Raw genomic sequence first — 56091 nt, 5'->3', positions numbered from 1 at the left:
GATCCACCCAGACCAGACCTATACTGTCCCGGGTCGCAGCATTTTTGACAACCTATTTCTAGTCCGAGATCTTTTGGAACTCAGGCGTAGAGACGGTCTGTCGTTCGCCCTCCTGTCTCTTGATCAGGAGAAGGCGTTCGATAGAGTGGACCATGGGTACCTCCTGGGCACTCTGCAGGCATTTGGATTCGGACCTCAATTTGTGAGTTTTCTCCGGGTGTTGTACACTGCCGCGGAGTGTCTGGTTAGGCTCAACTGGATCCTGACCGAACCGGTCAGCTTCGGGCGAGGAGTACGGCAGGGGTGCCCCCTCTCGGGCCAGCTGTACGCTCTGGCGATCAAGCCCTTCCTCTGTCTCCTCCGCAGGAGGTTGATAGGGTTGGTGCTGCGGGAACCGGAGCTGCGGCTGGTCCTGTCGGCGTACGCCGATGACGTGCTCCTTGTGGTCCAGGACCCGGGCGACTTGGCACGGGTGGAGGCTTGCCAGGCCATCTATTTGGCGCTTCAGACCATCCGGTGGAGCGTGGGTCCACTGATCTACCTAGGCATTTACCTTTCTGCCACGCATCCTTCTCCGCTGGAGAAGTGGCAAAATTTAGAAGGCGGGGTGATAGAGCGGCTCCGGAAATGGACGAGGCTACTCCGATGTCTCTCCCTCCGAGGGAGAGCACTGGTGCTTAACCAACTAGTCCTGTCCACGCTCTGGTACCGGCTCAACACCCTGGTCCCGGCCCCGGGTTTCCTGACCGACCTCCGGACATCGATTCTAGAGTTCTTTTGGTCAGAAATGCACTGGGCCCCTGTTGGGATTCTTCATCTACCCCTGAAGGAAGGAGGGCAGGGCCTGAAGTGTCTGCACACTCAGGTCCATGTCTTCCGCCTCCAGGCCCTGCAGAGGCTCCTTTATAGTGCAGGTAGTTCGACGTGGAGCATATTGGCGCACGCCTTCTTGCGCCGCTTCCAAGGGCTCCGATACGACCGGCAGCTCTTTTATTTTTGTCCGAGAGGTTTTCCACGAGACCTCTCCCGGCTGCCGGTCTTCTACCAGGACCTCCTTCGGACCTGGAAACTGTTTTCAAAGACTAGGTCCGTGGCGGCCACCGTGGGAGCAGATCTCCTCGCGGAGCCCCTGCTACACAACCCCCAGCTCTGTGTGCAGGCGGCGGAGTCCCGCTCGGTGTGCCAGAGTTTGGTCCTGGCGGAAGTCACGAGAGTCGGAGACCTCCTGGACTATGACCGGGGAGACTGGCTGGATCCCCTGACGCTCGCTCGGCGCATGGGGCTCTCCAGACCTCATACCCCCCGGTGCCTACTTCAGGAGATGAAGGCCGCCTTGACGCCCGCTGCTCGGGCTTATCTCAACCGAGCCCTGCGCGAGGGCGCACCCCGCCCACCCTCTACCACAGGCCCGCCGGACCTTTCAATTGGGTCCCTACCCCATAGATCCAAACAACCCCTCACCCTTTCACTGCGAGCCGGCTGCATGAACTGCAGCTGGTCAGCTTCCAAATTGCGCCACGGAAATATCTATACACACTCACGCTTCACACCCTTCACGCCCACACCCTGGTGTCCCGACCCAATACAAAGTGGCGGGACCTCCTGCCACTTTTGGAGGGTGAGCAACCCCGGTGGGCCAGCCTGTATTCCACCTTGGTCCCGAGGCCCGTCGGGACATTAGTTGGCAGCTCCTTCACGGAGCTGTGAGCACGGGCGTGTTTTTGACACGGTTCACCCCCATCCCGGATACTTGCCCTTTTTGCAACGTGAGGGAAACCTTGGCACACGTATATTTAGAGTGTGCCAGGCTGTAGCCCCTTTTCTGGCTCCTCACGAATATTTTATTATGCTTTTGGCTACACTTTTCCCCTCCACCTTTTTATCTATACACTCCCCATCCGTGGCCCCACAAAATCGCGAGATCTCCTGATTAACCTCCTCCTAGCCCTAGCTAACACAGCCATTTATAAAACCAGAGAGGGGAGGTTGGCTAATGAAGCGTCCTGGGATTGTAGGGCCGTTTTCCGATCCTCAGTACATTCACGTATCCGGGCGGAGTTCCTCTGGGCGGCGTCCACCGACTCCCTTGACGCCTTTGAGGAGTGGTGGGCGCTGTCTGAGGTTCTCTGCTCGGTGACCCCGTCCGGTTCCCTCCGTCTGACCCTTTGATTGAGGGGAAGAGCGAGAGACCCCAGCCCCAGCCGTTGCCGCTGTGGATACCATCATCACTGTCACCTAGGAGGGGTCCTATCACACGTGGTGTACGTGCCCCCCACCCCCAAACCGCCCACCCCACAGCCATGCCCATCTTGTCGGGCACTCTCAGGAGAGGAATAATCGGTGACACTGGGCGTGGCACTAGGTAACTCGAGGGGGTGGAAGACCATGAGTGTCGAGGAACCCCCCCCCCACTCTAGGCCACCAGGTAACTCAGGAGGGTGGAAGACCACGAGTGTCGAGGAAGCCCCCCCGCTCTGGGCCCAGGCTAGCCTGAACACTTCTCCCTCTTGAAGGCTGCTGTGTTATACCTTGTGTTTGCTTTTGTTTTGTTGCATAGTTTTGCTTTATCCTTTTTGGTGATTCCTTGTAAGTGTTACACAAATAAAATTCTTTTCTGCTTCAAAAAAAAAAAAAAAAAACACTCTCCTGCTGCTGCCCTCTGGCTGTGCTGTATCACAAAACATATTTATGAATTAAATTGTATATTCTGAGTAACTTGCACACTAATCAGTGTACTTCCCAAGAAGAAAAAAGGGATATCCCTATGCTTAAAGCAGAACTCTACTCATCCATTTCTGTAAGCCAACCCACTACAAGCTTGCAGTAAATGTAAGATAGCAATTTTTCTTTAGAAACTTTCTTTACATTCTGCATTCCATTTTGCACATCCAAAAAATATTATAGTGACAAAATGACTTGAAGCACAGAAAACTTTTTTGTATTAAATGGATCCAAATATTTTTAAATGAAAAGATATAGTACAGAAATAACATAAAGTAATGTACAGACTGTACATTGATTGGACACCTCTGGTATAAAAATAGGTGCTCAGGAATCCTTCATTATTTACAGGTATATTTAGTAGACAGTGTTTTTAAGGTAACAATAAGTTTGTTCTAATTGAGTTATTAAAATTTAAAATGTTAATTTTAATAACATCTGCCAGTAATTTCACTTGCTTTGAGCAGGGGGTTGGACTAGATGAACTCCTGAGGTCTCTTCCAATCCTAATATTCTATGATTCTATGATCAATATTGTTACTAAAGTCTATCGCTTTTTGATGGACTTTTCAATCTTTTTTCAGGGTAAATGCTTTTTTGCACTGGTGATGATGCACAATTAAATACATTCAATAAAACATTTCCTGAGCAAAATTTACAGGTGCAGTCATCTCGCTTTCCTCAGGTGATTTAGAGATTTCAAATAGAAGGTGTTGGCTTTGGGGTTTTTTGGGAGAGGATTTTTTTTACTCTTCTTTTAGGAATCCCAACATGAGCTGTATAACAAAAGAGAAGGAACAAATATACATTTTGCCCTTTCCAAAAATGCCAGGCTTTTTTTTTTTTTTTTACTGCTGGTACACCCTGCAACTCAAGGGCCCAGTCATGCAATGCTACACAGCCAAAGCCCAATGTGCTAAATGGTGGGTTTTGTGCAAAATCAGCACAGTATCAGGCCTCATACTATGAAAACCATACTCCAAAACATGAAGAATATTCTACGGCAAATGCAGTTTGAACTAAAAACAAAAACAGTATCATAAATTAGATAGGTTTCAGAGTAGCAGCCGTGTTAGTCTGTAAATTTGTTAGTCTCTAAGGTGCCACAAGTACTCCTTTTCTTTCTATAAATTACATAGAATGTAGGGAAGCAACATGGTCTAGAGCAGAGGTTCCCAAACTGTGGTCCATCTACCATTGGTAGTAATTGGAACATTTGTCAGTGGTCTGGGGAGAGCTGGCTGACCACATTTTGTGTTGGCTCCTCCTCCTTGAATCCAGCTACTTCTATAGGTGTCCAAGTTCATCACTGCAAAGAAGAGCCTGGAGCCGTGTAAAAGTAGCTGGGAAAATGAGAATCCAGCCTCGCTTCTTCTACTTTGGTGTACTGCTACAGTGGCCCAACAGACAGGAGACGTGGCAAAGAGGAAGAGCCACACAGGGGAAAACAGTCTTAACAAACGTAGCATTTCTTAACTTTGCAACAGGAGACAGACATGCCAGTGACCTGACTACACAGTCTCTGGTTATAACTGAAGGACCCAATACTGGTTCCAGCAGCATTCCATTTGGACAGCTCTCAGCACGACACCAAAACCATACGCGTAATAGAAATACTAGATAGACTAGACGGAGCGAGCCCACAGGTGCTCGGTGGCTGGTGGTGGTGCAGAGGTGGCCCCCCCTCGCTGCAGAGGTATTCGCACGCCCTGAGAAGCAAGCACCTTTTTTCAGAGGCAAACAGATAACACTTAATGCCACTTTTCCCTCTTCCTGGGGTTAAGTCACAGACCACGGCCATGCCAATTGCCCTACAGTATATGGCAATGCCGTGTTGGCCCATAACATTTGGAGCAGGCATTGCCTGTGCACAGCTCCTCTCCAACATGCCAGTGGCATGGGCAGGGGCCTCTCGGTTTTGTTCTCAAAGAGTGAAGCTGAATGCAGGTTAAGTTGAACAAGTGGAACTTTATTAACCCTATGCACTGCTCTGTCCTGGTGGCTGAATTGCTTCCCTTCCAGCATAACTCCTGTTCCACTGGTGTCCTGTCAATAAAAATACCTCCAGGGAACATGGGATCTCTGATTCCAGTTCCACTGATCATGATACTGGGGAAATAACTAAATGGGACCTTGTCACCCAAAGACAATCTCCTGACTGGCATCTCCAAGTGATCAGCACATTGACCGGAAGATCATCCCTGGTGTTCAGAGCGAGGGAGGGAGGGAGTCCCCTTAACAATTCCCTCCAGTATCTTTCCTTTTACAAGCCAAATACAGTGTTATAAGGTTGAAGAATCCATTCCAGCCTCCTTTTCTCCTCCCTTCCCTCTGCTGGATACATTTAGGAGTTACTGCAGTCTTGAGTATAGAGTAAATCCCATATTCATAACAAGCAGCTAACATAAAGATATATGAATGGCTGCACGGAGGAACAGGGAACCTGACCTGCAAGCAACTCTATGACTCCTGATCACCATAGAGCAGGGCTGGGTCATATCCCTCCCTGATATGCACCATGCCTGACCTTTTCTTCAGATCAACCAATCTAGTACATGGCTGTCTTATAGTTTAGAACTAATGTACTCTAGGCCATGTAATTGGGAGCTGGACAATAGGGCATTCATTTTACCACAGTGGGATCCTGTATTTGTTCCCTGAGTACAGAAAAAACATAATGAGAATTTAAATGAAAAGGTGATATAAATAAAACAATGATTATTAAAGCTATGAAATTAAATGCAAACTGACAGGGAAAGGAAATTTCGGTAAGCAGTGTATTGAAACTTTTGTTTCTTGAAGAAAATGAATTGATAGTTGGTCAGATTATGGTGTAAGCAATAAAATCCATGGACAAGGGGAGAATCATGGGGCACAATTATTGTACCCAATTCAAGCTGTCCAAAAGCTTGCCACATTCACATTCCACAGGTCAGCTCCATCTCTGGAGGCATACTCTAAGAGGTGGCTCAGGAACACTTTCCATACACAGGTATCAGAGTAGCAGCCATGTTAGTCTGTATTCGCAAAAAGAAAAGGAGTACTTGTGGCACCTTAGAGACTAACAAATTTATTTGAGCATAAGCACCTGATGAAGTGAGCTATAGCTCACGAAAGCTTATGCTCAAATAAATTTGTTAGTCTCTAAGGTGCCACAAGTACTCCTTTTCTTATTCCATACACAGTATTTTAGTGTTTATCTCCCCTCCCTCCCATCTATGCACTCACTCTCCACTTCTCAGATACCATGCTCCTGCCATAACTAGCTTCTGCCCACACCTATGAAAGAGATTGTGCTGGTATTCCCACCTCCCACCCGCACACCCTCCTCCTCACAAGCCAACCAGAAAGCAGTGAGGGCCAGAATTTGATCTTAAAGATTCTTCTCCCTATTATTGTACCTTTTCAGTTTCCCTTACTATAACTAAATAGGCTTGAAATTATCTTCCACCTTACTGTTTGTAAATATGTCATCTTTCTTTTCTTCACAGTTTCCTCATTTTTTTCTGCTCTGTCACCATAAGGTGTGGTGGACCATCACCATACAAATCACTGCACCCACTTCTGTAAAACTTTTTTCCTGTCACTGTCAAATGTTTTGGGATACACCTTGTAACTATTTCAGATATATATAAAACCAATCTGTATTTTATAACAAACAAAAGTCCCCTTTTACTTCATCATGGTGACCCCAAATGTTCTTGTCCAAAACAAGTTTGGCCAGAAAATAACTGTCGGGCTCAGAGTGGCATATAGACAAACACCTGCCAGAGATGGTCTAGACCAGTGGTTCTTAAAGCCAGTCTGCCGCTTGTTCAGGGAAAGCCCCTGGAGGGCCGGACCAGTTTGTTTACCTGCCACATCTGCAGGTTCAGCCAACCGCAGCTCCCACTGGCCGCGGTTCACCGTTCCAGGCCAATGGAGGCTGCGGGAAGGGCGGCCAGCACTTCCCTTGGCCCGCGCTGCTTCCTGCAGCCCCCATTGGCCTAGAGTGGCAAACCGCGGCCAGTGGGAGCCATGATCGGCTGAACCTGCGGACGCGGCAGGTAAACAAACCGGTCCGGCCCTCCAGGGGCTTTCCCTGAACAAGCGGCGGACTGGCTTTAAGAACCACTCGTCTAGATAATACTTAGTCCTGCCATGAGAGCAGGGGACTGGACTAGATGACCTCCTGTGGTCCTTTCCAGTTCTACAAGTCTGTGATTCTATGCTGTGTCAGGTTTGCAAAATTTACAACCAAATGAAAGTAAAGATCAGTACTAAAACACTGGGAACAAGGAGCTACACTCATTCATGTTTTGTTTGTTATGTTAAAATCTATGATTTCTTTTACTCAGTACATGATTAGAGGATAAACGTATTTCTTGCTTTAATTTGTGTATGATTGTTTCTATTGTTGCCCTGTTAGAATTCTTGGAATAAAGGGTTGTGTAATACAACTGTAGTGTGAATTACTTCTTTCACACAAATTATGCACTACAAAACACTTCACAGTGTTAAATATATAATGTATATTGTGCTTAGGTAACTTTAAAAAAAAACCCTTCAGCTGTATTATGCTATGATCTTGTCTGTGTGAAGTGGATATGGGAGTACATGGGGAGAAGTGGTTGTGTAACCCACACACCATCTGGATGTGGTGTTCTGTCCCATCTAATGGCACTGAGACCACTTAAAGAGAGAAAGATTGAGTCTGCTCTATACCCTTAGCTAACAGCCAGTTAGCTTTTAGCTCATGCACTAAGCTCCAGAGGTCCCCAGTTCGATCCCACCCACCAAAGACCAGGGTCTGTAGGCATTACAGTTGTACTGCGACAGATCCTTCTGAGAAACATTAAAGACCAAGCAGCTTGTACATTTGTCTGAGTTGAAAAAAAAGAGCTTTTCCTTCACACAAGCTGGCCTATCTGCACTAACTAGACTGTCCAGTTGCTAATCAAAAAGTGTAATACATTTTTTTCACTAAAATATGTTGAAATTTAGTATGTCAAACCAGGGCCATCCTTAGGATTTATGGGACCCTATGCAGTATTATTAAACTGGTGCCCCTATACCCAATGGCTGCCCAGGCTTGCATGTGTATTTTAGATAACGGTGGTCTTTTGAAGGATTTATTTAGAAAACTATATGTCTGAAGATCCAAGCATTTAAGGCTAAAGATGAATACTCAGATTGTGCATCTAAAAATCTATGCAAGGATTTTTTAGCGATGTGATTTTATAAGCTTCAGCAACACACTAATGAAATATTTTAAAAGCAAATTTTAAGCTAAGGTCCTGTAGACTAACATGTTCTGAGTAAATATTACAGTCATGCACAACTGTTTTTTCAGTAAATTCAGAAACTGAGGGTATATACCTGGAGGGTTGGCAAATGCCTGTTAAATGGCTCATCACCACTTGACTGGCTCTTTAACAGTTTCAATGTTATGCTAATAGGTCTGGTGGGCTGGAAGGCTTTTTCATTTCAGAGTAACAGCCGTGTTAGTCTGTATTCGCAAAAAGAAAAGGAGTACTTGTGGCACCTTAGAGACTAACCAATTTATTTGAGCATGAGCTTTCGTGAGCTACAGCTCACTTCATCGAAAGTTTATGCTCAAATAAATTGGTTAGTCTCTAAGGTGCCACAAGTACTCCTTTTCTTTTTGCGAATACAGACTAACACGGCTGTTACTCTGAAACCTGTTAGAATATAGATATTCAGGCCTGCCTGTAAAGGCCTATACTTTAAGAACTTAGGTGTATTTTTATCACTTAGCTAGTTATAGAGGTATAAAACAAGGAATCAAAATCACAAGTCTGCCTGTGTATGGGCCTTCTCTCACTAGGATAGTCTGAGGCCTTGTTCTTAGGATAAAGCCTTTGGCTAAGCAGCAGGGGCAGCCATAAATTGGGAAGCATGTGGTCACATCCTCACTACCCAAACCAATCACATTGAAATAAGGTAGTATTGGGCTGTTGGGTACTATCAGGAAAGGATTGTCTTCCTATCACCACCAGATAAAGAAACAGATCTTAAGATGGTTACATCCTGTCTGGCAAGAAATCACTTGTCAACGGTTGTGGTTGTGAAACCCTCATTTCTGTATGTTTTATCTTTATGGCCCTCACTTTTCCTCACCTGTATTTGTGCTGGAAATATCCCACCTTGATTTTCATGCACGTTGTAAGGAGAGTGGTCACTTTGGATAGGCTATTACCAGCAGGAGAGTGAGTTTGTGTGTGTGGTTTCTGGAGGGGGGTGAGGGGGTGAGAGAACCTGGATTTGTGCAGGAAATGGCCCACCTTGATTATCATACACATTGTGAAGAGAGTGGTCACTTTGGATGGGCTATTACCAGCAGGAGAGTGAGTTTGTGGGGGGGGGGCGGGCGGAGGGTGAGAAAACCTGGATTTGTGCTGGAAATGGCCCAACTTGATGATCACTTTAGATAAGCTATTACCAGCAGGAGAGTGGGGTGGGAGGAGGTATTGTTTCATGGTCTCTGTGTGTATATAATGTCTTCTGCAGCTTCCACAGTATGCATCCGATGAAGTGAGCTGTAGCTCACGAAAGCTCTTGCTCAAATAAATTGGTTAGTCTCTAAGGTGCCACAAGTACTCCTTTTCTTTTCACTTGTTAATCTGTCTGGTTCTCCAATTATTTCTGTCTGCTGTATAATTAATTTTGCTAGATGTTAATTAGGGTAGGAAGTTAATTAGGATATAATTGGTTAGAGAATTATGTTACAATATGTTAGGATTGGTTAGTTAAATTTCAGTAAAATGATTTGTTAAGGTATAGCTGAGAATATTACTATATAAACTGGGGTCAAACAGGAATGGGGGGAATTGGAATCATGTTTGCTAACAGGGTGGGGGAATGGGACCAGGGAATAGGGAACAGGGACACAGGCAACGCTCTGCGGCCTTAAAGCTGGGAAGAGGGACACGAGGTAAACGCTCTGAAGCATCAGAGCTGGGAAGTGGGAGGCGGGGTAAACACTCTGCAGTGTCAGAGCTGGGAAGGGGTATATGGGGTAAATGCTCTGCGACATCAGAGCTGGGAAGGGGGATACGGGGCAAATGCTCTGCGGCGTCAGAGGTGTGAAGGGGGACACAGGGTAAACGCTCTGCAGCATAGGCGCTGACTTCCCCTCTGCGGGGTGGGTGCTCGACCCCGCCCCAGCCGCTGGCCCTGCCCCACCTCTTCATGCCCCTGCACTGCCCTCGGCCCAACCCCATTCCACCCCTTCCCCAAAGTCCCCTTCCCACCCCGCCTTTTCCTACTCCAGTCCCACCCCCTTCCCGCCTCCACTCCACCCCCTTCCCCCAAGTCCCCGCCCTGCCCTGCCTCTTCTCCGCCTCCTCCTCTGAGTGCACTGCATCCCCACTCCTCCCCCTCCCTCCCGGAAAGTCCTAAGTGCTGCCAAACAGCTGTTAGGCTGCGGGGGGGGGGGGGGAGGAAGTGCTGGGAGGGAGAGGGAGGAGCGGGGATGCGGTGTGCTCGGGAGGGGGAGAAGGAGGCAATCGGGGGCGGGGGAGAAGGAGGCAGTGTGGGGGAGCTTGGCTGCCAGTGGGTGCTGAGCACCTGCTAATTTTTCCCCGTGGATGCTCCAGCCCCAGAGCCCCCACGGAGTTGGAGCCTATGCTCTGCGGTGTCAGAGCTGGGAAGGGGGACATGGGGTTGTGACGATGCTGCCCGTGGGAGCCAGCTGAGGTCACTCAATTAGGGTGAACTGCAAACAAAATGGGGCAGACAAACCCCAAAAGCTGGTGGCTATTCCAATACTTAGATTTACCCAGCCAGCACAAAACAGCTCCTGTATTACCTCCCTGGTTACTCAGGAGTCCAAACAACGCAGTTCCCTTAAAGTGCCCAGCCTCAGGCCTCCACCCAGACACGCATGTCAGATAGGATGATGATTCCTGAACATCTTGTCTCATCATATAAAAGAAAAAGTTCTTCCAATCCCAAAGGATCAGCCACACACCCAAGTCCAATTATAAGTTAGATCTCACCCAAAATACACGCTTATAGCCAATTTTTATTAACTAAGCTAAAATGTATTTAAAAAGAAAAGAGAGAGAGTTTTGGTTAAAAAATCAATATACATACAGACTTGAGTTCAATTCTTGAGGTTCAGATACAGAGCAGAGATGAGCTTGTAGTTGCCAAAAGTCCTTTTAGAAATAGTCCATAAGTTATAGTCCAATGTCCATATTCAGGGTGACTCCAGTCAGTGACTGGGGATCTCAATCCTTATGGCTTAAGGTTTCCCCCTCTTGAAACCAAAAGCAAATCTGAGATGAAGAAGGATCGTGTCCCAAGGTTTTTATACATTTCCAGCTGCCTTTTGGCCTGAGAAAACAATAGGCTTAACTTTCCTTTTCCTAAACATCATGGCAATTAGTACAGGGTAATTTATTCATTAAACAAAAAGAAAAGGAGTACTTGTTGCACCTTAGAGACTAACCAATTTATTTGAGCATAAGCTTTTGTGAGCTACAGCTCACTTCATCGGATGTTGATATTCCTCTTTTGATCTTTGAGTCAAAGCTAGAGCAATAGACAAGACTTGTTTGCTAACAACACAAGACCTGAACAAACATCTACCCTTCTATCTCTAACCATGCAGACTTGCATTTCAAAGCTCTGTTCATTTACACATCTTCCTAACCAGTCTTTAAAATTCATCCACGGGTCACCTCAGTCTGTGAGTTAATTAACTCTTTCTGGCCCTGTCACCTTTCAATGAGATATTATATTACACTCATAACGTCACAGGGGTAAACGCTCTGGCGTTGGAGCTGGGAAGGGAACCCTGGGAAACAGACTATATTGGCCTATAGAGATAAGCCCGACTGGTGTGAAGGGCCTCGAAATATGCTTGCTTGGAAACTTAACCCCAGTAAACAGCGCGTTGTCCGCGCTTCGGACTGTTGGTCTTTGGCTGCCTGCCTGACAAGAACCAGGGAAGCAGGAGGGCTGGGGGAAGGCCCTCTAACAGCGGGCAGTGAGGGACCGGACTGGTTTGATGGAGGGCTGTGGGAGCAGGTTCAGAGAGACTGTTAATGGGGAAGACAGAGGGGTGAAGGAGGGGCCAGCGGACTGGGGAAAGGAAATCGGAGGCAGATCGGTGGGACAGCGGGGCAGGAGGTGGGTTGCCGGGCTATGAAGTGGGGGCGGCGGCAGATAGGCAGGGGCGGGCGCAGAGGGACAGGTCGGTGGAGGACAGGGGCTGGAGGTGGTGGGGACAGAGGGGCCCGAGGTAGACGCGGGTGGAGGAGCGAGGAAATCGGGCCATTGGGGATCAAAGAGCAGGAGGCGGGCAGAGAAGGAGGCCGGGGGTCGGGCAGGGGCGGAGCGGGAATTGAGCAGGCGCCTCCGCTCCCCGCATTGGTGGGCTCGGGCCCGGCCCATCCCCTCCCACGGCAAAGTCCCGGCGCCGCGGGGGGCTTTGGGCTCCCACTACCCCGAGCATGGCCAGGGCGCTCTGGCCGCTCTGGGCGGGGGGCAGGAGGCGACACCCCGGGAGCGGTAAGGAGGGGAGGGCGCTGGGAGCAACTAACCCTGGCCCGGAGCCGGGCTGCTGCTGCCGCCGCCGCCGGAGCCAGCGGGGCGCTGGGGCTGGCTCTGCCAGTCACAAGCCCCGTCCGGGGCCGCCTCCCGCAGCCACAGCCCCGAGAGCGCGGAGCCGGGGGAGAGCCCGCGGCGTGAAGCCGGTTCAACAGCCCTGGGCCCCAGTCCGCTCTCCGGTGCTCGGGCTCCACATTTACACAGGGGCAGCCAAGCTGGGCTGGGTCTGCGGGCGAGGTTCCCGTCTCCGGACTCAGGAGCTATCCTGGTGTGAACCCAATCAGCGCGAGTCCGCAATCAGTCCCGAGGGGCTCTGGCTCTTTCCGGGGTGGCTAAGGAATCCGCTGGCCTGAAATGTGTTTTATTATCTACATCCACGTGGACTTGTAATTGCCACCCCCAGCCCGGGGCGGCGGGGGGTATGTGGGGGAGAGGGGGCTTTTGTCATGCCCGCAGACTAACTCCAGGTGGAAGTTCTGCGTTACAGGTTCCAGCCTCGTTATCATAAATGAAACTGTTACTTTTTCAGTTCCTTTTCCGCCTACGAGCTAACTAACAGTAGCAGCTCATTCCCGTAGATCAGGGGTTCTCAAACTGGGGGTTGGGACCTCTCAGGGGGTCGCGAGGTTATTACCGGGTGGGGGTGAGCTGTCAGCCTCCACCCCAAGCCCCGCTTTGCCTCCAGCATTTATAATGGTGTTAAATATATTAAAAAGTGTTTTTAATGTACTGGGGGGGAGGGGTCGCACCCAGAGGCTTGCTGTGTGAAAGGGGTCACAGTACAAACGTCTGAGAACCCCTGCCCTAGAAACGCTGCCTAGGACCAATTAACCCCACTGTTTGATGACCATGTAACGTCCTCAGAGTTCAAAATAGAAAAATGGCTTCTGTGGTGACATTTTTTTTAAGATTGGAAAATAGTCCTACAAAAGTACACTTTTTAAAAATGTGTACCGGTGATTGCCCGCACTGGCTTCTGACTCAAGTGCAACATGTGCATATTTCTCTGAATGCAGGATTTTTTCCAGATACTTGGTGTTCGGATAATGTTTATTATGAAATAATGTGCAAGTGTTATTAACCATCATTTTGGGCCAAAGAACAACCTTGCTAGTGATTTATAGGACTTTTCTATTGACTCCAAACACTGGTGATAACACTACACAGTTCTTCCACTAGGTCATTGGTTCCTGACAAGCAAATTCTACTTGGTATTAGTTTTGAACAAACAGTTTGTAGTTATTAAATTTTTTTGATTGATTAAATGAAAAAACTCACACAGCTTAGGTGTCCCAAAAGACGTTCCTGGGATACAAGGACATCATATGAAAAATCATTGTATATGATCACTTTATAACAGTGGTCCTCAAACTTTTTCTGTTGCACACCCCCCCTTATCAACAATGGAATCTATCTGCCCCCACCTCTTCCCCCAGGAGCCTTGATCAGGAGCTGGGCCAACGCTGGGGGCAGAGCGGGTGGGAGCTACTGCTGGGAGTCAGGGGCCTAGGCTGGTGCTGGAATGGAGCTGGGGGCAGAGCGGGGCTGGGTGGTGCTCCCTCCCCGCCCCCTTTGCGGACTGGCCTGGGCCCTGCCGAGCCCCCATGAACGTTTTGCTGGGGGAGGGACTCCCCACAGTTTGGGGACCTCTGCTTTATAACTAGATTAACCCATTGGCTGACTCTGACTCTTAAAATAAGGAAGATCTTTATGGTCAGTCAGTCAATCTTATTTATCCATATTGTCAGTCCTTCACTAGCGGATGCTATTTTGGTCTTAAGGAAAGTAGCCACAAGTATAATTTTCTTATTTATTTCCAGAAAGTTAATTTCTATGAAAGTTAGATTCTTTGTTTTGATGTGTAAAAATGTAGCTCATTAAAAAACAAAACTAAAACCCACCTCAATTAATAATGTTAGGAATGCAAGGAGAACATTTTTAAAAAGTAAAATTATCTGAAGTTAGTCTGCTTATTTTTCCAGTTAATCAAATAAAAGATGTAATGGCTTAATGTTTTCAGATTTTTGATTAAAAAAAATCAAAAACTCTAATGGCAGTCTGTAGCAGAAAGTTATTTTGATGGTTAATGACAAAGAAAATCAAAGTTGCCAATGACAGTCTGGAGGAGTTATGTGTTTTAGAAGATAAATACTAAGGGGAAAAATATAAGTTTAGTAAATCTATGTTACAGCTTTACAAAAAACACAAATGTTTAATGCATTTTCTCCTTGAATGAAATCTCTCGGAGGAAATATATCTACCTTGGTCCTCACTTATATTGTTGTAAAAACAAATTTTCAAAGAAAGTTTCTTTCAAATGTGCGCTTTGAGACGTTTTGGTAATCCTCCTAATCCACTGTATTTTATTAGATACACTTAGACAGCAGGAATTAAAAAGCTCTTTCTCCATGCAAGCAAAAATGCCTCCTTGTGACTTTTCACCTGGAAAATATGAGGTAAGTCATGCACAGTGCACTGTACTTGGGTCTAAACTAGATCTCGTTGCTAAGATCACCATTCTGCTGTATGCTGTAATTGTTCTGTTCACCAACTTATTACGAGTATTCTTCAGTGGCATCAGAAGTTTAGATTGTGGCTTTTATCCTTCTCTGAGATCCTTTGGAGGTCAGAGTTAAACAGGGTCTCTGTGGTGCTGATTAGAATACAGTAGAAGAACAATCTTAACCCAAAGAAAGGTGGCAGTGAAACATTTTTCTATTATTTGTTTCCTTCTCACTGATTTTTAATTCCTATTTGAGGAGTTCTGTAAGATGTTTTACCTCTTCGACCAAAATGTATGCCAAGTTAGTTTTAGGGGGAGTGCAGTAGGGGTAGAGAGGGGAGGGCAAATGTTTGATTTTTAAGGAACTAAACTTATTTGGTGTCTTAATGCCCCATGGCCTGTGTCCAGCAAGGAGCTAATAAGCATCTGATCAGTTAAAAAGGTGTATTTTCAACAATCACATGAATGATAAATGTATGACTTCGATATCATGAATTAAACATTGTTGAGTAGGTGTTCTGTTACTGTGACAATTTACGGTTACAGAAGTGTGTTTACATTTTCATCTGATGGTGTCAAGATTTATGATGGTTGAGAAATCTTCTGTGATTCAGTTCTATGGTTGTGGATCAGTTGCCAAGATAGCTCTGTATCCTGTTGTTACCATGGGTTGGGTCACAATTGAGAATACCAAATTCAGGCCATGCTGCTGAGAAATAGGGCAGACACACCCAAAGCTGGTGGTTATTCTTCCATAAGATATACCAGACCAACAACAAAAGTAAACTTCTGTTTCACCACATTGGCTAACAAGAAGTCAGAAAAGCAGTCTCCTTAGGTAGTCCAGTCCTGGTTTCAACACCCAGATACTAGACTTAATGATGAGTGGTTATTTAAAACCAATTTCATCAAGCAAAGAGTTCTTCTGATCCCAAAGGACCAGCCACATACCAGGTCAATATATAACTCAGATTTTACTCAATAATCACACTGTTGCCAATCCTTTAGCATCTAAAGTCTTATTTATAAAAAGAAAGTAAGGTGAGAGTTAAAATTGGTTAAAGGAATCAAATACATAAATTAATTGCAAAGTTCTTGGAGCAGGCTTATCACAATGATGGATTACATTGCTGGCTTAAGTCAAGTCTTTGGTTGCTTCCAAATGATTTGGAAGGTAGTCAGTCCCTTGGTTAGAATGCTCCCATTAGTAAAAGTTCATAGTCCAGAGGTTAGAGCAGGTAAGAGGCAACATGGAGATGTTTCCAGGGCCATTTATAATTTCTGCCGTGAGGAAGGAAACCTATTGTTCTAGTTAGTGGAAAATTACAGGTAACAAGATGGAGTTTGGGGGTCACATGGAGAAGCTACATGCCCATGTTAAATCTGCTTAATTTGTGATAGGTTGTGGATTTCATAACCTTTAAGTAAGAGATCAGTGCAATATAGTATTCTTGTTTAAATTATGGTATTTCAGAGGTTTATATAGCCTAATTGTGGGTTAGTATTTATTTTAAAATTGTATTTAGTTCATTTGGATTCCAGTGTGAACAATTTATATTGTGTTGATGTGATGTATCTGTAGACAGCTTTATGATCCATTAAAACTTTTAGAAATGGGGGCGGAAATGATTTCTTTCCTCCTGCAGTCCTATCCCTATGAGCGTATGCTGAAGATCCGCAAACAGAATCTGTCTCCATCACTGGTAACGTACTACAAGAAACCACTGCTGCTGCATCAGGGACATATGCAGTGGCTGTTTGATTATGAGGGACGAAGGTACCTTGATCTCTTTGCTGGAATTGTTACTGTCAGTGTTGGTCACTGTCACCCGTAAGTATTTTATTGTATCACAGGTTTCAGAGTAACAGCCGTGTTAGTCTGTATTCGCAAAAAGAAAAGGAGCACGCATCCGATGAAGTGAGCTGTAGCTCACGAAAGCTCATGCTCAAATAAATTGGTTAGTCTCTAAGGTGCCACAAGTACTCCTTTTCTTTTTGTTATTGTATGAGTTACACTGACTAATATAGAAATATACTTTTGTCTTTTTCATTTGTGGCCCCATGTATCCACAGGCAGAATATGGCACGCTGTGTTTTGGTGTATCTGGGATCAAATTCTTATGTTCGAACCAGTTGCAGTGATCTTTTGGCAAACTAGCTCATTCCTCTCTTTATTTATCCATTCGTTCATCTGACAGTCAGGAAAATGACAGAATTTTAAGAATTAATAGCAGAGTCGGAAAAAAATTGTATGTATGTTGGATTAAATTAATCAGTCTTTCTTACTGCACACAGGAAGGTAACTGCAGCTGCCCAAAAACAGCTTGGTCATCTGTGGCATACAACCAACATCTACATGCATCCATCAATCCAGGAATACGTGGAGAAACTAACAGCACTTCTCCCTGATCCACTTAAGGTACCTAAATCCCAACAGGGTGGATGCCTGTTAATTAAAATAATTTTATTTCACTTGATAATGGAGAGTGCTATGTTATTTGGAGACAAAATATTGTAATATCAAACTCATATCCTTATTTAAAATCCTCAAAGGGAGTACAAAGCTTCAGGTAAAGAGAAAAAAATTACAAGTCTCAGGATAATGCTGATCTTTACAGTGAGCTCAGAGCCACACATGAATAAAATGCTAAACAGTTGCCCTACTGCTTGGATCCCCACTTTCTCTTCAAATTTCCTCTTAAAGAGGCACTGTCAATTTAAAAATCACTCATAAGTTGAAAAATGTTTTGTGTGCTATTGTTATAATTAGCACCTAAGTTTTACTTGGAGAGGAGACTTTGGGAGAGGAAACTTTTTATTCCAGTTTGTTTACGTAGTACATATAAACTGACTGTAAAACACAAGTTAGCTGGGGGACTCAGTAGCAGTAGTCCCTGACACTACTCAGGGCTGGTCTACACTAATGCTGTAAATTAATCTAAATTACGCTAGTTCAGTTATGTAAATTATGTAACTGAAGTCAACATAACTTAGGTCGATTTACAGTGGGTCTACACTGTGCTATGTTGACGGGAGATGCACTCCCTGCGACATAGCTTTCACCTCTCTGGGAAGTGGAGTAGAGATGTCAACGGGAGAGCGCTCTGCCATCGACTTAGCGTGTCTTCACCAGATCAGCTAAATCAACACTGCTGCATTGATTGCAGTGGTGCCGATTTAGCCAGTAGTGTAGACATGGCCTCCTTAGTAAGGCTAAGATTTTGTCATGGTTATTTTTAGTAAAAGTCATGGACAGGTCACGGGCAGTAAACAAAAATTCATGGAAGTCACAACCTGTCTGTGACTTTTGCTGCTGCAAGCCTTGCTTTCCCCCACCACTGTGGTGACTGGGAGCTGCAGGGTGACCATATTTCCCAGAGAGAAAATGGGACATCCTCAGCCGCTCGCGCGAGGTGTTCTTCCCTCTCTCCCCCCATGGCCCGTCGCTGGAAGCCTGAGGAAGGCCCCCTCAGAAGTCTGTTGCCTGTGGCTGGAACCTTGCAGGGGGCCCCCCTTGAGGATGCTGTTGCCTGTCACTGCTGCTGCTGGAACCCTGCCGGGGCCCCGCTGGGTGCCAGCTCCAGTAAGCGGAAGATGTCACGGAAGTCACGAAAGCACAGTATGCACAAGCTACCTGAATACTTGCCCAGGGTCTCGGGTGGGATTGTACTCTGGATGGCTAGCCTCTCGTGACACTGTGCCTGCACTTCTTATTTTAGCGTGTTTGCTCGATCAGAGCTAGTGCAGGTAAGTCTCCTCAAGCTGGAAATTACACCTTTCATCTCCAGTGTAGACATAACCTACAAAGGGGCATCCTACCATTGGCCCTTATACACAGCAAATAAGCATCGCTAAGTTTATTTCAGTTTGGAGTTCCTCTTGTCAGTGACAGGATATCATTCCAAGTGCTGAGTGATACTTTATATGAAAATAAATCTGTCTTGTACTAAATAAACAGATGCACTCAATATTTCAAACTCTTTGAAGGCAAATTGCGGGAAAAGTGGTTCTTTAAACAGCTACATTTAGTTAGATTTGCCATTGTGAAACAAAGTAAATGTTCAGTATAATAAAATTACAATTGATGTGCTATTTATTCTTCCTTAGGTGGTTTACCTGACTAACAGTGGATCAGAAGCCAATGACTTGGCTATGTTCCTGGCAAGGCTTTACACTCGTAACTTTGACCTCATCTGTTTCAGGTAATTATATTAGGGTGTTTTATGAAACTCCCTTTTCATAATCAATCTGTATAATGCGTGAAAAAGATGATGAGCCCTTGTTAACCAGATTCTGCCACAGACACATCCTAAATACTTAATTTGTCTGCCAAAATAGAGTAAAACAGCAGTAGTCATTGGGAGCTAAGATTCAGCAAGTCTGCTTGTGTTAGAAATACTCCATTTACAAACCATGCATTCACCTAGGACCTATAACTTCTGTTTTTAATCCTTAAGTAAAGTGTGTGTAATATTTATTTATATTTTTAGTGTTATAAACCATGTCTGTTCTGCTCAGATATGTTGGTAATAGACACCTTTAAAAATAGTTAGAAAGGCAGACCTTAACAAACTGGTAGTCTTGCAGCCATCCTGCTGAGCACAGGGTTCTGAAATCCTCCTGATATGTTAATTCCCATGAATGAATTCTGAATTCCTAATTAAACTAACTCCAAACCACCACCTGGTTTCTCATGAGTGGCAATAACAACTTGGGAGAGAAGAGGAGTCCAAAATTAAAACAGCAGGGGTGTTTGTAATGTAGGATTCAGATGTTCTGGCAGACCTGCATGAGGAATCTTGCACAGCACCTACCTGAATTGCCGTTGGCTCCAACCAGTGTTCTTAGCCCTTCACCTTCATGAGCACTAAATTCACGTATTATTTTTTAAGTGTGCTTTAAATTGCAATGAAAACTCACAGCTGTTAGGTACTCAGAGCAGAGTGTAGGTCAAGAGGCATCTCTTATTGGATGCACCCATGTTTTCCAATGATTTGCTATCTTCCACACACACACATCAGAAACCAGCCTTCTGTGAATACTGTACTGATATTGTTTCTTCCTAAAAACTTTTGCAGCTAGTGTAATCAGAAGAAAATGAATGTTGTTTGTGTGCTTTGTTCTGTTCACACAGAGGAGGATACCACGGAGGCAGTCCATACGCACTGGGTTTGACGTCCATTGGATCTTATAAGCATGGTGTCGCCAATGGGTTTGGCTGCCAAACAGTGAGGTTTTTGTTGCTTTTTGTCATATCTGCTGAATAACAAGCCTTCTATTTGTTTGAATATTACAGTATTTATGTAATGCTTTACATCTTCAAGCCTCCCTGTAGCCCTCTGAGATTGATAAGTAGTTATATATACACCCTAATTCGCCATTTCACTGCACCTTGTGTAGTTATTTGCATCCACACAGAGCAAATGAAGAAGGCTAGCAATGGGAATGAAAGTGTTTTATACCCACTTGGCTCTCGCTTTGTACTGGTATAAATGCTGCACAAGATGCAGAGCGATGGTGTATCAACCTCTGGGTCCTATTCTCAGGTCTGTTAGGGCAGGTTTGTCCGGTTTGCTGTTGCAAAGCTGCTTAAAGCTGGCCCATAAGGGATTCCCTTTTGGACTGAAAATATTTTGGAAATACATAGTGGCTCCTGCAACACCCCCTCACAGTCCCCACCATAGGGGGTGTGTCTGGGGAAAGGGGTGTGCATAGTATCTCTACAGCGTGGTGATCCATGGCTGCAGGAATGGTTTCTGGAGGCTGTGGCAGCTGGTGTTGGCTAATGTAATCTATGCCAGGAACCAGACCAGCCACAGAACTGCCCCCGAAAGGGCTCCTTTCTGATGTGCTGCTTCCCCCTGGCTTTTCGATGTACCCAGCCTTCTTTGAGTGAGGCTAAGAATCTGGCCCATAGAATTTATTAAGTGACTTGCCCATTGTCACATAGTCATTGTCAGAGTCAGGATTATGATGTATAAATTCCTGGCTTCCAGCCTGCTATCATCATTCCACTAGACTTCACTACGTTCTTCTAAGGTGGATAACTGGATGAAAAACAGTACTCAGAGTAGTTATCAGTGGTTCATGGTCAGATGTCTAGGACATATTAAATGATGTCCTGCAGGGGTCTATCCTGAGTCTGGTACTAGTCAATATTTTCATTAATGACTTGGAGAATAGAGTGAATATGCTTATAAACTTCATGGATGACACTAGGCTGGGAGGGGTTGCAAGTACTTTGGAGGACAGTATTACAATTAAAAATGACGGTGATAAATTGGAGAAATTATCTGAAATCAACAAGATGAAATTCAATAAAAACAAGTGCACAGTACTGCAGCTGGGAAGGAAAAATCAAATGCACAAATAGGAAAATGGGGAATATATGTGGCTAGGCATTAGTACTGCTGAGAAGGATCTGGGGGTTATAGTGGATCACAAATTGAATATAAGTCAACAATGTGATGCAGTTGCAAAGAAGGCTAATATCTTTCTGGGGTGTATTAACCGGTGTGTCGTGTAAGACACTAGAGGTAATTGTCGCACTCTGCTCTGCTCAGCACCGATGAGGCCTCAGCTGGAGTCTTGTATCCAGTTTTGGGTGCCACACCTTAAGAAAGATGTGGACAAATTGGGGAGAGTCCAGAGGAGAGCAATAAAAATGATAAAAGGTTTAGAAAACCTAACCTATGAGGAAGGGTTAAAAAACCTGGTCATGTTTAGTCTTAAGCAAAGATTACTGAAGGGGCATATTTGGTAAGTTTTCAAATATGTTAAGAGCTGTTTATAAAGAAGACTGGGATCAATTGTTCTGCATGTCCACTGAAGGTAGGACAAGAAGTAATACATTTAATCTGCACCAGGGAGATTCAGGTTAGATATTAGGAAAAGCTTCAGACCATAAGGATAGTGAAGCTCTGGAATAGGCTTCCAAGCAAGATTGTAGAATCCCCATCCCTGGTGATTTTTAAGAACAGGTTAGACAAAAACCTGTCAGGGATGGTTGTGTTATACTTGGTCCTGCCTCAGCACATGGGGCTAGACTGGATGACCTCTTCGGGTCCCTTCCAGCCCCCTAATTTTCTGACTTTACTGCTCTTTTTCTACAGAATCTTGGAATTAAACTGGCCATTTTGGACACAACTGTAGTAAATCTTGGGTAACAATAATTCACTAACATAACTAAAAAATAAACAGGTCAGCTGTGAGTGAATACCCCCAAAAATAGTCACTTGAGGACAGAATGTTTTTAACTTCAGAAACTTTAATTTCTGGCCTTCTACCTCACTTTCTGCATGAGGCCTCAAATCTGTGATGGGGATAAATGGTTCTTATTTATTTTTTCACAAGTTGTTTTTGGACGGATCAGCTGAATCAGGTCTCAGATGCGATCAGATTTTTGAGTTCTCTTTATCACAAGCTCTATTTAAACAAAACAACAATATTGGAATAAGTGTTTAATGACCTTCAGAATGATCAGTGTAAATAAAAAATGTTCTGTTGATCAGTACTTACATTCCTCACACTGGCAAAATTACAGCTGTTTGTTGTGCTTTGCAGACAATGTTACCAGATGTTTTTCGTGGTCCATGGGGAGGAAGCCATTGCCGAGATTCTCTGGTGCAAACTATTCGGAAATGCAGCTGTTCTCAAGGTTAGTTGGTGGCAAAAAATGTCCATTGGTAGGTGCAAAAGAAAAGGGACTGGAGAAGGCAACTGGATGTTTAACAACATAGACAAATATGTATACACTGCTAAGAATATTACTGTTTACTGAGAAGTTTGGTGATTGTAATTTTGGCAAGCAAGTCTTCATCAATAGGGCCTCTTGGCTGTGTTTTTTTTCAAAGGGGCTTAAAGGAATTGGACCCTCAACTCCCTTTCAGAAATATGTGGGAGTTGGGCATCTAACTCCTGTAGAATCCTTTGAAAATCCTGAATTGAGCCCCTAATGACTAAGTCAAGTTCAGTTATCATAATCAGTAGCCTGCTGCTCTGAAATATTTAGCATTGCCAGGAGATTAGGGATACTAACAAATGTGTTTTCTACTCTCCTGGGTAAAGTTTTGGTAGATGTCCATCTTGAAGGGACATATGATCAACGTAAACTATAAATCAAAAACTCTAAAACATTGGGTGGCAAAAGTTTTGCATGGAACAAGGCATTATGGATGCTGCAGAGTGTGTTCAGTCCATGTGAAAGCTCCACTGTTCTTTTACAAGTGATGATTAGAAAATATATTGTTTTTCTCCTAAGTGCAATAAACATTGTTTACTCACTTTTCCCTAAATACACAACAAAGCAGTCTCTTGCCATCTTTCTTTGTCACTGATGGTGAATAAAGGGAGGAGACACACTAGCTTGTAACTACTTGAAGATATCTGGTTTGTGTTCTGTTACAGTACATAGTGATGCCCAGTCACATACAGTCATATATTTTCCATAATATTCCACCTGCCTTTTCATTAGAAATCATGCTGGACCAAGATGTACTTAGTCTTATATTTATCATCTCATAAACTTTAAGTCCAGAAGGGGCCATTGTGATTATCTAGTCTGTCCTCCTGCACATTTCAGGCTACAGAACTTCACCTACCTGCTCCAGTAATAGACTGATAACCTCTGGCTGAGTTACTGAAGTCTTTAAATCATGATTTCAGACTTCAAGTTACAGAGATTCCACCATTTACAGTAATTCAAATAAGCAAGTGATCCGTGCCCCATGCTGCAGAGGAAGGTGAACTCCTCCTCCCCCTCCCCAGTGTCTCTGCCAATCTGGCCTGGGGAGAAATTCCTTCCTGACCCCAAATATGGTGATCTGTTAGCTCCTGAGCATGTGGGTGTGATGCACCAGCCAGAGAGCTGGGAAAGAATACTCTGTAGTAACTTAGAGTCCTCCCCATCTAGTGTCCCGTGTCTAGCATTCACAGGTGGGCCATGTGCCATGGTAGACAATCTTATCATACCATCCCCTCCATAATCTTCTCAAGCTGAGTCTTGAAACCAGTTAGGTTTTCTTATCCAGGCAAACTGCTCATTCATTCCTTGGGCTGATGTTCAGTTCTTCTAATAACTGCCCGCCTTGCATATATAGCACTGGTCTGAAGGATGGGGGAACCCTCAGATGCTGCAACTTTCTGTTTGCACTCTGTGATTCTTTGGAACTTTTTAGAGAATAAATGGTTTAAAAAAGCTTAGTGGTTTGGGGGTTTTTTGTAGGAGGGGAGAAAGATGCCATGCACTCAGACTGTGGCTCTTTTGTAACTTCTGTGAACTAGGAAAAGTAAGAAAAAAGACTGACTTGCTGACACAGAAAATATGTGGGGAAACAAAATAATTAATTTCCTTTGGTAACTCTAATCTGGGAACATTACAGTTCTTATTACATACGTTAAAACACTAAAGAGATGTTCTTATTTACATATGTTAAAACACTGCAGTTTCACATTATTAACCTAACTTTGTATTATTTTCAGTACATTATTCTTATCAGTATTTCCTCCACACAGGCTGTTGCGAAGCAAACGACCAGTACGTTGAACAGTTCAAAGACACTCTGAGTACTTGTGTTACAAAGGCAATAGCTGGGTTTATCGCTGAGCCAATTCAAGTAGGTGACTTGGCATACCTCATTCTGATTGTAATAGTACAGTAAACCACAAAGTGCTAAAACCTGAACGGGTCTTTTACAAGATTGACAAGCCCTAAATGGAACTTCCCTCTAACAATAGCAATTTTAATCTTCTTTGAATCACTTTGATCATTCAAAAGGAAGGGCTGCAACATTACTTAAATCTTAACTTTTTTCCAGGAGGGTGACTTGCCAACGAGACATCCTGGAGAAGTCCTGGCCCCATTGAAGTCAAATGGGAGCTTTGCCTCTGACTTCAGTGGAGCCAGGATTTCATTCTTTGTGTTGTTTTTGGGTTTTGTTTTTTTTCCCCTTGATATCTGAGAACAGGATTCTTAAATTTTCCATATCCTGTCTACTCAATAACAGACCAGTGGGCAACTTGAGATGCACACTATTCCTACAAAACAAAACTGGTAAATCAAATTTTAGCCTTACAAGCCTTAATGTCTCTTTCATAAATTGATTTTAAATATTTAGCAAATTATTTCTGGTTAATATACAAGTATTTAATAAAATATGGCAGACTCAAGCAAAATAGGTAATTTTAACCAGTGTTGCCTATCTGCTATCAGTTGATAGATTAAAAAGTGTACAGAGCTCTATTGTAAACTATTATTCTTTAAGGTCTTGTTTGCATTCTTGGGATGTTGAAATGCTAATACATTATACAAATGTGCATGCTATAACTTAGTTTCGAATACTTCATTCCTAATTACATGTTGTTTTCCCTTCTGCAGTATACTGGTTCTGTAGAAGTTGTCTGTTAAAAGTATTAAAGTCACCCCGTAAGTGACTGATACCCACTGAGTCTACAGTAAATCATACTTAAAAGCCTAGTTATTATAACAGAGAATTAATTTTAGGAATTACTTAGCTTCAAATCGCACTATGCCTAGTTTATCTAGCAAATCCACAGAATCCTCTCTCCCCCTCTGCTTTCCTTTGTAGTTTCTGACTCCCTTGTACTTAACTTCTGACTCTCCTCATCTCTTCCTTCGTGATTGCATTTTTGGGTCAGAGGGATTTCTCTTTTGGCAGTGCAGCTGTAGTTAAGTTTCATTTAATTCATACAGGCTCTAGGCATTCCCCTATGATATGAACCTCATAGTCCATTATTTAAGATATTAGCCTAAGTTAGGGAAGTGAAAGGCCTATTAGACCATCAAGTCCATCTTGCTCCAAAACCAAGGTTATGCCCTACAGTACGTTTTCTGGTGTTATACCTAGTCTAATTTTAAATTTCCTAGTGCTGAAGTTTCCATCTTGTTATACCAATAAAATAAAAACCAGCAGGATCTTATGAAAGGGGATAAGGCAAAATACCACATTTATTGTGAATACAGAAAGAATCATAGTAAGCAGTTAGTTATAACTATAACATTCCATTCAATTTCATATTTATTCACACATTCATTCATACACACACACAGGTTCTGCAAGGTTGTTATTATAGTTACCAGCCTTATAGTTGCTTGTGCCAAGCCACTGGCCAGGTGGCCTGGACATGAGGAGGGAGCAGGGCCTTGTCAAATGCACATCTGATGCTCCTGGAAGTTGGTTTGCAGAATCAGACCCCGAAGTTCTCAGTTTCTAGAGTCCATTTTTATAGGAATTTATTCCTATGCCAGTCTATGGGAATTGCTTCATCATGCTGTTGCTGAATCAATCAGCAGATGGCACATTCCTGATGGCTCCGTGCTGCCAGATGTTATCTTGTTCTTCGGTCCTCCCATCCTTGAGGCTGTTGGGTGGATTCCAGTCTGCCCTCCGGGGGTCCTCTGGTTGTTTCCAGTTGACGCCTTCTTCGGCCGATGGACACTGGATTCTTAGGCTAGCACCTCCCTGATCATTCATTTATTATCCACACCAAGCATCCATCCACATACATCCTCTATCTCTATTTTAATCATAATTGTTAACAAAGCAAGATAAATACAACAATAGGGCGGGGAGTCTCTGTGTGCTGTTTCTTTTGTTACGAAGTATCGCTTTGAGTCTCTCTCTGTGTGAGTAGTTGTTGTTACAAAGTATTGCTTTGAGAACAGACTCTGTCTTAGGATGTACGAACACAATTAGCAGCTTGCAAGTTTCACACAGAGAGGGAGAGAAACAGTAAACACAAGAGACCAAAGACCAAGAGACCTCTTAATTAGTAATACCCTGGAATTTAAACTATGGGGAATCAAACTCATTTGTGATTTTAATACAGAACTTCTTTAATATGATCCAACATAACAATCTGTTCCACTGGGAATATACTTTAGAGTATAACAGTTTCACTGAAGGGAATTTTGTCCTGATATTTGGACTAAATTTTCCCTTGCTTAGTTTCATCCCATTACACCAAGGTATTCTGCTAATTTCTCTCCATCCATTGGGGTTTTGCAAGCTTTATATACTCCCAGACTATTATGTTATCCCCCCACCTTTGGCATTTTAATCTAAGTGTATATTCGTTATTCCCTGATAACCAGAAACTTCTATGCTTAAACTTTGTACCATTTTTTTTATTTTAACATCATCTTAATAAAATTATTAAATCATTTCTTTTAGTCTTCTCCTAATCATTTGCTCCAGCTCTCCGTTCATGTTTGCCATTGGTCTGTGAACTCTCGCCAGTTTGTCCCATTCTGGTAATAACATGCCTACAAGTGATACAGCTTTCCAGATATTGTCGCCATACAGAGTATAATTCTCTGAAGCATATTTGGTGTTGGTTCATTGGACAAGTGGTTCCGAAACTTTTTTTTGCCTCTCTTTGTGACCCACTCAGAGTCCAGATTGCGGGGGTGGGGGGAAACGAGTCAGGACCTGCAGGACTGGGTCCAGTTCCCTGCTCTGGGTGTTGCAACCTGGCAGACAGGGGTCGCAGCACCACTCAGGTTTGGCCCATCTGCTAGGTTGCAAAACACAGAGCGGGGAACCGGGCCCAGCCCCACAGGACAGGAGCTGCTGCTGTGTAGTGAATAAGGGGTGGGCTCATCTCTCCTCCCCCCAACCTCCTCTTCACACTGGGCCACCTAGAACCTTCCTGCAGCCAACAGGTGGGTGCGACCCACCATTTGGGAAACATTGCATTAGAGAGAGAAGGCTGACGTCATGTTTTATCTTTTACTTTTCACTGTCTCCTAACTCTTCATATTGTTTTATTCTTATAGCCCATGTAATATTGATAAAAAGTGGGAATTCAAGTTCAAAAGAAAGCCACTCCCTCCATTTCTGACCGTTTAGCAATGTGACTAAACAGATCTACCACAAAAGGGACTTTGATCATTAAGCTATCTAGTGACTTAAACTTCTGCCTAGATTTCTCACTGTCTGATCACCTGAGGGCCTGTGTTTGTGATTTAGCATTTGTGTTGAAGACAGTATATTTGTTCATTTTTGACAGGGTGTTAATGGAGCCGTTCAGTATCCTAAAAGATTTCTAAAGGAAGCTTTTCAGCTAGTGCGTGAAAGAGGAGGCATCTGTATTGCAGATGAAGTGAGTATCCAGAAATACAATTTTTAGGGATTGGGATATTTCTGCCAGGCTACTGAAAAATCCAGCAATCACATGAAGGCAAAATAGAGACCAGGAAATAGTTTGTATTAAATTCTGAATTTATTTTAATTAATCCTTTCCTGTTTCACAGCCTAAGAGGGGAACAAAGTGCTGCATTCCAGCACAAGAGCCTTTGCTAGACAAAGCTAATAGAAGTTGTTAATCCTTCACTTTCATGTGCATTAAATTAACACAAATAGTACTCCGTTGACAGTTTATGTTGCAAAATCTTAGAGTCCCACTTGCTGGTTGTGTAAATGGGTAGAGCTCCATTGACCTATTTACATCAGCAGAAATTTTTGGTTCTTAAAGTCTTACCATTACTCATTTGAGGCCTGACCCAGAGAGGCGTTGTCTGCATTAGGAAAACAGTTTTTACATTTGTAAAATTTTAATCTTTAATCACATTGTAAAATTGTAGTGTAGACAAGGCAAGTACCTCTGTAACTTTAGAGGGGAGCCTTCTGCAACTCTTCTGCAGTTACACATTTTAAATCTAATTTGCTCGGTTAAGACAATCTGAATTACTACTAACTAACAGGTTTCAGAGTAGCAGCCGTGTTAGTCTGTATTCGCAAAAAGAAAAGGAGTACTAGTGGCACCTTAGAGACTAACCAATTTATTTGAGCATAAGCTTTCGTGAGCTACAGCTCACTTCATGCTGTAGCTCACGAAAGCTTATGCTCAAATAAATTGGTTAGTCTCTAAGGTGCCACTAGTACTCCTTTTCTTTTTACTAACTAACTAGCTCGGTTAGGGAAACAGTTTAAGTGACTAAGGTACACTTTGATGGATGCTAGAGGTGTTAGGGGTGGTAGAATTATTACAGCTTGAAACTGGAGATTCTGAAAACTGCTACACAGCTGCAATTCTCATTGACTTCAGTGGAACTGACAGCTTCCCAATCCCTTTGGCCATGTTTACTAGGAGAAAAGGTGTTAGCTCTCTCATTATAAAAAACCCTTGTTAGTATTGTAATTTTTATAGCTGGTCAGTGCTGGAGTACACCAAACCCTTAAGGTGCCAGGAATGTGCCAGGTATACCATAGACTCAGAAGCAAGCTCTGTTAGGTGCTTCAGCAACTAGGCCTTGTAGGAGGTAATTCTGGTTGGTCCCAGTAACTACTCAGACACATGGCTAAGTGAAAGAGTATTTTATCAGGGGTGGCAGGAATGGGGAAGTTAGCAACTATCCTAGGCACGGAGGCTTAAACAGTTACAGTTCAAAGTGAGCAATAGCAGTTCTTGTTTGGGTCCCTGGGGCAGCCCATCTGAGTTAGGGCTTTTCAGATTGAGTACCCTGGGTGGCCTTTCCAGTCTGGTATGTATTCAAGCAAAGAGGAATTTGCAGATTTCAAGGACAGGATCGCTTAGTGGTGAGTCTCTCATTAGGGCCACTTTATACTGGCTCCCTGCCCTGTCGCTTCCCAATCAGTCTCACACTGACCTAAACCCAGTTTACTCCTGGGGGAATTCTGTGCTACTGCACGTGTGCATAATTAATTAGATGCACATATTTTAATTTTTTTGCACAGAAAAAGCTTGTCAAATGTTGTTGCAGTTCTGCCTTTTGTCCACCAGAGGGCACTGTGGCGCAAGAACAGCTGAGCTATGCGGTAAGGAGGTGGCTGAGTAGGGGCAGAGAGACACATGGGGACAGGGGAGTGGCTGAGGGGGAGCACAGGGACACATAGAGACAGGGGGTGCAGGGCCACATAGGGACAGGGGAATGGCTGAGTAGGGCACAGAAACACAGGGAGATGGGTGCAGAGCCACGTGGGGATGGGGGAGTGGGCGTGTGAGTGGAGGGACACATGTGGACCAGGGATGCAGGGACACATGGGAGTGCAGGGACTGATGGGGACAGGGCAGCTGTGCCTGACTGAATGGGAGAGGCAAGGGGCCAGCCAGGGTCTGCATGGGGGAAGCTCCCACCCCCCGAAAAAAACTGTTCCATACTTTTCCCACCCATACCCAACAACCCAAGTTCACACCTAGGCTCCTTCCCAGCAATTTACTTCCATCTCCCTCAGCTCTTCTGTTACCCCTGGCTCCCCCCAGCCTTTGCACCGCTTCTGAGGGTGTGGGAAATACGATTCGTTATTGTAGTTTAAATGAATTATTACTTGGAGTTCTGTATTAATATGCCTAGTAAGGAATCTGTTTGTTTGTCAAAAAAAAATTTCCTGAATCTTTTTTGTTGTCTGTATTGTTAGACATACTTGCTGACAGGTATTTTGAAATAAATTACCAAAAATAATTGAAACTGGTGTGACTATAATGTGTTATTTTGACAACATATGCAGAATTTTAAAATATTGTGTGCATAATTTTTTGGCACAGAATTCCCCCAGGAGTACTAGCTGTAACATGTGGCAGTCCCAGCTTGTTCCACACAGGGCTCTGTATACAATTCCTGGGGGTTATTCCCTGTATCTGGCTTACCATAGCAGTTTCTGCCTCCTGAAAATGCCCAGTCACTTCCTGATCAGGGTCCTTTCTCCTGCCTGGCCAATGGAAAAGAAAGTATAATGGGGAACGTAGTCTGCTGCTTGAGCATTTCCTGGTATGAGGATCCTTTCTCCTACCAGGCCAGGAGGAAGGGGATATGCAGTGGCGAAGGGCTGATGGGAATTATTGTCTCCTGCTTAGCAGTTTCATCACAGTATAGTTTCTCTAATGGAGTTCATTATATTAACTCAGGTTATGTTTTGAGTAATAATACTAGATTTAAATTGTGTAACAACAGAAGATAGTCTTAGGATGTATATAATACCACTTTTCATTTGTATCAAGTGTACAGTGTCTCTATAAAGATGAGCTGTCAACAAAACCAATAGTGGAACCTGTCTTGTACTACAGTCACTATTTAGCATAGGAAAGAAAATGTGTGAGGATGAGTTGAATGAGGATCCTGCTAGAATAAAGTTGGCATTTAGAGTCTATAGCTATAAATGCAAATTGGTAACAGAAAGGCACAGATAAAATACAAGTTATGAAACCAAGAAACAACTTGAACAATTTTGGATTTTCTTTTGAAAGGTCCAGACAGGGTTTGGACGAACTGGCAGCCATTTCTGGGGATTTCAAACACATGGTGTAGTCCCTGACGTTGTTACCATGGCAAAAGGAATTGGTAATGGTTTTCCAATGGCAGCTGTTGTAACCACACCAGGTATAAATATTTGTTATTTTAAAGCATGAAATTGAGGTGTATAATAAATATATTGTAGAATAACTTAGCTTCCATAGAGCCTTTTGTCCAACCAGCTTACTTTAGAAATATTAATATATTTAGTCTCAGAACATGCTTACAGGGTTGGTAAGTATGGTCCCCATTGCACACACAAAAAATACTGAGGCATTGAAAGAGTGTAATTTTTTTTTTTATCAGACTCAGATTGTGCTCCCCATTACACCAGTTCAAATCTAAGGTAAATCCATTAAAATCAATGGACTTATACTGGGGTAACTGAGATCAGCATCTAGCCCAAATGAGTCGTTGGCAGACCTGACAGAACCCAGAAATCCTGACTGAGTTCACTGCCCTACCCATTAGACATAATACTAAGGAAGCATTCTGGACAACTCCAGAATTGTTGACTGGTTAATACTAACGAGTCAGTGGATTTAATGTCTCAGAGAAATAATGGATGTATTCATTGCTGTAGTGGATAATTCACTAGCTCTGCTGGAAACTTAACTCTTCATCTATTAAAATCCATCCCCCTTCCTTTTAGCATCTGTTACACAGACCATGTATTTTCTGGAACTTTGCCCTAATAAATTCAAATCGGTTACCAAGAATATACCATTTTCTTCTCCTTTTGCCTGGAGTTAAAACAGAGAATGATGCATAGAATTATTAAATGTGAAGCGAAAACTGATAAGTACTTATCATCAGACTTCAGGTAATTGTGAGGAAGGAAATCAATGAATATTCTTTTTCTTTTAGAGATTGCAAATTCCTTGGCTCAAAACCTTCATTTTAACACATTTGGAGGAAACCCTTTGGCCTGTGTAGTTGGATCTGCAGTTCTTGATGTAAGAAGAAAGTGATACGTTCATAGTGTCTTACGCTATTGTTTGCTATGCGTTATGGCAGAGGCAGCTTTGTGCTACTTCCCTTTCCAATGGTGGAACTTCTAATACATACAGAAAATGAGACAAACATTTATTTTTATTAATTCATGGGCAATGTGCCCTTGTAGAAAAAATAAATTGCCCGACTATTCCCATTTCTATAACTGATTTCAACTTGTAGCAGGAATAGGAAGTTTAAATTACTCTAGGGATAATACTATGATTAACAGCTTCATCTTTTTCTTTCCTTGCTTATATTCTTTGCTTCTGATTTGTCAATAGAAGTATATGGAATTTACTTATGTAGCTGTCATAATTCTATGTAGTTCTGTCCCAGGGAGTTTTCATCATTTTTCCTTTATAGAACCCCTCTAAACTAGCAAAACCACTTTATTCGGAGGCACATACTTAAAACGTGTTTTAACCCTCACAGCTTCCGCTTTAAAAAAAAGAAATAGTGAACTTAAATCCTCATGCAACACCTTGAAAAGCATGAGCTACACACATGCTCCTATTGATGTGAGGTAATTTAGTCTGTAACAGCCACATTCACTTGGTCACATGTAAATATCCTTCCTTAAGCCTCATTTCAAAACTCTATTGCCAGGTTCTGAACATCTGGCTCCCATATTACACCCTGATTTTACTGGAGGCTTGTTCCAACAGAATAGGCTGTTGGTCCTCTGAATTGCTCTCTATCGTCGCAGTCAGCATAGTAATTAAAAAACCTAGGAGATCCAACCCCTCCTATTTTTTGTTTAAAATAACTTACCAGGATAGTTCAGACCCAGGTTCTGTTTTAGCCAATCTTCAAAGTCTGAAAAGGATTAAATTGAGACAATGTGCCAGTTTTAGCCTCGCAAATTGCAAAATCTTTTGTTCTCTTCATTTTTGCAATTCAGCGTACAAGCGGGTTCATATAGGTCAGTGATTAAATACAATAGTATCTTTTTATTTTTATTTTCAACAGCCCCCAGCTACTGGTGCACTGTCAAGATATTAGACTATGTAGCAGGAGCTGGGGACTGCTAGAAATAAATCAAATTAAGTTACTGCATTTTTAAAGTGAATGCTTTGCTAAATATAGCTTAGTAATGTACTCAGGTGTTTCCCAGAAAGCTTTAGGAGTAATAAGTATGCTGCCAAATTATAGGCACCTTCCATAGTTTGACACTGCTATGGCAAGGGAAAGAGGGCTAAACTGAACCTGACAGATTTTTAAACGGATTAAGACGGTCAGCTTTATATGCACAGTCAAACCTCACAAATATACATTAGAACCTGGAGATCAATTTTTAATTGGTGGGTAAACAATGAAAAAGGATATGACATAAGCTATGTTGATTAATTTGACAAGTGTAGTTTAGTTTTTTTACAGCATTTCCTATTATACTTGAAGAGGTCAAATTTAAGGCAGGGTTAATAATATATGCCAGTTGTAAATCTTTGCTGAGCGGCATTGAGAATGCAGGCCCGTTATAGGGGGTGCAGATGAGCCAAGTTCTATACATTATTATTTCCCACAACATTTGTTTTTGTACATCATTTTTAACCAGGCTATTGCAGAAGATGGTCTACAAAAGAACAGTGAAGAAGTGGGGACTTACATGCTACTGGAGTTTGCTAAACTGAGAGATAAGTTTGAGATCATTGGAGATGTCCGTGGCAAAGGCCTTATGATTGGGATAGAAATGGTGAAGAATAAGGTTGGTAAATGGCACATGCCCTTCTATTTACCCCAGTATTAAGACTCAGGCTTCCTGTGAAATGATTATATGCTGACTGACAGCTACTTCTCTGAAAATGAGTCAGAACTCCGCACTGCTAAAATTTAGAATTTTCAAAGTGCTTAATACATGAGGAATGCTGAATAGTCCCATCCTAAGAGGCAGGACAGTCATCAACTTTCTCCAAGGAGAGTGGTAGCAATGGAACACCTGTTGCTTTTTTCATAATTTAGCTTAACATCTAGCCAAAAAAATTCTCTCTTCTCTCCCCCCCACCCCCCACCCACCCCTCTTTGCACAGGACAGTCGTCAACCTCTTCCAGCGGAAGAGATGAGTCAGATCTGGGAAGATTGCAAAGACATGGGAGTATTGATTGGCAGGGGTGGAATTTATAGTCAGGTACAGTAACTGATGTTTATGTATCTTTTGTCCTGACTAAATTGCAGTGGAGTTGACTTCTCTAAAAATTACTTCTGTTCAATTTAAGAATTATAAAAAAAGTGAGACGTTCATAAACAAGACTATTATGTTTTATGAATATAGCAGATCAAGAAGCTTTATTTGTCTTAATCCTCTCAATTATAGTATATTCAATATAAGTATTATTTACTACTGTTTGATTCCTACCTTTCAGACAAGAAATGTGACCTTTAATAGTAGTTTGTGATGCCTCTATCAACCAATTCTGAATTCCCTAGCTCTGTGGAATTTAGATGCTATCTAAAACAGCAATGCCTACAACTATCAATTCTAGCCTATTGTTCAGTTGAATCAGCAGAGCATACACTCAGGAGAGCTGATAAAATTCGACCCAGCTGGGAATAAGAGCATCTCTTCCTTATGAATCCATCAGCTTGGGGGCATGACCCAGACAGTTATTAAATTCTGTACCCAGTAAATTGTTTGAGAGAACTTATTCCACTCCAAGTAGAATAAGTTAACAGGCAGCAAAGGATTGCTGGCATTTTCCTCCTCTAAGGTAATGGGTAGGGTTATTAGCTTACGCTGTCAGTGTTCAGAGCCAGGATAGACAGGCAGAGGACTTAACCAGGCTCCCTCAGATCAGCCAGCTTCCTTGGGAATAAGTTATAGTAGGGAAAGGGGTTGGTGGAGACTTGCTGTGCATACTGCACCTCAGATTAATTCTTGCATTGCACAGTCAACTGTCTTGAACAGATTTGCACCTGTTGAAGGAGGTCTAGTAATAGTTCAGCCTGATTATAGATGGTGCAGGTGATCTGTCCTCAGACAGACAGCAGTAGGAGCTGTAAGCGTTCAGCTTCTCTAAAACTATCATTAATACCCATGCCTGGTCTGATTTTTAAACTACACATCCTAGGGCAAATAGTCTAATATTTAGAAAGCACAGAAGTAAATAATATTTTAAGTCAAAGTTCAGCCACAACTGTAACAGTTGATAGGCACTAGTAAGGTTTACATAAGTCAGTGGAATTCAAATAGGAATGATTTCGTTCTGGTGGATTTAAACAGTTGAAAGCCTGAATTAAGTAAGGGAACATGTGTTAAAACTAAATTCAATTCCATTCTGAGACACTGCAGAACAGAACCATGCAGAAATACTTGCCAATGAAAAGAGCACGTGATTGAAGTGCACTACTTAAAACCACATCTTACTAAAATAGATTCACCTGGTATAGAAAACATCACTGTTTTCCCCCTTCTACCCCCTGGCTGTTCCTTTTGCTAGTTTTATTTTTACACACTTGAAGCCTGCAGCAACACATCTCAGGATGACTAGCTAGGGCTCCCTCCCTTCATTTAATTCCTCTGTCCAGTTATAGCATTGAGGCTTCTTAAAGCACATGCCTAGCATCTGCTGGTGTGAAATTGTTTTCTTGCATGGGAGTAGTTTGCCACTCTTAAGACTAGGCTGGTATTACCATTGTTACAACTAGTTTGGTACCTGTTACTTTTTCTAGGATTACTTTTTAAAAAAATGCAGGGATTGGTGTTTGTCATTGCACATCAATTAGTCTGTGCCTCCCCCTGTAATTTCAAACTTTCTTCTTTTCTCCCCTCAGACATTTAGAGTTAAACCTCCAATGTGCATTACTAAACAAGATGCAGCCTTTGCAGTGGAAGTATTTCATGCTGCATTAATGAAACACTTGGAAAGAACAGCTGCAAAATAGACTATGAACAATGTTTCTCCTTACTAGGATGTTTGGTAACAGTTGAGAATCACCCTCCAATCCCTGAAATATTGCTGTAACTACAGCTGGCAAGAAACTTATAGTATGAAGAAAAGATTGATGTAATTTTCCTGAACATGTAACTCTTATGAATTTAAATAATGTGAAAGATTACTGTGACTCAGTTTGCTACACATGCAAGAAGTCAATCTTATTGCAATGTTGTGTTAAGAAAACACCTATTGTTAACACAAATCAAACCTCATTTTTTAAAATTAGGTAGTGCCTTCCAGCAAGTGACAGTGGCTGGTGTGCTCAGGCTGGCACTACATGAAAAGGCATGCTGAAGGATACTGCCTTTACAATTCTATCATAGCTGGGATAGTTCTCTTTCTGCCTGGCCGTTTTGCTCTTAATGGGTGGAATTCTGGATGTAGTTTCTACAGTGACAGAGGGAGTGCTCTGTGTAATCTTGCTACAGTGACATTTGCTTATCCTAACCAAGACTGGAGGCAGCATCACAGGCCAAAATACTTTGCTCCTGAAAAACACTTGGTGGAAAACTATGCTACAGTTACAGTCATAATAGGAAGTGAGGGGTAGGAGTGAAATTCCTCCAGAGTGGAGGATCTGCTGGAAGCTCTTCAAGCAGGGCCTCAGTGAAGGAAAGTTGTATGGAGTAAGCTGTAACAAGAGGATGGATTTTGTTTAGTAGTTTTAGAGAAAGATTCTTAAATAAGGGTATAATCATTCATCAGTGGGTTCTAGTCTCCTGCCCACTCAACAGTGATCTTTTCTCCTTTGACTGATAGCCACTCACCACCTTGTGTCAGCAGCCAGGGATGGTGTTATCTTCCTCTCTCCTGTCATCAGTAGAGCTCTCATGTACCTTAGATCTTTTTCCCCATTCAAGGTAACCGCTGGATTGTTTAATCCTGTCTGACAATTTATACTTAATTCAGTTTACAAATGTGAGTTAATTTCTTGGTCCAATAAAAGGTATCACACTGCCCTTGTGTATTTTATTCTTTACATTTTGGCTGTGTATGCAAAGTTTAGGGATAGATTAGCCCTTGTCCTACAAATAGTTTTATAGTTGTGGGGCCTTAATTTGCATCGCATCCTAGATAGAAATTAGGGTCCTGTAGGGGAACAGAGCAACTTTGTCTTAGATTTCTAATTTTTTGTTGTTGGTATGGTTGTCTACAATGGGCAGATGGTCAGACACAGACACCTGTCCATCCTAACTCACATTAGATGAGCTCTGTAAAATAAAAAGAACAAAGTAAGTGTTAAAATAATTTATTTCCTCCCACTGTACACTTCCATTCATACAAGTCCCACTAGGTATCTAGGATGACCAGCTTTAAGAATATTTGTTATTTTTTCAAGATTAACAGCAAGATGAAATTTAGTCGTTAATGAAGTGTTGGTAAAAAAAATAAACAATTTTTAATACAAGATAAAAATGTTTTGCCACACTGAAATTGCTGCAGGCCCAAGAACTGCTTCCCAATTTAATTTGGATTGTAGGATTCCTGTCCTTTGGTTTTCAGAGACTTTTTTTCAAATATGCACCCAAAACCAGAGTTTAAAACAATCGAGAAGTCCTATCTGTTTTTACGTTTCTCTTTTTTGCTTCTGCTGTTTCCAGCACCATTTACAGCTGGTGCTTGCATTGCTTTTGCATGGCCTGTGGCCTTTAAGTGTTCAAACAGTTTATTCCGGGACTGAAATTCACAATTGCAGGTTATACAGTGGATAGGAATATCTTCATTCTGGTAGGAGAAAAAAAAATACAATGCTTCATGTCAGTAGATACTATGGAAACAATAAAACAGTATTTTATTGTTTTACTGGCTAAGGAAGAGTGCATATTAAACAGCAACATTTATTTTCAACAAAGAGCTAACCTCTGAAATGGATAAGCATGAATGATTCATTCAGGAAAATGTGACCACCAACTCTTTTTGAACATCTGAAAAGTGTTTTATGGCAAATAAGCTCTATTCAGCACTCCTTAAGTTCCAAATAGGTTCCTAAATGAACTACGGATCTGCAAGAAAGACTAAGATTTGAAACAGTGTCCCCTAAAACAAAACTATGCATACTAATGTGTTTGTTTAAAGTTGAGTGACAGTCGACATTTCAGAAACAGGACTATGAGTGATGGCATTTTTTTAAAAATCAACATGTATTTCTAACTCTCCTTGTCTGTACATTTCTGTTATTAAGAATGGAAACTGCTTTGGGTAGAAGATGATCATCAGCAGGTCCTTCCAGACCTACTTACAATTTTTTTTTTTTTAAATCTGAATCTAGATCCATCAGCATGTGTATAATAATTAATATTAAAACTGAGCTGTTGTCACTATAGTTGTACATTGCCTAACACAATGGGCTCCAACCTGGCTGAGGCCTCTAGGTGCGACTGAAATTCATGGAGGTTAAGTCCATTAATGGCTATTAGCCAGGGTGGGTAAGGAATGGTGTCCCTAGCCTCTGTTTGTCAGAGGCTGGATATGGATGGCAGGAGAGAGATCACTAGATCATTACCTGTTAGGTTCACTCCCTCTGGGGCACCTGGCATTGGCCGCTATCAGTAGACAGGATACTGGACTGGATGGACCTTTGGTCTGACCCAGTGTGGCCACTCTTGTGTTCTTATGAAACAGTTTCATAGTAATGGCCTACGTATGTTTAAGGAGATAGCCAGGCCATTATTTTTAAAGTAAGCCCTGTTAGGCACGAATGCAGGTTAACTAGGCGGTGGGTCCCCATTGTTCCATGCAAACATATGGCAGCAGCTCATTTCTTTCATTTTACAGCTAGACACCCACACAGAGAGAGAGAGGCCAGAAAACAGATTTAAGTTTAGCTGGATCTAGTCCAAGATCAATGTATGCAGAAGACTGTCCTAGCTGAAGCTGAAATATTTAGCTTTAAACGAAACACCGCTTTTCTCCAAAGAAAAGGTAAGTTGTATCCAATTTCCTTAGGTTTTGGTAAACAGGCATAAACAGGAAGTGTCTTATGGACAAATACATGAAAACACACGGGGAAAAGCAGCTTTTGAGAACTGGAGAAGAATATCAGGAGCTGGAAAACTACCAGACCAAAAGACTTTTGTTTTTATGACAGTGTACTGTTTACCAGCCATTGAGAATCTGTAGTTTGAAATACTTTCCACATACCTTATCTTGAAGCTCTGAAGTTACCTTAACAGATTTTTTTGTATCCTTGGCTCTCTTTCCTTTAGGCTTAGGGATGCTGAAAAGACAAGACAGTTTAAGATTTCAGATTACCTTTGTCACACTGAACCAAGTTTTTCAGTGAACACATTTAACAGGATTGATAGTTTTAAATTACTAAGGCTTTTAAATCTCATGGTCCACTGACTTCAATGGGTACTGGACTGGGACTTAAATGGGCCAAAAAGTTAATTTATTTTTTTAAAATAAAATTTGCACAAACTAGCATTTAAGGCACTTTCAGTTCAGTTTTTTGGTCACCATTAATTTCTGTTTAATAATCTTTTGTGAGTGATTCACTACTTTGAGGGTTCCCTCCCACCTTGCGCAGTTATTCTAATGGAAGTGACTGCTGTAGTTAAAAGTGCATACTGTTCTCCATTCTAACCCATTTCAGACCATTGGAATGTTCTGAAACTTTTGCCTGTGGGACTGAAATATATATTCCAGGCTTGGCATTTGTCCAAAAGTGAATTTTATTGTATTCATAAGCACAAGTTCTGAGCAAAACTGTTCAACTGTTTGAGAACAAGTTGGGGAAATAAAATGTACTTTACCCCATTACAATTCTGTTAGATTTTTTTTAATGCTGACCAGTTAAAGTGCTGAAACAGCTGGAGTTAGGCATTAGACCAGCTCCTAGCAGTAGGGAAGGCCAGAAGTGCTCTGTGTGCTGGCCCTGCCACAAGCTCCGGCTATGCAGCTCCCATTGGCCGGGAACCATAGCCAATGGGAGCTGCGGGGGTGGCGCCTGTGGGCACGGTCAGTGAGCAGATCCCCCTGGCCCCTCTGCCTAGAAGCTGCAGGGACATGCCAGCCACTTCTGGGGAGCACCCCCCCCCCCAAGGTAAGTGCCACCCCACAGCCCAACTCCTTACCCCTCCTATACCCAAACTGCCCCAGCAGCTGCTTGATCTCAGGCAGCCCTGGAGCCAGCCATAGCGGGTGCTGCAAATGTCACAGAATCTGTGACACACGTGCAGCTTTATGCATAACTTTCAACACAGCTTCACAGGAATGTCTTCCTGCTGCTAAACTGTTTGCATAAAATTTTCCATATAAGTGTTTGCACATCACAATACTCAAAGACACGAGAACTGGCAAAAGTGGTGTTTAACTGTGCAGTATCTTGAATAAAGGGTCACTTTCCACAGTGGAAGGAGGTAAATAACGGATCCCCCAAGGCTCTGTAATGGGACCAGTGCTGTTCAACATATTAATAAATGATCTGGAAAAGGAGGTGAATAGTGAGGTGGAAAAGTTTGCAGATGATACAAAATTACTCAAGATAGTTAAATACAAATCTGAATGTGAAGATTTACAAAGGGTCCTCACTAAACTGGGTGATAAAATGACAGATGAAATTCAGCATTGATAAATGCAAAGTAATGCACATTGGAAAACAATCCCAACTTTACATACAAAATGGTGGGGTCTAAATTAGCTGTTCCACTCAAAGAGATCTTGAAGTTATCATGGATAGTTCTCTTAAAACATCTGCTCAATGTGCAGCGGCAGTCAAAAAAAGCTAACAAATGTTAGGAACTGTTAGGAAACAGATGATATAGAAATATATGATGGCACTACTCCCACATGTTCAATACTGTGTGCAGTTGTGGTTACCCCATCTTAAAAAAGATGTATTAGAACTGGAAAATGTACAAAAAAGGGCAACAAAAATTATTAGGGATATTGAACAGCTTCCATATGAGGACAGATTAAGAAAACTGGGACTGTTCAGCTTCAAAAAAGAGGCGAGTAAGGGGGGGACATGACAGTCTACAAAATCATGAATAGTGTGGAGAAAGTGAATGAGGAAGTCTTATTTACCCCTTCACATAACACAAGAACTAGGGGTCACCCAATATTAATAGGCAGAAGGTTTAAAACAAACAAAAGGAAGTACTTCTTCACATACAGTAGTCAACCAGGGGATTTTGTAGCCAGCAGATATTGTGAAGGCCAAAAGTATAACTGGATTAAAAAAAGAACTAGGTAAATTCATGGAGAATAGGTCCATCAATAGTTATTAGCCAAGATGGTCACGGACGAACCCTGGGTATCCCAAAGCCTCTGACTACCAGAAGCTGGTACTGGACAAGAGGAGATTGATAACTCAATAATTGCCCTATTCCATTGATTCCCTCTGAAGTAACTGGCACTGGCTACCATCAGAAGATGGGATATGGGGATAGATGGACCATTGGTCTAACCCAGTGTGGCCATTCTTATGTTAAATAGTTGCTACTGATGGAATATTTCATGTAAGTTACTATTTGAAATGCATAAATGTATGATTTGTACAGTTTTTCCACTAAGCTTGTTTTTTAAACATTTAAAACTTTTGTTCCACTTGCTCCAGCCAAAAACTAAGACGGTAAACAGAGTTCTAATTTTACAGGAGGAGTCAAAAATGAGTACTTTAGTATAAACAAAATTGCTGCCTGTAACCAACTGCAGTGGTTCTCAACCAGGAGTACATGTACCCCCTGGGGGTACGCAGAGGTCTTTCAGGGATACATCAAGTCACCTAGATATTTGCCTAGTTTTACCACCAGGCTACATAAAAAACACTAGCCAAGTCAGTACAAACTAAAACTGCATACTTGTTTATTCTCTATATATTATACACTGAAATGTAAGTACAATATTTATATTCCAATCGATTTATTTTATAATCATATGGTAAAAATGAGAAAGTAAGCAAATTTTTCAGTAACTGTGCTGTGATTCTTTTGTATTTTTATATCTGATTTTGTAAGCAAGTAGTTTTTAAGTGAGGTGAAACTTGGGGTATGCAAGCCAAATCAGATTCCTGAAAGGGGTACAGTAGTCTGGAAAGGCTGAGAACTACTGCCTTACTGTGGTGACACTTTGGATAACTATGAAGAATATTGTTATAATTAATGCACAGAACCACTCATCAAGTTGCTACACAGTTAATAGAATGAGGTTTTTAAAGGCACAAACATGAGTTAAGTGCCTAACTCCCATTTGTGCCCCTGCCACTTTCCCCTGTAAAGACATTATAAAATCCAGTTGTTAACAGCAAAACAAAGAAATATTATTTACAAGATTACCATGTTTGTTAACAAGAAGGTTTGTCTGGATACTGGTTGTTTATTAAGTGTGGGGTATTTATTTGCAATCTAAACCCAATGCCAAGTTAGGAACCAATTCTAATTTATATCAGTTTTACTCTGCCATAACTCAAATTCAACGGAGTAGCTTTCAGTTTATACTGGTGAGAAAATTCAGGCCTTTAAAACATGGACTATTAAACTAAAGAATGCAACGAAGTGATGCTGTTACCTTTTTGCTTCGCTTTTTGGTTCATTAACTTCATCTACAGCTTCTGTAGCACTTGCTTTTTCAGAAGCAGTATTTCTTTGGCCAACATTTTCCAATTCTTCTGTTATGCTGTCCTCCCGGTCTGCACTGTCAGCTTCTTTTTGTTCAACTGTAGCATCCACCGTAGCGTCTTCATACGTCTGTCCAAAGAAAAAATGTGTATTTATTGCTCGAGATAATTAGCTGGCAACTGTGTGTACAGTTATTGCAGATTTAACAATTAAACAATTTGCCTCAACGAAAATCTAGCATGTCTGTTTTTACACTGATGTTTTGTGAGAGATGCAGTGAGGTGAAAAGAACTGAAGTTTTGGCTGTGACATTTTGAGAAAGAATCGGCCTGTGATGAAGAGAAGAGAGCCAAAGAGTCTTTATCAAAGGTCTAAGAGGTACAGCTCAGACTCTGCTGGAACCCATAGCACATAGCCATTAAGGCATAAAGAAGGGAGGATGGAATGATCTTGTCCCTTCCAACCCTGATATCTAGGATTCTATACATCGAAACAGCTAACTTTATTTTTTTGTAATTTTTTTATTAGGTGATTCTATCAGGACCATTATTAAAGTTGCCTGATACTTCCCATTAGAAAACCTTGTTTTCAATTGCTTATGACTGCCAAACTTAAGCATTCAGCTGAAATTTTCCATGCCAGGTGTTTGCCTCAGGAAAATTTCAGCCAAATTTCAGCAACTGTTACCCAGATCAACAAGGGTCAAGGAGATCTGAGGCAACCAGATAAAGGATTTTCTCAACCTTCTAAACACTGAAAGGGTAACAATTAGAATTGTGTTGGGTGGAAGTGGGGTGCTGGGAGAAGAGAGAAGGAGAATCAATACATTAGTTACTTTACTAAACTCAGACAAAAGTAGCTTACCAAGATTGCAAGTAAACTAGAGCTACAAGAGAACCTCACTAATCTTCACTGATGTGGAAAGGCCCAGTACAGTTACTGAATTTTGTGGATTACTGAGTGCTGTTTGCAAGGTTAGTGCACAGTACTATGCTTCTCTTGGGGCCAGTGGATTAGCAGCAATTCACTTCTGGCACTCAGAACTGCCTCTCTCAATCTTAAAAATAGAAGATTATATATTGGACAATAGTTGGCCATATTGTCAGAGTTGAGTGATGGTTTTCTGAACAACACGCATCCAACAGTTTCCTGAATGGAAGGCAGCAACTTGTTCTAGTTGAGAGAAAGGATGGTCCGGTGGTTAGGGCATTAGACTAGGATTTACGATATTTGAGTTCAGTTCCCTGCACTGCCACAGACTTACTGTGTAACCACGGGCAAGCCACATCAAAAACCACAGCGCAGACAGGCTGTCTGTCAAATAGCACTGTGGTTTAGCACTGTGACTAATAGCACTGCCCTACCTCACAGGGGTGTTGACAGGATAAATGCACCGAAGATTGTGAAGTGCTCAGATACTAGAATAATGGGGGTTATACAAGTACCTAAGTTAAAACAGATATGGAGTCAGAGTGTCTTTGAAATCAATGGACTCATTGAGAAATACACCAGTCAATTAGATGTAATAAATTTAACAGCTTTTCCCAGTCTCTTGAATTCCTAATCCCCTCTGTTTTTTGAGGCTACTGGAAAGCTAGGTCATAAGACCACAAATAGCTAACCAAGTCTTACATAGTTTCTTTAGATTTTCAACAGAGCCACAGAAAGATTTTGCATAAACTCCATACCGTCATCATTTTATGTTTCTTTTTCTTCTTCTTGGAGAGTCTGTAAAGGTAAAAGTTGAATACATTTTTAGATTCTAAAATATAATATTGGCAAAAGGTCAAAAACCAATAATTCTATGCTACATGTTAAGTAATAGTGGTTCTGATCTCACTTGTATCACAAATGCAACAAGAAGTCATGGCTAGAAAAACAACACTGTCAGAGTCCTGAAGTGAAAACAGTTCACTGTTTTGTGCACTGTTTAGGGTATTTAGTGACATCTCTATAGATTTCTTGCTCAAACTGAATCTGAAAACCCTGATCCTTAATGATTGGACATTCAGAAACCAGCTTAATCATAAGCATAGTACAGCTTTTAAAAATATGCTATATCTTGCATAAACTAGCTTCCAATTAACTGAAGCAAACAAGTTTTCTAGGCTAGTCATAGTGCCTGACAGACAATGCTGTACCTACACAACCAACACTCTGTCTGTAACAAGATCTCCTCCTTCAAAATATTAACATCTTTGCTTTGCCTTGACATTTACTTTCTATAAAGCCAGAAGATAAGTAGTGGGAGATCATTGTCCTACAACAGTCTATTCCAATGATATAATTAAAAATCTACTTTTTTGTTGGGACTTTGGTGCAAACAGCTATTTTAACAACTTGTGCAGTACAATTAAATGAGTCCTGATGTGATCATATGCCTATCCCAGGGCCTTATTTCAGAGCCTCATAAAGACCACTATTATGTATCCTAACTTTAACAAATGCTATAGTAAGTGTAAGCAATCTATTTTTAAGGTACTTCTGTTTGGGTGTTTCTTCCATTTCTTCATCATCTTTGGTATTCACTCCATTTTTGTCATCTGTAGATACAGAAAATTCCTCCTCCTCCTCCTCCAGCTGTTGCCGTAACAATGCTACCATCTCTCGGTGCTTCTTTGACTTTTCATGGTTCTTCATTCTATGAAGAGCAGTAGATAATTACTAGATTCTATGAATCGTGCAATTGTTCCTCTAAGCAAATTTTGTTTCATTTACATATAAAGGTCTCTGATCAATGACAATGGTTAATTCCTTTCAGTGTTCAGAGTAGGAATTTCTAATATAAAAAATACCTACTTGAATGAAAAGGGGTTGAGCCTTTCAAAGCCACCTAGAACATGTGGATGCCCAAATGCCATTACAATGGATTAACTTTAATGGATATTGGGTGCCCAGATAACCTAGGTGAATCTGAAAGTGTCCAAGCTTTTCAAAGAAACAAAAAACTTACGCTTTCTCGGTCTTCAAGGATTTGTCACAAGCAGGGCAGTACAAGTCATCATAAAATTCAGCATCTTCAGCTTCATCACTCAGTTTATCTGAAAAGGGAAGGGGAAGGAAATTGGCTCAGTGATTCTTAGGAGATACTGAGTAATTAAAGACACAACAATGCCCATTCAAGCCCTTTAGGATTACTGAAGTGTGCAGAGTGATAAGAACTCTTTCCCTAAATAATTTGTTCCTTCCCCGCAAAACCACAAATAAGCATCTATTACTAACATGAAGATAAGTGTTCAAAAGGAGAACAGAACACTATGGGACTAAACTTTTTCCTTAAATATCTCAATTGAAGTGAGTGATGTATGCCAGCAGCAAATCCAGACTTAAGCCTTGAGGATTTAAATGCAGCTGTATGGTTATGTACATACAAATATGGAGCAACTGCAAGGTCTTTTTATAGGTATCAAATCAAAAATATATTAACAGACCCTTACCATCTATTCCTTCTCTTGGCTCCTGTTCCTCTTTTTCCTCTTCATCATCAGATCCATCTCCAAATTCCTTTTCATACTGTGCTTCCATCTGCTGCAATTCTCTCTCTAGATCAGACATAGTTATCCAGCTCTGCTCTTTATATTGCTCACCAAGCCTTTAAGCAGAATAAAACAACTTTTTATATTTCAGAAAATTAAGTGGTAACAGTATTTTATTTAAGGGTCATTATTTGGTCATGTTCACTTATTTAAAAAGAAGGAAACCCCCTAGCTGTCTTGTCTCAACCAAATGCAACACACACCAGTAACTACAGTTTCTTTGTAGGGACTGGAAAACTGAGCCAATACGGTCTGATTTATATAACTACCGTACAATTACTCCTCAACAGTTAAAAAGAAAAAAGAAAAGGAGTACTTGTGGCACCTTAGAGACTAACCAGTTTATTTGAGCATGAGCTTTCGTGAGCTACAGCTCACTTCATCGGATGCATAGCATATCGTGGAAACTGCAGAAGACATTATATACACACAGTTTCCACGATATGCTATGCATCCGATGAAGTGAGCTGTAGCTCACGAAAGCTCATGCTCAAATAAACTGGTTAGTCTCTAAGGTGCCACAAGTACTCCTTTTCTTTTTACGAATACAGACTAACACGGCTGTTACTCTGAAACTCCTCAACAGTTGTACTTCAGCTATTCAGATCTTCATTCCAATTGCCTCCTGCACTCAATTTTCAAGCTCTTTGTCTGCAGCAAAACCACCACTTGGGCTTCATTACCTTCAGTGGAAAACAAAAATCCACTCTATTAAAAACATCCAAAAACAATGAAAGTGGGCCTCTGGATTTTCTGGAAAGAAGAGTGGTTAAATATTTAAGCTCCTTTCTCTGCTTCTTTCTAGATCGGCAAGGCTTTTATGCCAAGAATATATTTTGCGTTTACAGTGAGAGAATCCCAGCCCCCTGCTCCTCATTCACTCTTGAAATATAAACAAAATATATTGCATTTAGCCCAGGGACAGTATTTCTTTCTGAGCTGTGGAGAGCGAAAGACGAGAGAGAGAGAAAGGTCAGGAATGAAGGGCAAAAAGGCTTTTCCCCCTCCCCAAATTTACCTTCTAGCAGTTTGAGTTTAACAGCTCATTCTTTTATGCAAGTTTGTTCCTTTCATTTAAAATGAATATCAAGAATTTTAGTTAACATGCAGATATTCGGAGTTGATACAAATCATCACAGGCTAATAAACGCCTCACCTTCAGAAGTATGGATTACTACCGAATGAGAAGCACCCTTTCCTCTCAAGTTAAATCAACCGTTAATCAGTCCTGTACATTGTTTCCACAGCTAAAATTTACCATGTTCTAAAGTGTTCCCAAAGTTTAAGAAACAAATTGGGGTATGAAGTTTATATTGTGCGATATTCTTGGCATGATGGTAAGCTAGTTAGTATATTTGTCATAAAACAACACTACCAAGCAGTTGGGCAAGTGTAGCTTTTAAGTGGTCTTAAAGTATAGTCCCATGCAAAGCACACTGAATTCTAGACTAGATTACTGAAAAGGTACAGGTCACACAGCCAAAGTACAAATCCAAGGAAAATGGTTGCAAACATCAATCAAACAGATGAAAAAAAGGCTTTTAATCACCATTGCCATGACGGATACAAAATGTCCCTCAACTGTGATAAAGGAATGACAGATCCCCTTAAAAAGTAACGGAACTTTCACCACCACCCGCTTCACTTATCCTCAGCATCCTTCTGCCAACCTGCTACCTCTGTCTTTTGGATTATCTGACATTGAAGACTTTAGCAACAATAAAATACTGATTATTAAAACTTATTTCATATTTCTTTACTACCCACAAGGTGTTGGGTACAAGGAGGATTGTCTCTGCCATGAGCAGCTCAGTCTTCAAATCTCAGACTTAAGGACAAAAGTTAGAAATGCCAACATTTACTCTTTAAAACAATGTAAGCTGCAGGTGGTAAAAATATGACCCAATATGAATCTCCCATGATTATTTCTCAGTTTCAAAAATGCTTCCTTCAATATTTACATACTTAGCTTGTTTGAGTTTTTGCTGTCTCCGGAGCTCCTCTGCTTTTCTAGCTTTTTCTGCATTCTGTTCCTCTATGAGTTTTCTGTGTGCCTGTACTCTCTTATCTCTTTTACGAATAAAAGCCACTAGCTGACGAACCAGTTCATTCCTCTCCTTTCTTGCTTTGTCTCTAGTTTTCTTGTTCTCTTTCTCCATAGCTCGTTTCTCCCAACGGTTTGATGCCTGCCGTGTGTCATACTCCTCTTTCCAAGCAAAGTTCTTTTGAGTACAGAAACTCTGCCAGTAAGCATAAAAAGGATGGACTACCTGTTGGAAAAAAGGGAATTGGCAAAAGTTATAAGACATCACATTGAAAAAAAGCAACCAAAGACTATTTAGATTTTCATAGCTATACAAAAAGAAAAGGAGTACTTGTGGCACCTTAGAGACTAAAATTTATTTGAGCATAAGCTTTCGTGCACTACAGCTTACTTCTCACTAAAGCTTATGCTCAAATAAATTTGTTAGTCTCTAAGGTGCCACAAGTACTCCTTTTCCTTTTGTGAATACAAACTAACACAGCTGCTACTCTGAAACCTGTCATTACGCATAGATATACAAACTCCAAAGCCAGAAGGGACCCTTATCTCATTTGACTTCCTGTATACACAACCCATATAATTTTTTCCAGAAGCTGGATTAAAGCAGGTCTTTTAGATAGATATCTAATCTCATTTTAAAGACTCCAAGCGGTGCTGAATACACCACTTCTCAGGGTAAACTGTTCCATTGTTTAACTACCCTCACTGGTAGAAAATTGCATCTACGTTCAAGATCGAATTTGCTTAACTTGAACTTCCAGCCACTGGATCTTGTTATGCCTATTGAAAAGCCCCCACTAATCAGATATCTTGTGTGTGTATATACACACCTATACACAGTGATCAAGTCACCTCTCATGTTCTCTTAACGTAAACAGATTGAGTTTCTTAAGCTTCACATCGTAAGGCTTTCTTTTCTCCAAACCCTGGATCATTGTTGTGGTTCTCTTTTGAACGCTCTCTGGTATTTACATGCGCTTGAAACACAGACACCAACACTGGACATAGTATCCTACTACTGGCCTTACCACGACCACTATGTAGAAAAGCAAGATTATTTCCCTATTCCCCTTTTTATATATCCAAGGATCACACTAGCCCTTTTAGCCTCAGCATTTCTGAGTGACTGCTGTCCAAGACGGTTTCCTACCCTGTTGGCGTAAACTGCACTCTTGTTCCCTGGTGTGTTATCTTGCATTTAGCTGAATTAAAATGTATTTTGTTTGACTGTGGACCATTTAACCAGGTGACTCAGATGATTCCATAACAGTCATCAATCTTCATCACTACTTATTACCCGACCAATCTGTGTCATCTGCAAATGTAACCAGCAAAGATTTCATATCTAAATTGTTGATAAAAATATTGAATAGCACTGAACCAAGAACTGATCCTTGAGGGACTCTGCTAGAAAACTGCATCACTCATTGATGTCTCCCCACTAACAAGTACATTTTGAGATCTGTCAATGAGCCAATTTTTAATCCATCTCTGATGTATGCCATTAGTTCCATATACAAGTTTTTAAATCCAGATGTCATGCCTTGGAGAAATCCAAGATATTTCTTACTATGTGGAAAAAGATTTAAAATTTTACTGAAGCCGAGTTCATATGAAGTGAATTTTAAAAAGCTGCCATTGGCCTGTGATATCAGTAAGGGGGTAGGTCTTTGGCCCAACAAGGGATAAGATGGTAGTAAAACCCCTCTTCACTGTTACAATAGTAACCAGTTAAGCATCATCCAGGTTTTTCTGTAAAGATTTTGCTGGCAACTCCCACTGTAACTACCACCATTTAAAAAAAAGTCTTTTTAACCATTTAAGGAGATGGAAAAAACAAAAAACAGAAAACCTCCCACAGTTTAAGCATCTGAAATGAAAATCACTAAGCCTTTTATTGTGGCAATATCCAATATTCCTTTTCCCTCGAGAGAGTTATTTAAGTGGAGCTTTTCCCTATGACAGTCTTAGATGGTATTCACTGCCCTTTCCGGAGGTAGCAAGAAGAGGTTAGTTTAAATGGTCTTGAATTGTTGCTGCTGCTTTTGGAAGACCAATGCTGTTTCCTCCTTTAAGACAAAAGGCTCACATGGGGAGAGAAAAAAAATAGCAAATATAAAAAATATAGCTTGTCTCCGGTGCTGATTTTCACTTGCAACCGTGCTGATGGAGAAACACAGACCTAGCACATGGTCTTATTAGCTAACTCATACCAGCTTCGGGCTGTTTAAGACCTTGCTTTTAGCTGGCCTCTCCGGCCACAGGTTCACAGAAGTGCTGAGAAAGCTGGCCAAGACTGCACCTAAGTCCAACTCTCAGAAAACAGAAGGCAGAGATAGATAGGAAAGAGGAGAAATAAGGTGGAGGAGGACAGTGACAGAGGAATGGGGTGACAACAGGCACCCAAGGTTCACACTCCAGGTTCACACCAGCTTTAGCCAAGGCTGCTTAAAGCGGCATATCACCTGGTTCCATCTTTCTGGCCCAGTCTGGTCAGAATGCCTTTCAGGATCAGGATGAAGGCCCAACAATGTCATGGTGGATCTCAAGGTCCCAGGAAATGGTAGCATTGGCAGTCAATGTTAAAAATTGTTTGCTTTAATCCATGGCTCCCACAGTTTCCATTTAGTGACCCCAGATAAACAAGGTCAAAGAAGATGTGTCAACCTCATTCCATGAAAACACTTTGGTGATTCACCCATAAACATTTCCTCCCATTTCTACAATTTTCAGCTCATTATGCGAACCCATGACTTTACTCGCAGCCTTGAAGGCCCCTTATCACAGTCCAGTTTGTAACAGGCTATTTGTCTCCAACTTCTACTGACTTTCATAAACAATTTTCTCTAATAGTCTGTGTTAGGACTTTGATTATCTTGGGCAATTTAGAGTACACGTCTCTGAACAGGCGGCTAGAAGGTACATTAATATACACAGTGAAAATAGTGTTACTGAAAATCACACTTCACTGGAGTATTTTGTCCCTGTTTTCATACTAATTTTCATCGGATTTGTACAAAATATGTACAAATTACTCAACTGATTAAGAGTATAATATCATTTAAATTTTAAGAGGAAGTATTACAAAGATAAAAGCAAGAAGGAACAGACTAGAATATGTATTTAGGGCATGGCAGAATGAAAGGATCAGCCTCTGGGAGAGGAAGTGAGAAATGACAGAACAGAACAGTTGGGAGTATTATGGAAATATAAAGCGGGGTCATCACCATGAAAAGCCTTAGATGGCAGGAGAGTTTTCAGCAGAAGTCACAATTGTTGGTTATCCACTATCTCTTGGGTATTTTGTGTTATGCAGTCAGCAAGTTTTATTTTTGTTATTGTGGTTTAACAAAAAGGAAAAATTATAAAAGAGACTGTATTTTGTGTTAATAAATAGTTACCACATCTTCAGGTATTCCTTGCTGTAATACATAGCACTTCAGAACACTGGCAAGGCTGGTTTCAATCAGACATCAAGAATTAAATCTATCCTTTTATTTCTTAAGCCTAGTCTACACTTTAAACATTACTGCTATAACTAAGCCAGTAATGGGTGTGATTTTTTAACCAACATAAATATGCCAGTATAAGGAGCTTTTTTTCCAGTGTATTCTATTTCACTTCACTGAACAGGAATAAATTATACTGATACAAGCACTTTTATACTGGTATAACTGCATCTACACTAGGGGTTTTGACACTTAACTATGTCAGTATAGGTACATTGGAGAAAGGTTTAAGTATACACAAGGCATTAAATAAGAGCTTTTGGTAGGGCAGGGAAGGCTTTATGTACACATTGGACCAGATTCAACTCTCAATAATGTCAATGGGAGCCTCTCTTCTGATTTCAAATGGAAATGGATTAAGCCCCAATTCCTAGTGATATTACGGTGTAACAAGTAGTTTAGACTTCTAAACATTATATATCTTACCTTATCATAATCACTTTGAGAGTATCCAAAAGTAGGGAATTCTTCAATATCTTCCTGAGATATATATTCCATCTCTTCCTTTGCAATATTTTCAAAAACTTGACGATAGACTGCAAAGAACCCCTGAAATACACACCATTGTTACTGAGGAATTAATTGTATGCCTATGCAACTAAAGAATTAAAATGATCAACTTCAGAGAAAGATCACTATTTAAATTCTACAGTAACAGTTTTAAGTCAAAATAAAGACTTTGTATACCAAAATAAGTGATTATGCCAGGCTCTAGGAGCCCTTCCAATTTTTAAAATTAAAAAAAAAAAATCATAATCAACTAATACAAATATTGGGTCCATTGTGACCCAGGCAGTTGTGATGGACTAAGGCAGGAGAGAATTCCAAAGACAAGAACTGTCTACCAGCAGTTCCATTATTATAAATTAAGGGTGTTCCAGCTCACTGCAGCTATGGCAGTACCACAGGGAGATGGGCAATCTCTCAGGCAGGCATGTTCCAAACCATTTGGGCCTTTTTAGATCAACATCAACACCTTAAACTCCACCTGGAAGTTAAATGGCAGCAAGTGCATACCCCAGAGCACTGGCATAATGCTGCTTTTTATATCCTAAAGCATTCCAACTTGTGAAACATCTCAGCATAATAGGATTGCCCAGTGAAAGCAAAGCGCCTGGGGATGTATTACATATAAAGTGTTGTTATATAATTGTGCGGCAATATTGATTAAGGGGACATTTAAAACTGACTAAATATCCAATGTATGTTTTCCTCCCCCACCCCCTTTTTTAAAGTTTACCGTAAACATTTTTCTACTTATGTTCAGTAATTTTAAGAATGGTGTATCAATGCACCAATTTACTTCCATCACTTTTTTTTTTTTTTTTTTTTTAAGAAGTTTTAACTTGACTCAGTAGAGAATCAGTTCATTACCTCTTCATCATCACCATATCCAGAGTAACAGTTAACAGTGAAGTAGCGCAGCAGATCCAAACTATCATCTTGATACTCTCCATCAACCCCTCCTTTCAGCAGAGCTTCCCTGTGGTTATCATACCTAGCAGAAAACAGCACCAAGAACACATATAACTTAAGACAATCACAGAGATGAAAACTCAAGGTAGTGGGGGACCTTCCAGTTGTTCATGGAATACCTATTACTTTTACTGTAATTCTTTTGGGAGAAAATTATCTAACATGTTTGAATAAGATGTTTCTTAAGGATTCCAAGAATGTGAATTACAGGTTCTACAGATCTCTAAAACACATTCTCCAAGCCCTCCCCACTTTTATGCTAGTGTATGCCATTTGTTCTTTTAGTATGTGAAAAAGTGGAAATAGTGCTTCCTGAAAAAGTAGCTAAACATATGAAGCAAGCAGCTCATAGTTATCCAAGGAGGGAAAAAAGGGTGCATGCAACTATAAACCTGGGACACTCATACCTGAGAGAGAACCAGAAGCAAAAGCTATTTAAAAACACAACAAATCGATCAAGGAACACAATTTTTAAAAGCTGATTTCAAGTGTTCTTTGTTACAAGAATACAACTAATGTGTTCTGTAGCTGTAAACCTGGGACCTAACAGTTGTATACATCGTTATTAGTGAGAGGAAACTCATCTGGCTGTTATCCTCTAAAATCTCAGTCCAGACTACCAACACAAGGAAATCACAAATGATTTCAATGGGAGTCCTGCCTAAAACAGGAATGCAGAATCAGGCCCTTTGTTAGATTGTCTTTTCTGCCCCACTGGCAGACAAATATTACCTACCAAGCTCTTTCTTGAGGATCACTCAGTACATCATATGCTGCTTGGATTAATTTGAACTGTTCTGCTGCTTCATCGGCATTTTCTAGATTTTTGTCTGCAATAGAAGTCATTACAATTAAACCATAAAAATCATAGCAACAGCCGGGGCTCATGTCACAAAGTAATTATTTAGGAAATCAGACAAATGAAGAAAAAAAGTCAATTCAGAACGACAACTTAAGGCCCTTATTGGATGTAGTGGGTACACCACAACTGACTAAAATACAAGTGCTGATCCAGCTTCATCATTCATTAATGTTTCTCCTTCCACCATCTCTCTGCCAAATTAACAGCCACATTAAGAACAAGTCTGGAGAATTAATATTTAAGTATAACTTGAAGTGATACTGCTGCACATAAACAAACAGTTAAAGGAACAATGTCAATTTCAATAAGAATTACAAAATAGTTTCAGATACTACACCTGACCCTGAGTCTTCCTGACAACTTTTGTGCTTTTAGAATAAAGTTTTCCTATTTAAAAAGAAAGTGTACTCTTCCCTGTTACAGGCTGACATAACCATGCAAACAAGGGAAACTGACTATCCATAAAGTGACACTGAGCTCACAAAGCAAACAAGAAAAATACAAAAGATATTCTGAAAAGTCATCCTATGTGCTGTCTGGAAGGAATTGCTCCACAGGAATTGCTCAAACTGGCAATGACCTTGGGGAGATTTTGCCTTCCTCTGCAGCATGGGACACTTGCCAATATCATCTAGATGTATCTCACTTAATCAATCCCCTGTCATTGCAGAGGCCTTGGATACTGGCACACCTTGGTCCCTCTTATTCTCTGCCTGTGGCACATACCAGTCTAGTCTCCTGGGGGCTGTACTACTGTGGTTCAATTTCGGTTGCTGGGGTTAGTGTGCAGGTGCACGGTGGTGGCCTGTGATATACAGGAGATCAGTCTAGATCTGGGGGCCTCTTCCGGCCTTAACCTCCGTGACTTGCGATGCTACCTGTACGCCCGCTAGGTACCAAGCCAGGGCGTCTTTCAGGGTGAGGCTGGCCCTCTAAAGCAGAGATGAAGGGGAAGGGCCCCGGGAAGCCCGTGTCCTCCCTGCCCACACGCTTACTGCTGCTCTTCCAAGAGGACGGGGCAGCAGGAAACCAGGGGAAACGTGGCTGGCGGGTGAGCCAGGAGACATACCCGTGAGATGGCAGCACTCCGCGGGCGCCCCGCCCCGAACCCACATACCTGAGCGATGCCTCAAGGGGCGGTGGGGAAATGCGCGGCCTCAACAGCCCGGCCAGGCGATGGGAACCCCGGGCTCAGCCAATGGGACACGGGAGCCGGGCTGGGGCGCAGGGTCTGGCCCCGCAGAGTCCCCGGAGCCCCGCGCGGCTGCGTCCGCCGCCCACCTGCCCTCAGCCTGCCCTCTCCGAGCGGGGAACGCCGGCACGGCCGTTCCCGGCTATGCTGCGGGCCGGCCCGGCCTGGAGGAGCGAGCCACGGCGGCCCCGAGCCCGGCGTACCTGGGTGCCAGCGCAGCGCCAGTCTCCGGTACGCCCGCTTCAGCTCCTCGTCGGAGGCGTCGCGCGCCAGCCCCAGAACCTCGTAGTGACACTTCATCGCGGCGCGCGGAACCCGAGGAGCCGGCTCGGCTCCGCGCGGCGGGGACACCAGCCGGCCTCGCCGCCGGCAGCGCACAGGGCGGGGCCGGAAGGAGCGCACAGGCCATAAAGAGACTAGGCCACCACCCGGGGGGGCGTGGCCAGGAGGGAGCTGTCCAGGGGGCGGGGCCAGAGGGGCAGGGGGCGGGGCCACGGGAGACCTTTTATCGGGGCGGGCCGGGATGGAATGTTACGTAGTGGGTGAGAGGCCGTTGGGGGGATGGAATGTTAGGCGGGTGAAGGTTCTTGGCAAGTGGAAGCCTTTTGGTAGGGTGGCATGTCAGGGGGAGACAGTTCCCTGGCAGTTGGCTAATAGAGATTGGGCCCTGGCAGAGGGTGACCAGATGCCCTGATTTTACAGGGGCACTCCTGATATATGGGGCTTTGTCTTACACAGGTGCCTTTTACCCCCACCCGTCTCCTGGCTGGATTTTTAGTAAAAGGTTAAAACCAAAAGGTATGGAATGTCCTACAGCTTGGGGCTGTTTGTCCTGTCACGCACATCTAATTAACTTGTACTAGAAACTGGGTGTTCTCTAATTGCCTATTGCAGGTTTATTTTCACCTTCTTTAAGGGTAGCTGGTATTGG

At 42.1% G+C, this 56091-nt stretch overlaps 2 protein-coding genes across 4 annotated transcripts; one reads left to right on the top strand and one right to left on the bottom strand.

Annotated features, from left to right (window-relative positions):
* Positions 1 to 12094: 12094 nt before the first annotated feature.
* On the top strand, positions 12095 to 36940 carry AGXT2 (alanine--glyoxylate aminotransferase 2). Of its 3 annotated transcripts, none has more exons than XM_074952456.1 (15): positions 12095 to 12240; positions 14650 to 14735; positions 16429 to 16613; positions 17078 to 17201; positions 18890 to 18984; positions 19917 to 20010; positions 22346 to 22439; positions 24296 to 24396; positions 27812 to 27904; positions 29500 to 29580; positions 31007 to 31139; positions 31920 to 32008; positions 33604 to 33753; positions 34081 to 34174; positions 35818 to 36940. In XM_074952456.1, exons 1-14 carry the CDS (start codon positions 12183 to 12185, stop codon positions 34168 to 34170), a joined length of 1473 nt encoding a protein of 490 aa, XP_074808557.1. In that variant the 5' UTR covers positions 12095 to 12182; the 3' UTR covers positions 34171 to 34174; positions 35818 to 36940. The 3 variants fall into 3 exon arrangements, with proteins under 3 accessions (XP_074808557.1, XP_074808555.1, XP_074808556.1); XM_074952454.1 differs by having other exon boundaries at positions 12099 to 12240; positions 34076 to 34174; XM_074952455.1 differs by lacking the exon at positions 29500 to 29580 and having other exon boundaries at positions 12102 to 12240; positions 34076 to 34174.
* Positions 36941 to 37256: 316 nt separating this feature from the next.
* Positions 37257 to 55540, bottom strand: DNAJC21 (DnaJ heat shock protein family (Hsp40) member C21). Its single transcript, XM_074952453.1, has 12 exons — positions 55364 to 55540; positions 53843 to 53936; positions 53005 to 53128; positions 52057 to 52179; positions 48043 to 48347; positions 45979 to 46133; positions 45495 to 45582; positions 45024 to 45182; positions 44230 to 44269; positions 42492 to 42670; positions 39123 to 39198; positions 37257 to 37706 (listed from the first exon to the last, which is right to left on the bottom strand). The coding sequence occupies exons 1-12, from the start codon at positions 55458 to 55460 to the stop codon at positions 37539 to 37541; spliced, it is 1608 nt and encodes a 535-aa protein (XP_074808554.1). The 5' UTR covers positions 55461 to 55540; the 3' UTR covers positions 37257 to 37538.
* Positions 55541 to 56091: the final 551 nt, after the last annotated feature.

This window comes from Natator depressus, chromosome 5, assembly GCF_965152275.1.
Source record: "Natator depressus isolate rNatDep1 chromosome 5, rNatDep2.hap1, whole genome shotgun sequence".
NCBI classification, from domain to species: domain Eukaryota; kingdom Metazoa; phylum Chordata; order Testudines; family Cheloniidae; genus Natator; species Natator depressus.
This window is presented reverse-complemented; position numbering and strand designations above follow the sequence as displayed.

Excerpts from the sequence above, each read along its gene's own strand:
- DNAJC21 (XM_074952453.1), bottom strand. The coding sequence starts at position 55,460 with ATGAAGTGTCACTACGAGGTTCTGGGGCTGGCGCGCGACGCCTCCGAC. Across the intron at positions 53,129-53,842 it reads GATCCTCAAGAAAGAGCTTG|GTATGATAACCACAGGGAAG; the intron begins GTAGGTAATATT and ends GTTTTCTGCTAG. Across the intron at positions 46,134-48,042 it reads CAAAAACTCAAACAAGCTAA|GCTTGGTGAGCAATATAAAG; the intron begins GTATGTAAATAT and ends TTCTGCTTAAAG.
- AGXT2 (XM_074952454.1), top strand. The coding sequence starts at position 12,183 with ATGGCCAGGGCGCTCTGGCCGCTCTGGGCGGGGGGCAGGAGGCGACAC. Across the intron at positions 14,736-16,428 it reads TTTCACCTGGAAAATATGAG|TCCTATCCCTATGAGCGTAT; the intron begins GTAAGTCATGCA and ends TTCCTCCTGCAG. Across the intron at positions 20,011-22,345 it reads ATGGGTTTGGCTGCCAAACA|ACAATGTTACCAGATGTTTT; the intron begins GTGAGGTTTTTG and ends TGTGCTTTGCAG.